We start from the raw sequence: 72,089 nt of genomic DNA on the forward strand, positions 1-72,089 counted from the left end.
ACTAAGCTAGGGTAATCCAACTCAAACTCAAACTCCTAATTACCTACTCCTAATGGTAATACAATTCTTACTTAATAAGATAAGATAAGATAAGGATAAGGGATGAGGAATGATGTAACTGGCGACAAGTTGGCGAGCAGAGCTGTTGTGGCAAGATAAGTGTGCACCGACCCTGCTGAGCTGTCGTGTGGGCCCCTCTCTAGTGCTGCTGTCGGATGGTGCGTGCACGGCTCCTAAGTGCTGCTGTCAGGCGGCGCGCGTTGCTGTGCGTGGTGGCGCGTGCTGTTGTGTGCGTTGCCGTGCGTGCTGCTGTCGGGCGGCGCGCGCTGCTGTGCGTGCTGTTGTGCTTGGTGGCACGCGTTGCTATGCGTGTTGTTGCCTATGTTCGCGTGCGTCCATAACAGGTCTGGGTTGGAACCAGTTGAAACCAAAACCGACCCAACATGAAATGTTGAACTCGATAGGGTTTGTAATTTTTGGACTAGAACCAAACCGATCGGTTCTTGACTCAATCGGGTCATTGGGACCCAACAAACCCGAGTATAATAAATAAAAATAAATATTTATGTATAACCGATAAAAATTGGGACCCTATATCAAGACCTGGAATCGACTCGTTGGTTCCACTTCCCGGAACTAGAACTAGCCCAATCGGTTCGAGTCCATTGGGCCCGTTGGGTCATACCCGACCCATTGACAACTCTACCAAAATATTGGGCTCAAGGGGAGAGAATAATTTGTTAGTAAATTATTTATAAATAAATAAATAAATGTCTTAAAATTTTTCTCTCAGTGTTAAATCTCCTTTATTTTATTGATTTATAAATAATTTATTTACTTTTATTAACTAAATAAATGTTTAGATGATAATAATAATAATAAAATAAATAAATAAATGTTTATTAAAATCTCTATCAATGTCAAATCTATTTTATTTTACTGATTTAAAAATGATTAATTTAATTTCATTAAATAAATAAATGCTTAGATAATAATAAAAAATAAATAACTTAGTAAAATAAATAAATAAATGACTATTAAAATCTTTCTCTCAATGTCAAGTCTTCTTTATTTTACTGTTTTATGAATAATTTATTTTACTTTTATTAACTAAATAAATGTTTAGATAATAATAATAATAAATAAAATAATTTAATAAAATAAATAAATAAATGTCTATTAAAATCTTTTTCTCAATGTCAAAACCTCTTTTATTTTATTGATTTAAAATAGTTTATTTAATTTTATTAAAGATAAAGAATAGGAGAGAGAGAGAGAATTAAGCGAGAGAGAAGAGGGATGACATTTTATTTTGTAAGATGGCATAATCGTAAATAATTATATATGACATTATTGTAATTTTCGAATATAATAAAGACGTTGCTGTAAAGAGAGTAAAATTGTCTTAAATGTGACGTTCTTATAATTTTTTAATGCTTTAGAGTCAATTAAATTGGAATATTTGTTATATATGTGGTAACCTTATAATTTTCAAATACCATAAAGGCAATTACAAATTGAAAGATTTGCCTAATATGTGATAGTCATATAAATTTTGAATAATATGGGGGCAATTACAAATCAGTCACATAAGGAATTTTGTCTTTATATGGCATTCTTATAATTTCTAAGGCAAATGTTACCATTAGATACTATCCCATTTCTTGCATTCGGGACTTTACTTTGTACACTTTTCAACTTAATATATTTATTACTAGCGGAGCGGGCCCGTGATACCGCATTGAATGTCCCATTTCAGCTTAAGCACGGGCCAAGAGGCTATAAATTGGCATCTTATCAACATACGGTAACCAAACTGAATGTCACATCTATTATCCATGCCACAAATTCCAATCATTCATTCTTAATAGGAATGATAATATATAAAAAGTAATTATAGCACTATAAACATCTAAATAACAAAATACAAAATGACTCAAGCTTCCCACTAGTGTTCACATATATTTGGTACTAGTGTTATTTAGCATTTAAACATATGGTTATCCTGTTTAAGGTTTCAAAACTAACCACTCAAACACAAGGAAAAATCAAAAACTCAAATATAAGAAAAGTGCTAGTGCTATTTACTAATCATTTTGTATTTGGTGCATTCTCATCACCATCTTCCACTTCAGCATGTGAATTGCAATTAGAATACAAGGAAGTTACAACATATGCTAGAGTAAATAAACCAATATATAAGCACTGAATCAACAATATTGTACATTCTTGACAAACTAAGTGAATGAGAGATTACAAATAACCAATTGTGAGCGTGGAAAAATAGTTCACTTTGCCATATAGGTCGGGTCGGAAATGGAGTCGCCACCCATCAGGTTGAAAAATTGAGGTGATTTTTAAAACAAATTTGGCTCAATAATGACTCCCACAGCCCAAGACACCGGTCCAACCAGTCTAGATAGGTATGAGGGAAGGGAAGGGGTTAGACACCTCTCTCAAGTACAAAGGTGGGGTTCACATAGGGTTCGAAACACAATCACAATTACATATTCATTTAATATATCAACAAACGCATCAACAAACAAAACAAACTACTTAGTACATGACAAGCAAGTATCCTTTCTTACTTGAAAGATGAATGAGCTGACTCAAACTATATCAAAATGAGACAAATAGATATTCGATTCATGCCGCGCAACAAAAAATGAGTAACCGCAATCTAAAATGATGTCAATCAATCAGCAATTAACAGAACAAGAGACTAACAAGAGATAGCATTAATCAATCATCCCTATTCAATCAGTCTGACTTCATAGAAAAAAAAAATGAACTAATTAACACCCAAAACATTGATTCAGAAAGAAAACACAATGGCGATAAAAGTAGGGATGATTCTTCTAAATTCAGCTAGAAAAACGGCTATCCAAGTAAAGTAGACAACGGATTTGTTTTGGTACCGAGAGATACAGAAGTTGGATCAACCTGGTCTCTCTCCTCCCAGCTGTAGATGTAGAAAAAATCGACGAGAAAACAAATCTAGCATATAAAACCAGACATGGATGGAGCGGGAAGGAGTATTACCTGATTGAAATATGACCTGAAAACGATCGATGGAGCAAGGTAGTTTTAGACTGTTTCGACTTCGGAGTGTTATCTCTGGATAACAAGAAACTCGTTGAGGAGTGATCAGACGAAAAATAGGCAGGAAATGACCTTCCGATTGCGATCCAAGCGACAAGGCTTGCGAGACTGAGGATTCGGCCGAGAAAACGACAGATTGAATATAGAGGGGTGATTTCCCTCCTGTTGTTCAGTGACGATGAGAGGAAGGCGGTGAGTAGTGTAGAGCTTTAGATTCTCCTTCTCGCCGCCGCTTCTGGTGGTTCAAACGGGGGGAAGACGATGAACAGCGCCGGCTTGCCGATCAGGGCGATTTGGTCTGATGGAAGTGAGAGAAAAGATGGAAGAGAGAAAAGAAAGAGGAAGATGAAGTCTGAGCGGATTTTGGATCTACTGACTGGGCTACTACACGAAGGATCAGAGATTTAACATCCCAATGGTGTCCTCCTGTCAACATAACTTAGCGACACCTTTCTTTATTTTGTTCTCATTCACTCGTGCTCTCTTTTTCTCTTAAATTATTATTATTATTTTTTGAAAATTTTATTTTTTTTTTTAATTTTAATTTTTATTCTTTGATATTTTCCTTCTCTTCTCACTTTATTTTTATTTTTTTCTTTTTGATTGTATTTCTATTTCTGTTGAGTTTTTTTTTTTAATTTCTTCATTATATATTAACTTGATTTTTCATATATTTGTATTTTCATTTTTTTTGCTTTTTCAAGTGCTTATTTTTGGCGTTTTATTTTTGGGATTTCAAAAAATTTGTTATTTTACCCCCTTTTTTTTTACTTTTTATATTTTCCCTCTTCTTTTTTTTTTGGCAACAACGATGAAGGGGCAAACAAAGGCAATTTTTGGTTAAATTTCATGGGGTAGGATTTTTTGGTAATCTAAGGCGATTTGTACCGAGCCTAGACTAGGTAGATTCAGAATCCGGTCAATCTAGAGCCTCGAAATGTAATATTTGTGTGATCAAGTACAAATAAAGGTGTTTTGGGATGGAATTTCATATGTACGGGTTTTTGGATATTCTAGGGTGATTGGAAAAGTTTGATTGGTTTAGATGTATTTGGATCAAGTGGATATAGGTTATGGGTGCGAGAATGGTCGAAATGGAATATTTGTTTGATGGATAGGTGAATGAAGGAATCTTTAGTTCAAATTTCATGAGTAGGTATTTTGGGAGGTCCCGAGTCTGATGGTTGTGTCTGATCTAATGGTTAAGGTGTAAGTGAGGGTCGATCGAGGTCATTAGATAGGTATCGGGTAGGTTTATTGGTGGCTCTAAGGGCTTTCGGGATGAAATTTGTTTTTTTTGGGTTTTTGGGTGTTTTGGAGAAGTCAAAAGGGTCTTATCAGGTGTTTGGGGTGAATTAGAAGCTCATGTAGCAGACTGAAAAAAAATCGGGTGCTAACACCAACCAATTTATCAAGGGAATAAGAGAGTAGGGAATTGGTTCCAAATGAAAGAACCTTCCTGCAAACTAGTTAACCTTGCATTCATGAAAATGTATTAGAACATACATAATGGATGCAGATCCTGAATTTCCACTTGTGGAAGAAACTCATATACCAAATAGAAATTATCTCCACTACAAGACATCGAAGATTTTGGGTTTGATGGATGTCATTGAACTCCCATTCAAATTTTAAATCCAAAAATATCTAAAAATTCAAGCAAAATATAACCCAAGACACTAAAAAAATTCAATTGTTAATATGCCCAATGAAGAGAACATCAAACTTGGGCACACTACATCTTTCTTATGTTTTAAAATTTATAAATCCTTTGAAGAGGAATATCTTGTGTATTGATTTCTAAGATATGGTGTATTGTCATGAAGGCCTTGCATAAAATGAATTGTAGCAGAGATGGAATCATTGAAGTTTAGCTGATGTTTTTGGCTTTGGAAAATCCAACTCATTGTTTGGTGACATATGGAGAGGACCATTTAAAACTTCTATGAACACCCCTTGGCTGCATCGATCATTGTCTCTAAGGGCATGGATATAATCATAGAATAACATTTCATTAGACAACTATTAGAGAGAACAATACTCATACGATTAATACAATTATAACCAGTGGCAAGAAAAGCATAAATTGAAGCTGGTCCTTGATCATCAAACACACTTAACAAAGAAGTCCACCACAAAACACTTTACAAACTTTCATCAAGTAAACATAAACTTCTTTTTTGGTAAAACAAAATAGGCACTTGATACCAATGAAATCAAGTGGTACTATGAGAAATTGCAGTCTTAGTGGTCTTCTATGTAGGGGAATTAGGTATACCATAAAATTGAGAGTGTTACTCATTAAAAATTATAACGTTAGGCTACTACCAAATTAATAGCCACTATGTAACATACAACACAACTATAATAGACTCTTAGACCAAATTACATAGAACTAGACCTACTTGAAGATGAACCCAATAAACAACCTAACAAATATGCAATATCCCTTTTTACTTGATTAGTAAATCATCTAAAGAGTAATACACAATCTCCAAGAACTACTTTGAACATGCTGTTTGCCGATTGATATATAAAGATATAGATCTCATAAAGGAAACAATATGAAAAGTCTAGTCATATAATTAAAATGTTGATGCAGTGAGTATATCTCGAGAAATCAATCTTATGCCCTCAATCTTAAACATGGATCCATGTTTCACCAACAAAAGGTGGGGTAGTGTTTAAAGGAAAAAATAGCACAAGAATTCATACATCAAGCTATTAGATTTATTTGGAGTATAAAAAATCAACGCCCCACAAGGAGCCCCTACAAATGCTCCACAACAAATTTTGACCTTGTATTGGGAATAACACTTGATGATGTCTAATCATTTTCCGTACTTATCATTGAGAGATATTCCCAATACAAGATCGGGATGTGCTGTGGGGCATTGTGGGGCGCTGATGTGAACTTGAAAATAAAGAAGTGAGAACTGCGAATCTTGACCACTTGATCATTATTTTTAAGCTAAAACTGATCAACCAAAACAGAGCATGGACTACTATTTCAAGCAAAAGGAATGATCAACGAAAATAAAACGATGTCATACCTTGAACAAAGAGTGTGCACTTCATGTGTATTCTCTTATAGATTATTATGAAATTAGAGAAACTAAATTACACTCAGCAAAATCATAAGCCTAGGAATGGCTTAAATCAACCTAAAAATTGGACAACTAAATGATAACAATGACTCCGTATAAGACATGCAACCAACTAAATGAAAATCAAAGTAAAATTAAATTTTTGGTTCAGTAGAAAAAAAAAAAGAGAAACAAAGAAAAATGGCTTGCAAAAATTGAATCTAAATTTAAATATACAAAATTTTCCCTTTCTCCTCATCTCCTAAAAATTCTCTTTCCTCTTCCCTCTTTTCACTTTGTCAACATTGTTTCTAAGCCCATTTACCCTTGGCATCTTTTTAGGAATCTGTTGTTATTACATGCAAGCCTATGAAATGATAGTTTTAATATAACAATATTAACAAATTTTATCAATAATAATTTTAATAATAGTAAGTAATTATACTATTTAATTAAGTAATCATTAATCATAGTTTTAATAATATTATTTAGTTATTTTTATTATAATAATAAATATTAAATTTATGAATAAGATTTATTAACAATATTCATTAAATTAATAATTAGCAAAATTAAATTAAATTAACAGTATTTATCAGTAATAGTTAGTAGTTATAATATTTTATTAAATAATAAATAACAATACTTTTAATAACATTTTTTATTATTTTTAATATAACAATAATTACTAAATTTATTAACAGTATTTATTAATAACAATATTTATAATTTTAATTTAAAGTAAAATTAAAGTAAATATCTATTTATTAACAATATTTACAATAACAATAATTATTAATTATAACCACTAATTATATATATTTATTAAATTACTGTAATAATCAGTAATTTACTAACAATATTTTTTAATAACAGTATTTATAAATTTAAAGTAAATATCTAGTTTTTAAAAATATTTATAATACCAGTAATTTTTAATTATAGTCACTAATTATATATTTATTAAATTACTATAATAATCATTAATTATTAAATTACAGTAATTAATTACTGTAATCAGTAGATTCCATTAATTATCCATTAATTACTGTAATTATTAATTATAATAACTGTCATTATATGCTTATTAAATTAATAACAGTAATTATTAATTACATACTTATTAAATTAATAACTGTAATTTAATAACAGTAATTATTAATTATAATCACTAATTATATACTTATTAAATTAACATGGGTTAAAATAAATTATAATCACTAATTATATATTGCCATGTGGCGAAAGGGGAGACCACCCCAATCGTATTAATATATATATATATGAGATATAAGATGATATGATATATGATGATATGTATCACGAATTTTCCCGTACATCGCACGGAACCCACTGATTTTTCATATATCGTGACGGTGTTCTAAAATTGCAAACACGGTTCGATGTGCAACGAGATCTTAAAACCTTGCGGGTTTCGTCGAGTATAAAACCACCCTTGAGTACCCGATATGGCTCCACCGTTCGTCCCAACTCAAGTTTGCCGATACTGCGACCCGGTTCGTTAGGTGCGTGTGCGCTCACGTTCAACACTCAATTGCTTTGCATCGCTTCGTTGCACCATACCAGACTCGTTTCGCCTCTAGGGTTCGAAGTCTGGGAGTGATAGGAATTTGCAAGGAACCCAAGGTCACCGTGTACACGTTCCTTCCGAAAAAAGGTTTATTTCGAAATCTGAATTAAAATTTAGCATTTTCTAAAATTCTCTGTGCATCCTGAATTTGGGTTTGGGATCTCGAACAAAGAGAATCAATTTTATCCTATTAGAGTTTTACATCCTCCATGGACTTGAGATTGCAAAACTCCTCTTAATATTCAAAGCCCTAAAACTTCGGTAAAAGTTTTCACCTGTGGGTTGTCTTTATCTGATCTAAAATTTATGTATTGATTATGTGGTATCATTTGAGTCTCGTTATAAGAATCGTTCGGAACTTTTGGTTTCACGAGAGGATTTTGAATTGGACCATTCGCTTGTGACTTGCGAGCCCTACTACCTTTTTCATGCTATTTGACGAACTTGATTTTGGTTTTGTTGTTAACCATACCTTTCAATTAGAAACATCCTGAAATCTTGGAACATGTAATTTCAGGAGAATTGCTGATAACAGGAGATGGGTGGTCATGGAGGTCTTAACATTCTCCCACAGAAGCGCTGGAATGTTTACAACTACGAAAACAGAGAGAAAGTGCGGCGAGATGAAGAAGCTGCGGCAAGAGAGGAGCAGCTTAAGCGAGAACAGTCCAGAAAGCGAGGCGCTGAATTCCGCCTTGAGATGCTCAGGCGTGCTCGTGGTTTACCTACTGCTGGCCAAAGCACTGCATCTGCTGCATCGGAACCCAAGTCGAATCACATTAATCTCTTTGAAGGCCTGGAATTTTTTTCTCCTCTTGGTGGTGAGGCAGAAGAAAATGACGATCCTCAAAGGGAGAGTTCCAGGAAAAAGAAGAAGCAGAAGCAGGCGGCGGCAACCCCCAAAGTAATCCTTCCGGAAGATGAGAAGTACAGGCTAGGATATGGGGTTGCAGGAAAAGGTGTCAAAGCACCATGGTACATGTCGAGGTTATCTGACAATACAGATACTGAACCTTCTGGAGCTTCTGCTCCATCTGGATCGCGAAAGCAGGACGGGAATAAGAAGCCTGGGAAGAAGACATTGGAAGAGCTGAGGGAAGAGCGTCTGAAGAGAGAGAAGAGAGAGAAGGAGAGAGAACGTGCTCTTGTGCTAGAAAACAGTAGAAGAGATGGAGCTATTACAAAGGTCAGAGGGTTTTCTAGGTAATGTATTATAATTATGATTATCATTACCACTACCATTATCATTATTTGAAGAACTTATAAAACTTAATTTATCTATGTATTTGTCATTATCTGAGGTGGCCTATTGAATGCAGGCATGGGCTGTAACTTGAGGGTGTGGCAAGAAGGTACTGTTTCATTCAACAGATTAATCTGCTCTTCAAGGGGAACCTGCATGACTAATAGAAGTAAGTTCTATTGAAGTTTTATGTTATACTCAATTTGATCTAGGTGAAGCATTTTTCTGTATGGTTATCTGGTGACTCTCCAGATTTTTTCTCACTACTCTTGAACAGTATTAAGGCATTCAAATAACCACATTTTCTGAGTGGTTTTCTATGCTGTTCAATAGGGTCCTAATGTAAGCCTTAATGCTGAGCATTGAGTTGTGAGGACTTGAGAAATGACTTGGTTGTTTCTGGCACAAGTTTAACTAATATTAATAACATAACCAGTCTGCTATTTCTAAGGCTGTGTTTGGAACCGATGTAAAACGTCATCAGTGTAAAAGTGCATTGATGATGTTTTAAATAGATGGAGTTTTACATTGTTTCCACTCCATCCAAACGTATGAAAAACTGAACCAGAGTGGAGTTTTATGTCGATCTTGATTTAGACACCTTCCAAATGCCGACAAAATCAAACCGGCTTAAATATTTATGTCGATATTGATTTACATCGCTTCCAAACGCAGCCTAAGGGTTCTGTACTAGGGCATTGAACAAGTCAGTTTGGGATTGATCTGGACCAAATCCATATTCATATATTTTTTTGATCAGCAAAGAAAGATTAATTTTATTAATTTAAGAGAGAACTGGATACATATTACTACCAGCAGAAAAACAGTCAGTACTACACAATGTTTTACAATGATGCCCAGAAAAGTTGCTGTCTGTAAACTCCTTGTTTTGCTAGCGAATCAGCCATCCCATTTTCAGTCATTCTGATCCATGTGAAAGAAGCATTGTGTTCCCTTCATCCCTTGTTAAGCTTTCAATCTCTCACAAGGAATGTTTATAATTCCAAGGAGCATTACCCTTGGTGTTAGACAAAGAGATACCCAGTTTTGAGTTCCCTTCAGCAATGATGTTTTTAAAACCTGATTGTTTGGCTAGTTTGAACCCCTGAAGAAGCAGTGATTTAAAAGGTGTGCCTGAGGCACACCTAGGTGCGCAGGAGAGGCGCATACCCTGAAATGCGCCTCGCCTAGGTCCTAGGTGCAGCCCTTTCAAAAGGTGCATGCTTGTGCGCCTTTCGAAAATTTGATGCTTTTTTGCTTTTTTTGAACATAGTGGCTGGGCCAGGGCCTTTGCCCCGGACCCCCGTGCCACGCCCCTTGAGGCAAGCCCAAACAAGTCCACATTAGGTCTTAAATTCTTAGTTTTCACCCAAAAATCAATGATTCTATAGTTTTAATTGCTTTTTAAGAAGACACTTTATTAGACTGATAAAAAAAATAAGACACTTTATTAGGATGAATGAATGAACAACATTACCAAAGTGGGGGTTCTACTCACTGGCTTCATTCATTCATCCTAATAAAGCGTCTTCTTAAAAAGCAATTAAAACTATAAAATCATTATTTTTTGGGTGAAAACTAAGAATCTAAGACCTTACGTGGACTTGTTTGGGCTTGCCTCGAGGGGCATGGCACAAAGGTGGCTCATAGAATAAGGAATGTAATATTTTTACATTACATTAGCTACTTCAAGTAGCTAATGTTTGATTTTATTTTTAAATTCTCATTTGAATCTGCTTTACATCTTATGTTTATGTATTTTAATTTTAGATAATAGGTTTTTAAAGCATTAATTTAAAATGCTAAAAGAATGTGATTTGTGAATTCATCATTGTAATTAGATAATGTAGGAGACAAGAATATCTTTTAGCTCTCATTATCTCACATTGAATCTTATATTTTAAGTTATTTTTATTTCTCGTCATTAAATTCAACTAATTAGATCCATGAAGGCATGGGCACTAATTTTAATAATATAGAATCTATATCTTTAAAGCTAACCAATAAATGAGACCGTTTTTTAGATGGCTGGTAAGCAGTTCAACCATTTAGGCCAAATAGTTGAACCTATGATTGTCACAATTATGAGGTAACAAAAACATGCAAGAAACTTACTTTAGGTGAAGACTAAAGATAGAGCTCTTAGTACATACGTAGCAAATCATTCATGTATGATCCAATGGAAGATTAACATTTAAGCAGTCTGACATTTATCCAGAATGGGTACTCTACCAATATAGAAGCAGCCATGCAATATCGGTAAAACACCTAAATACTTTTTTTTTTAATGAATGAAGAGATTTTATTAAAGGGAGATCAAGATGATATGTTAAAATACCCTAAATACCTTGTGACATTCTTTTGACTACATTAGTAAAATTCTTGGAATTACTTTAACTATGGACCATAGGTAAGAGTTTTGAATGGCTAATGTAGATCCACGACATGTGGAGGTTGAGGATGATTTCCAGATTGTTATTGGTTGCTTCAGTGTTGGCTATGTTTTCCATATGTAGAAGCAGGCGCTTTGGTGTCTAGAGGTAAGATATTGTTTACAAGGATTTTGATTTCCCCAAGTTCTTCAGTAGATGGCTTACGGGCTTATTAGAAGGTGTAGGGTTGTAGTTTTGATAAGTTTCGTTTTATGATACTATAAAAAGGGAAAGCCCCAGGCCCCCAAAATACAAAAAACTTTACATAGTGAGTAAAAGTAATGTATAGTATATGTGCATTTGTAATCCTGCCCCCGTATACAGCTTGTCTCTACATGTCAGAAGAGGAATTACACAGAATATCCTCCCAGTTAATCCTGAAATGACCATATAAAAAGCCTTTAAAGCCATTAAGGACGAGGACCCTTTAACATTCTATCTTTCCAGTGAGTTTCATTTGCCGCCATCTTGCTTAAATAATACAGGAGTTCATTTCTTTCAAATGCTTTGGCACAGTGTGAAACCCTTTCTCTCTTGAACAACCATAGGAACCGAGACCATATTTCACAAGCAACTGGGCAGTGTAATAATACTTAATAATCAGGGGACCCGGGGCCAATTCTTCATCAACCACACATAAGCTGCATCTATTATCCATATCTCTAACCAGAGAAATAAGATGATTGATACTAATAATATTGTCCAAGGTTGCAGTCCACATAAAAAGCTCACCTTGGAAAAGCAGGGTTACGTTGGGGAGCATTCCCTACAGGATAAGGTATCATTAGCTATTAAGCTTATATTTGTTGAGTTACTGTCAAAGCTTCCAACAAGAGCAAGAGGTGTAGAGGATGAGGTTGGGGGGGGGGTCTCCATGAGGTAAGTCTTGATTCCTTATTTTGAGTCAATTAATAGTTCTTTTTTAGGGGGTTTTGGGTTTGGTGTCACTAATTTTTGTGATATGGAATGAATTAGGGCCTTGATGGGCAGAAGGTTGAGATTTTTCTGTATAGTGACAGGTGTGGAAAAGACGGGAGGGGGCTCTGCATGAGGTAAGTCTTGGTTCCTTATTTTGAGTCAATTAATAGTTCTTTTTTAGGGGGTTTTGGGTATGTTGTCACTAATTTTTGCAATGTGGAATGAATTAGGGCCTTAATGGGCAGAAGGTTGAGATTTTTCTGTATAGTGGCCAGTGTGGAAAAGACAGGGTAGGGATAACATGGGGATAATACCAGTTACAAAGTAGTTGCTGGTCATAAGGTTAAAGAAAAAACGTAGTTGCTGGTCATGTGGTATGGTCTTTGTGCCTGAGACATCAGTCACATCATTTGAACAATTGTAAGATGATTCTCTAGTGCTCTTGCTTGAAAGTGGGAGAAGAAGATGCAAAGGCTTTGGAAGGTTAGCAAGGATGGTGCTTTCTGGTCAAATCATTTTATGGTTCCTTTTTTACTCCTGCAGACTTTTCCATTGAATTGGCTGTGGGGAGATGTGCATGTGCACTCCCAGGTAATCTTCTTTCATGTGGATCACCACCTTGGGTAAGATTTTAACTATTTAATAACTTGATTTCAAGGGCCAGGACTATTGACCACATTTGCTACCTATGTGGTATTGAAAAAGAGATTGTCCCTAAGGCCTAAGCTCCTAATCCATGGTCAAGGTTGTTCCTGAAATATGGCTTCATTTTCTGTTACTATTTAGGTGAAATTGTGTGACACCTCAAGATTTACCTAAGCTTATTTCGTCTTGGCTGACCATGAAATGGGTAGTCCATGAAATAAGGTTTAATTCTGCTTGATTCTTAGGGATTTTTAAAGCTTTTCCTTCAACCACTTTCGGCGTCAACAGGAGGTTTTGATTTCATTTCAACTTTTGATTTATAAAGGGGGTATACTGTATATGTGTATATTTTGTATGTGGTTCTAAAATCTAACTATTAGGTGTATTTACTTCCTGCGCGCATTAGCAGCCTATTATGTTGCATAAAAAATGTAGCTGTTGAAGGAATGAATTCTTTTTTCTTGCATTTATTAATTGAAGAATGTTGCAAGGAGCTCTTGCTAAGAAAGTCGTTAATGCAAGAGTTCTCAACTAACTACTGATCATAAAAAAGGTTCTCAGACCTTTCCACTATTAAGTGTTTCATGGAGATATCCTGTAAGGCTGTAACTAGTATAGCAGACATTCAGTGCTCTTGAATGATCCTGGGCCTTTTTTATGGCTTCATCCTGTTGCATATCACCATAACATTTCTCATATGCTTTTATTTGTGCCTTGTTTTGGAATGGTAGAATATTGATGTGTTTCATTCTATTGCCAATGGGCATATTTATACAGTAAGCTGCTGTAATAAATAGAAAGAAAGAAAAAATAGAAGGAAAAGAAAATAGAAAGAAGAAAAAATAGAAAGAAGAGAAAATAGAAAGTACAAAAATAGAAAGAAAAAACTTTCTAAATCAATCATTCCACAATCCTAGGAATATATACAATTCTATTTTCGGACTTGAACCAATAACCCCACGTTTTCCAATACTCCCCCTCAAGCTGGTGAATAGAGATCCTCCATCCCCAGCTTGATATAATTCTTCGAAAGTCTGTACTATTGAGCCCTTTAGTAAATATATGGGCCAGTTGTCCTTTTGTAGACACATAGGGAGTGCAAATCAACTTGCTGTCCAGTTTCATTTTTTTTAAAGTGTCGATCAATTTCGATGTGCTTCGTCCTGTCATGTTGAACAGCATTGTGAGCAATATTGATGGCTGACTTGTTGTCACAATATAGTTTCATAGGCTCTTCTCGTGGAATCTTCAGGTCTTCTAAAATTATCTTCAACCAGAGTAATTCACACACTCCTTGTGCCATAGCCCTAAATTCTGCCTTTGCACTCGACCGAGCCACTACATTTTGCTTCTTACTTTTCCAAGTGACTAAGTTTCCTCCTAAGAAGGTACAGTAACCAGAAGTGGACCGTCTATCTACTGAAGATGCTGCATAATCGGCATTTGTATATGCTTCAAGAGTCATTCCTCCATTTCTTCTGAATAAAATTCCTTTTCCTGGATTGGCTTTCAAATAGTGCAGAATTCGATGAGCAGCCTGCAGATGAACTTCTTTAGGATTATGCATAAATTGACTTATTACATTTACAGCATATGTAATATCCGGTCGTGTATGTGCAAGATAAATGAGTTTTCCAACTAGTCTTTGGAACATCTCCTTGTCTACACTTGCATTCTCGTTGGCTTCTGTAAGTTTATGATTGGGATCTATAGGTGTGGAAGTTGGTTTACATGCCATATTTCCTGTTTCTCTCAAAAGATCAACAACATACTTTTGTTGAGAGATAAAGATGCTTTGTTTAGAATGTGCAACTTCAATTCCGAGAAAATACTTTAGTCTCCCCAAGTCTTTTATCTCAAATTCTCTGGCAAGGTAGTTTTTCAATGCTTCCTTCTCCTTTTTATCATTCCCAGTAACGATTATATCATCCACATAGACTAATAGTGCAGTAATTCCCCCTAAGGCTATGTGTTTGATAAACAATGTGTGGTCACCTTGACTTTGCTTGTAACCTGTACTCAGCATTACCTTTGTAAACCTTCCAAACCATGCTCTCAGAGATTGTTTGAGACCATATAGTGCTTTCTTCAACCGACAAACTTTGTTCCCTTCAATGCCTTTTCCAAAACCCGATGGAATGTCCATGTATATCTCCTCTTCTAGATCACCATGGAGAAACACATTTTTTACATCGAACTGTTGCAAATCCCAATTATAGTTAGCAGCCAACGACAGTAACACCCTTACTGTATTCATTTTAGCTAATGGGGCAAAAGTCTCCTGATAATCTACCCCATAAGTTTGTGTATATCCCTTGGCTACCGGGCATGCTTTGTACCTTTCTAATGACCCATCAGATTTGTACTTAATTGTGAACACCCATTTGCAACCTACCATCTTCTTGTTTCTTGGTAGATCCATAACTTCCCATGTGATGTTTTTTTCTAATGCCTCCATTTCCACTCTCATGGCTTTTCTCCACTCCTTATTAGAAAGTGCCTCGGCTAGAGTATTAGGAATTGGAATGGTGTTAAGGCTAGCTAGAAAACTTTTATGGGATTTAGAGAATCTTTGGAATGATACATATTTGGCTAAACGGTACAATGGGCGTTTGGTACATTCTCTGGTTCCTTTTCTCAGTGCAATAGGTAGGTCATACTCAGACTCAGACTGTGAAGGTGTGGGTTCAGGATCTAAGCATCCCTCAGTTCTAGGATTAGGAGTTGAATCTTGGATTTGCACAGGTTGAGGATATGGATTTTTCCTCTTAGAGTAAACTTGCATATGTCTCACATTATCATGCACATCATTTGTGGGGTTAACAGTGTCCGAATTTGGTTCAATGGTCGGGTTGTTTGACTCTTGTTGAGACTCGGGAATGTGGGGCTCAGAGGAATGTGACTCAGAGGGATGTGATTCTTGATGATGTGAGGAGGGTAATACATCTAGGGAGAGTAGATCCGAGGCCTTATCTTCCATTAATGAGGGCTCCCTTTGAAGATAAGGTTGAGTGTAAAAAGATTTTCCTTCCTCAAATGTGACATCGATGGAGGTGTAGAATTTTCTAGTGGCTGGATGATAACATTTATAACCTTTTTGAGTTGGGGAATATCCCAAGAAGACACACTTGATTGCTCATGGGTTTAATGTCCCCTTATTATGGACATGAACAAAGGTAGTGCAACAAAAAATTCTTGGTGTGAGATTATTTGCGGCTCGAATATCAGGGTAAAATTGAGAAAGGACTTGTATTGGGCTTCGGTTGTCAAGAACTTTAGATGGTAGTCTATTTATGGTGTAGGCGGCAGTAAGGACAACTTCCCCCCAATATTGTTTTGGCACCTGATTTTGAAAGAGAAAGGCTCGGGTGGTTTGCAAAAGATGGCCATTTTTTCTCTCATCTACCCCATTCTGTTGGGGAGTGTTAATACAAGAGGATTCATGCACAATGCCTTCTTTCTGAAAAAATGGGAACAAATTCTGATTAAAATAATCTGTAGCATTATCAGATCGAAACCTTTTAATTCTCACACCAAACTGAGTTTGGACCATGTTATGAAAGTTGGGAAGAATCGTACCCACATTAGATTTAGACTTAAGAAGAAAAATCCATGTGACCCTAGTGCAATCATCAATAAAGGTGACGAACCATCTGGAACCAGTAATGTTGGGAATTTGAGAAGGGTCCCATATATCCGAATGAATCAAATAAAAAGGAGTTGAAGATATTTTATTGCTGATTGGGAAAGAAACCCTTTTGTGCTTAGCAAGTTCACAAACATCACAATGAAAGGTTTCAACATCAATTCTTTTAAACAAGGAAGGAAGCATTGTTTTTAAAATAGGAAATGAAGGATGACCAAAACGGAAACGATGACGCCAAATTAAATCTTTATTGGAGGTAGATAAGAATGACTCGTGTGTGACATGCATAACAGTGTGAGATGATTTGCTGGTTGCTTCAACGTAGTAGAGTCCATCTCTTTCCTTAGCAAGTCCAATCTTCTTCCCCGAAACCTAGTCCTGAAATACACAGTAAGAAGGGAAGAACACAGCATTGCAGTTCACATCTTGGGTGAGTTTATGTATAGAGATAAGGCTAGTGGATAACTTAGGAATATGGAGCACATTTTTAAGTAATAGGGATGGAGTAATTTGAATATTCCCAATCCCTGTCATTGTGGTGAAAGAACCATCAGCAACAAAAATTTTTCTATTACTAGGACAGGGTGTATAGGTGAGAAAATGTATTGAAGAGGGTGTCATGTGGTCAGTAGCTCCAGAATCAAGAATCCATGGAAAAACACTAGCCGAGGCATGTAATCCTAGAGATAAAGACTCACCTGAGAGAGCAAGAGAGGTAGAACTACTTCCTGGTTTCAAGGAGTTCAGGAAGCACCTTAGCCTTTCAATTTCTTCATCATTAAGTGGTCCCTGACTTGAGTGTTCTTGTTGCGGGGTTGTGGTGACATTATAGGCCTGTTGAATTTCTTTTGAAAATCTTCGATTTCCCCATTCCTTGCTAGATGTGGGAGGTTTCCCATGAAGTTTCTAGCACCGATCTTTCGTGTGTCTGGGCTTCTTGCAATGGGTGCACCAGAGGTTATCGTTAGTCACGGGTGGTTGTGTCACGAGCCAAGTTGTGATTGTTCTCACCCTTTGAACCATTGTAACTTCCTCCTCTTGCCACCATGGCTGAGCCTTCGGGATCTTTAGGCTCAAGCATGATTCAACGGCGGCTTTCCTCTGCTCTGACAAGGGTTATGATTTCATTCAATGGAGGCACTTCTTCTTTGCCAAGAATTTGTATTCGGACCTGATCAAATTCAACATTCAGTCCGACCAAAAAATCATACACCCCATCTCTTTCAATAAAATTCTTCAAGATCACAGCATCATCTGCGCACTTTGTCTCAAGAACCCGATAATGATCAAGCTCATGCCATAAATTTTGCAGTAGATTTGCATACTCTGTAACACTCCTGCTTCCCTGTTTGACCGCCACAGGCTTCACTTTGACCTCATAGACACGAGCAGCGTCATGGGCTTTGGAATAGGTTTGTCGGACAACATCCCAAATGGCCTTTGCAGAGGGAAGAAACATACAAGTATCACTGATCTCGGGTGTCATTGAACTCCACAACCATGACATAATCATGGAGTCCTCTTCGTCCTAAGCATCAAAATTTGGCTCGCCCAACCTTGGTCCTGTTCCAAGGAGGTGACTAATTTTTCCTTTTCCCTTCAAATAGGTACGCACTAGTTGAGACCACTTCAAGTAATTCTGGCCCTTCAGTCTATATGTTACCTGAATATTCTGCAAATCATCAGTGTGAGGATGAGAATTTGTTGCTCCTTCATCGGTTTGGACAGGAGCACTTGTTGCAGTCATGTCGGACATTGTTAATGGAGGAAAAATAAGGCTAGCAGGAAAGGAGAATAAAAGAACACTTCTGGTTACAGATCAACACTGAAGGCCAGAAGAGAAAAACACAAAAATGGCAATGAAGGCCGAAAAAATCTCAAGGTTGACAAACCTAGAGCTCTGATACCATGTTTTGGAATGGTAGAATACTGATGTGTTTCATTCTATTGCCAATGGGCATATTTATACAGTAAGCTGTTGTAATAAATAGAAAGAAAGAAAAAAATAGAAAGAAAAGAAAATAGAAAGTACAAAAATAGAAAGAAAAAATTTTCTAAATCAATCCTTCCACAATCCTAGGAATATATACAATTCTATTTTCGGACCTGAACCAGTAACCCCACGTTTAGAAACAGTATTTTTATTAGTTTGCAGCATATGAGTTTCACGTGGCTTAGATAAGGGGGATATAAATGGGAACTTTGCACAAGTTTGACTTTTTCTTAGGCCCAGTTTGGTTGCAGTGCATATTTCATTTGCATCAGTATAAATGCATGGGAGTGCAAATAGGCTGTGTAAGTTCTGATTTACTTTTTTCTTCAGATTTGACTGTCTGTCTGTAAAAAGTAACATGATATCTCTACTTTATATGCAAGAGAATGGAGGTCAGGGGAGGGTTATTTGTTTAGGAGTGAGGTGGATGTCCCCACTCCACACTTTATATGAGAGAATGAGAGAATTGAGGTAGGTGGAAGGTGGTTTGCACTGCAAATGAGAGCAAATGAGACAAAAAGTACGTAATCATAGTTACAAACAAATGGATAGAAAACTGAACTGGGTGCAAAATTTGCATCTGATTCAGATTCGTGTTGCAGTCTTGTTGTTTATTGATTTCTTTGTTTTAACCAAAGAGGTGCCTTTCCCATTGATCATAAGATTGCAGCCAACTGATGTGCTGTTTTTAACTCACTACCAAGTAGTAGGATATTTGGACCAGGTTGTTAAAATGACTTTCAAATATGCAATAGTGGTTATTATACAGTTACAACTGTATAAGACAGAAGATTTACCTGACTCTTTACTCTGCTTGCGTAGGGTGTTGTGATTGTGGCCTGTACGCTGTAAATACGAGGCAGGCTGTTGGGGGGGGGGGTCACTGAGGTGTCTTATCTACAAATGTTAGGCGTGGAAGTGGTTGTTACGTCTTGGATGGTGTTGGCTTGCCCCACGAGAAAGCATTTCTGTTTGTGCAAGTTTCTTTTTCTTTTTTTTTTTCTTTTTCTTTTCCATATTTTAAACTTTTCTACTGTTTTTAGTTGTGGATGTTTCAGGTGGAACCACACCCTCTTCTTTATCCTCTGAAATTGTAAAATCAATGATTGTTGAATTCACATTTCCCTGTCCAAAATTTGTTATGCGACAATCTACCAAAGCATGGAAGACGTACAAACTAGGTTTCTTGAATAGTACCAGCTTTGTATTTTTCCATTAACCCAACTTTATTATGGTTGATGAATTAAAGAGATTTTAGAGTCTTTCCTTGGAAATTTGGATATTTGTTTATTCACATAAAAACGGTTTAAGTTCTATGGTTGTCCCAGCAAGATTAAGTACTCAGAAAATGGTATTTTTTTTTTTTTTTTGTTTGGAAACGTTGCTACCAGGTAAGACATTTCCATGAGCAACAGCAAAGTTTTGTTTGGAACCAATGCTTTAGGAAACTTTTAACACTGCTACCTATTATTCTTCTAAACAAATAGGCATTTTCTAGAGCACCATTTTTTTCGATGTGGCACTAATGTATTGCTGTTTTCTGGAGCAATGGCATCGATGCCAAACAGACATTAAAAACGTAACAATCCTCTCGTGGTTGAGGTCATAGTTACCTAATTCGTTTAGAACAACAGCCAGAAGAGTACCATAAGCGTCTTTTTGGAATGGGGGGGGGGCTGGTTTTCGCTAGGTGGTAGTAGGCCTTGGCCTAATGTGTTTTGATCAGTTTTTAATTTAATTGGGTAAAAGAGAGTTATTATAGTTACACGCCTACACTTTTGTCGTCGCCTACCTACAATGTCCTCCCTCCCGCTAGAGAATAATATTAATACTAATTAATCACTAGGAAGAAAAGGTGACAAGGACCCCAAACCGATAGTTTTGACCAAGCAATGCTCCTATCATCTATCTCACCTAATTTAGAAACTAGTTTATATGAGTATATAGAACATAGTTGCATTTCATCATTTATTAATCCTCCACTAATATAATTTTACTTTTCTATGTACAATTAAGAGAGTAATGACAAGAACGTGAAGCCCATAATTGTTTTTGGCTACGAACTAGGAGGCCAACCCAAGCTTTAAACTTCTCTATCAGTGTTTCTGGTGCAAGTATTCTCCCCACTAATTGTATTTGTTGCCCCTGTTGTATATTTTATTTATCATGACCATGACCATGGCCTTTTCTATTGCATCTTCGGTACAAAAAAATGGACAATTCATCTGATACTGATAGACCCAACTCATTTTATCACATGCATTGCATTCTCAACAATTAATATGTTAGTTAGTTTAGTAATCAATAATTAATATTTCATTCGGATTCATCATCTAGGATTCCTCATGAGAGCGGGGCCCTGATTGAATGGTTCACTTCTGAATTAGATTCCAAGAAAGTAGAGAGCAAATTTTAATTAAAAAAGCTAAATTATTTACCAGGATGTTTTTCATGCTACCTCTTACGTGAGAGGTAGGAAAAGGAGGGTGTTATACTCTTATCCATCCACCATGTATGTAAAGATGTAACAATGTAGTTGTAAAGTCGGTAAAAGTCTGAGGAAAGCTGGGGACTCTGGAGGGAAGTGAACGGACGATTGGGATTGAATAATTGAATATCCACATTGTACGTTGGTACGATGTATTAATATTTATGGGTAGAAAACTAGTGGAACTGCCAATTGCCAAGAGTCTATATTACTTATGTATTTGTTATCTCTGTAGCTCCACCAGTCAGCATCTACTTGTATACTACAATTACCATATAAATTGTCAAATGCAAGAGCCTTTTGAGACAGACAGAGAGAGATGCGATAATGGCGAATGTAAAAAAGCAAGCTCTGAGATTTGCGGAGAACTTGACGCTTCCTCCTGTAAGTTCAAAATAAATCTTAGTTTCATCATCATCATCTTCTATTTTCTCCTTGTCCTTCACTATCATCATTATCTTCTTCTTTTTCTACTTTCTCTCTCTGTCGAACGCACGCGAATACAGAGTAAGAAGAATTTTTTAGCTTGATAGATATTTCAGAGATTCTAGAAGAAACAAAACAAACCAAATTGTTCTCCATTTAGAATTTGTTTCCCTTGGTTCGATCTTGGAAACCTTTGTTGTAAAACTAGCAATCAAAATGACATAACTTGACTCACTTGAAACAGAACTCTGTCCCAAGTTTAAACAATTTACAATTTAGCTGGCGCCTCACAGTCATCTGAACATACACAGCGTTTCCAACCCATAAGATTTTTGTTTCTCTGGATTAGTGGAAGTGGCGATTCTTGACCCACACATGCATGTTTGGTTAATGTTAATAATATAGCTCATTAATTTTCGATCGCACTGTGGTTGCAGTTTCAGGTGGTTGTGATGAATGCTAACATGGGCTGCACCCATTGTCGCCAACGAGTCACCCGAGTTATTTCCAAGATGAACGGTAAGAGCATTACATACCCACCCAATAATCTGATGTTGTTGACAAGTTCTATCCATGTCCATGTGGAGAGAGAGAGAGAGAGAGAGAGAGAGAGAGAGAGATTGACGCTTGTCTACTACAGCTACAGCTGATAACGCACCTAAGCTTTTCTTATTGTTTGTGGTTGGGTTTGTGCAGGATTGGTGGAGTATGTTATAGATGTAAGCAATAAACAAGTAATCATGAAGGGGCCCCTGCTGGATTCCAATCCATCGGAAAGAATGATGTTTCTAGACTTTCCCACCAAATCCAAGAACAAATTCTCATTTTCTCTCTGCGTCTTTTGTTCAATTTGTTCTACTCCATAGTTCCACCTCTCTCTCTCTCTCATTTTCTCTCTGTTGAATTATTTTTATATTAGAATCAGCAACACCTACCACCCCGTTGACTTTATTTTAAACTGTTTTGATTTTATTTTTAAGGGGAAATTACTTAAATATATCCTGTCAAATTGTTTTTACCTTAATAGGATAAACAACAGAAATGGCCTTGATTATTCTTCAATATTTCTTCGAAATGCTATTGTTAAAGGCTCTCTCTGCTAAGTTGATAGATAATATAGAGGGTCTTTTTTTTTTTTTTTTTTTTTGTTTTGATAGAGATAATATAAGGGCGTCAAGCATTCGCCGAGTTGATGCTGTAAGGTATTATATCCCATTGCCAACCTACTTAGCCATGGTCATGTGGGAATGGATTCAAAAATTTGGTAGTTTCAATGAATCTTCCGTCAGATCCTCATCGCCCACATACACCCATGACTCATCTTTTGTACCCTCTCTGCTTTCTCAAGCGGCAACTTTTGCTAAAGTGGTTAATGCATACTCCTCTGCATTGTCACTTTGCTCGGGCAGTTCGGTTTTTTGTATTCATGGAAATCTCCATTCTGATCAGGTGTCTCATCAGTCTATGGTTTCCTGGGTTTCCTCCTGGTTCAGTCATAGCTTTTCCATGGAGGCTCAGGAGACAAGCCTTATTTCTTTATAGGCAATTACCTGCTGCTGGCACATTTGGAAACGCAGGAATGAATTAGTTTTCACCAGCTCGGACTCATCCTTAGATAATGGGAAGATTGTCAAGGTTGGAGCTCCCCTCCTCCTAAATTCCCAGGCAGAAACTCCTCACACTCCAGTGGGTGTCCTGAAATTGAATTCAGATGTAGCATTTATGGCCTCAAGGAATAGAGGCGCCTTTGGATGTATTTTCAGATTTGAGTCGGCTTCCCTTGTAAGGGCAGTAGGTGGGGGTTCCTTTCTGTGCTCCTCGATCGGCTTTGGAAGCGGAAGCTGTGGCTCTGAGAGCAGGTTTGGCAGAAGCAGTGGCTTGTGGCTTCTCATGGTTTCAGGTGGAGTCGGATTCGGGAGTTTTGATTTCTATGATCAAGATTCCTCTTTTTTTTTTTGCTTCCATCCAGTACTGCTTTCCATCATCTCAGACATTTTGGAGCTTGCTGGAAGACGTGAAGTCAGCTCGTTCAAGTGAATTTCACAAAAAATAATGGGGTTGCAAATTTGTTAGCTAAAAAAAGCCATACTAAGGCCAGTTCCTTTAATTATTTTGAGGTTCCCCCCGCTTAGTTGTCCTCAGGCGTTATACAGAGACTGTAATACCTTTTTGTCTTCTTCAAGTAATGAATATTGATGATCTTTTACCACAAAAAAAGTTGGAAGGTGCAAAAAAGAAAGCTAATGTTATTGTTCCACTCTTTTCGAAGGAAAAAAAAACTCTTTTTTGAGTTGAAATAGACCATTATATTTTTCACCTTGATAAGAACTAAACTAAGCTCTACAATGTTAAATATATATCAGCATACATGTGGTATAATCAAGGTTTAAAGTATGGAAAATACAATTTTAAGAGATATATTATGATATGCTTTAGATATATGTGGATATAAATTAAGATACACTAAGAAACTAAAATAAATATAAAAAATATATTAATAACAAGAAATAGGAGTTTTAGATGACTATAAATAAATTATTTACATATAAAAATAATATATATACTTAATGGTTTATATAAAATGTGAAATGTTGAGTGACAATTGATAATTGTTGAAAAGAACTAAAACATATGTATTTATACCTTAATTCTCATAAAATCAATATATTTAATCTACATTTTCTTATTATCTATTATTTTTCTTATCATCCATATTGACCAATATGGTTCGATATGTATTGACACAATCGGACAACACGCATATTTAACCCCGTAGGAGATGACATGATTTGAACTCAAGTCACCAAGTGCCCAAGACTTAAATGCACCCTTAATCACTAAGACACTTTTCATTTTATAATAATAAATGAAATAAATTAACTTTAATGTCTATATGCAATTCAAATAAATAATATATCTTTATATTCAACAACCCCCAACTACAAATTAAAAAGAATAATATTCAAAGTTAGTATTTTATAAATTAATAGATTAAATAATCTATCAAATCCATATTTATATCAAAAAATGATTTTCAAACTCAAGAAATTTATACAAATAAAAGTATTAATAATAGAATAATTATTTTACTACTTAAAATTTATAATGTGCACATGATATGTATCTTAAAATTTGTATGAAATATTAATTTATATTTTATTTTTATTAAATAATAATATATTTTCTATTTATAAAACATTCAAGAATATTTTATAAATTGAATCTATCAAATCCACAAATGTACATTTATATAAAAATGATTTTATATTTTAGATAATTTAAAGAAATAAGTAAAAATACATTTATGTAAAAAATGTATTGAAATTTCAAAGATACATATCATATGAAACTTTAATACATTTGATATATTTTAAGTTAAGATTATATATATTTTTAAATAATTAATTGATATTTTAGTTTACATTTTATAATAACATATTTATTGTTTACAAAAATAAAAATATTGTTTACCAAACACTTGAGAATTAAATTTTTAGTCAACCTTTTTGTTAATTTTAAAAATCCTAATATAATAGTTGCATGCATTTTGTACCTTGAATAAAATAGTAATATCTTTGTGCATGTATTAATTTGTAAAAATGTATATAATATATGCCTTGGACTCTTGATTGATGTATTATTAATAAAATTGAAATTAAATAAAAATGTATATGTAATGCATTTCTTCATATATACCATTAAAAATATATATTTAATATGTATTTGTGCATTTTTTGTGGTTATGTTGAAATTAAATTTAGTATTATTAGTATTTTTACAGAATATGTATGTATTTTCCTAGAGTATCCAAGTGCTTTTCATATTTTTCGTCCATATCTATGAGTTTCCAAATTTTCATTCCCTTCGATCCATGTTAGTTGGAGTGCCAACAAGGTGGCACATGATGTGGGGACCTGGCAATTAGGTTGGGTCAAGACACTACGGGTTGAATTTCTAGTTAGGTCGGAAAAGTGTTAGACCCTAACCCTAAATGTTCGGGTAAGGGTTGACCTATGTGTTAATTCGAGTCATCCCTAAAAAGAACATAAATTTAAAATTTAAAGAAAAAATACATGAAAATAACAAATTAAAGGAATTAACCTTAAAATTCCAAACATAATAAAAAACTTGAACATTTCAACAACTCAAATAGTTAAAAGATAAATAATAAAGATCAAAAAGTGAAAATTTATAACAATACATAAATAGTCCCAATTAGACCTAACAATTGGGTCAGCAGGTTGATCAATGACTTAACCTAGTTTTTTCGGGTTGGGCCATTCTCAAATTCAGGAAGATGAATATGAGACCCTAACTCTTTTTTTTTGGGGGGGGGGGGTTGGGTCAACTTTTTGCCAGGCTAGGTGAAACATATTGACATGATAGTTTAGGCTTTTCAATCTCTACTCATTTTGTTTTACTTGGTTGGATCATGTCTTGCCTTTTGCTTGATTATTATGATTTGATGTACCCGTGGTAATTTGTTTGTGAATAAAGTTTTGATTACCAAAAACAAGGATTAAAATATCAACACGATACAAAGCGTATTGTATTGGTATGATACACATCTAGTCATGTGTATCGATAATATATAGGTTAATATCAGTGTGTATCACACTGTATCGATTGATACGGACTGATACGTGCCGAAACACATTGATACGTGCACATTTCTTATTTGAAAAACGCATTTGCTAAGATTCAAACTTAAGTCCAAAAACCTGTGCCACTACACGACTAACGTCTTGAGCCACTACGTCATCATGCAACTAGGGATGGCCACGAGTTGAGCTTCTCATGAGCTATTCGAGCTTGGCTCATGAAAAGCTCAGCTCGACTCGATTTAAATTGAGTTTCGAGCTCAAGCCCAGTGAAGCTTGCCTTGTGAGGTTGGCGAGACTAGTATAATAAATGAATAATTTTTTATTATATATACATATACATATATATATAATAAATAATTTTATTATATATGATAATTTTATTTTTTATGTATAATAGTAAATAATTTTTATAATTCTTATTTTTTGTATGTAGAATAAAAACATTTTTATAAGTATATATATATATATATTTTTTTTTTATTTTTATATGTATCATAACAAATAATTTTTATAATTCTTAATTTTTTGTATGTAAAATCAAAAAATATTTTTATATGTATAATTTTTATTTTTTAGAAAAAACTTGGATTGCAGTCGAGCTTGAACTTGCTAGCTTTGAACTGAGCCGAGTTTGATCTCAAGTCTCTAGCTTGAATCAAGCTTGAGCCTAACACAATTTTAGTTAGCCACACTCAAATAGCCAAGTATTCGACTTGGTTTGGCTCGAATCCACCCCTACATGCAACTTGTGATATCAAGTAAAATAAAATAACTATTATTAACTTTATCATCTAGATGCATCCTAAATAAATAATATATGTTTATGTTCAAAAAGGAAAACTTAAAATAAAAAAAAAACATTAAAAATTAGTATTTTATAAACATTAATGAACTAAACAATCTATCAAATTTACATTTATATAAATTTTTTTTTTCTTACTCTCAATAAATTTATACAAATAAAAACATTAATAATAGAATAATTATTTTAATATTTAAAATTCATAAATTTGTACATTATATGTATCTTCAAATTTTAATGTACTTTTTATAATTTATTCATTGTTATTTTAATTTAGACTAGAAAGTAACATATTTATTATTTATAAAAATAAAAAATTTTGTTTACAAAATATTCAAGAATATAATATTAAATTGAATTTATCAAATCCACTAATTTAAATTTATATAAAAATGATTTTTTATTGAAGAAAATTTATAGAAAAAATGTTAATAATGGAATCGTTAATTAAGTAATTAAAAATTATCAATTTCATATGATATGTATCTTTAAAATTTTAATAATTTTTATATATTTTCAGTTGAGATTGAAGTAAAAATATCATAATAATACATGTAGAAAAATTATGAATTTGATATGATAATAATTTTGATATTATCAAACATTTTAAAATTTAATATTTAATTGACTGTTTTGTTAATGTTGAAAAGTAAAAATAGAAAATAATTTCTATGGTAATTAAAATATAATAATTGCATATGTTTTGTGTCTTGTATTTACAAAATTTAATATAATAATGGTTTTGTGCATGTTTTATTTTGTAAAAACTATATAATATGAGTCTTGGACTCTTGATCGATAGATTATCAACAAAATTGTATGATATTTATGTATCTTGTTATATCAATAATATATTTCTTTATTATTAAAATATACATTTTTATGTATTTATACTTTATTTGTGGCTATTTTGACTTTTAAAATTAGTGTAATTTATGTGTTTATGAAATTTGTATTATTTTCCTAATGTATCCATGTGTTTTAATAATTTTCATTTGTATCCATGTGTTTTCAAAGCATATCCGTATCTATATCCAAACTATTACGATACTTTAATCCTTCACCAAAAAAGGGTAAATTCTATATTACTACCTTGTACTTTGGGGGTTAGTGCCTTAGTGGCAATCACCCCCTAAGCTTTCATTTGCAGCAAAGGCCCCCTAAACTTTTAGATTCCAATAAAGATCCCTTCCCTTACCATTTCATCAGTTAACTTGAAGATGAATCTCATGTGACCGACTATTTAAACTTTTCTAAATTCTCAAACTATCCTATTTTACAATCATTTTTAGCATTTTTATTTTAATTTCCATTTATTACTAGTTTAGTTGATATTAATTGCATGTTATGTTTGTTGCCATTTTAATTATTCAAAAAAGTTTATTTTTGTTTTTTTTTTGCAATTTCCATTTTCAAGAGGTTATTTGCCATTACTCCGTAGTACAGGGTTGTAAACTGTAATTTACCCAGAAAAGGCTAATATGAAAGATGTCTAACGCTTTGGAATGTTTAATCAAACCAAACAATAAAATCAGATGTATTTTTTTTCTCCCTTTGGGCTCAGTTTGGAAAGAGTACATATACAAATGTGTATAGCACTGCAAAGATGAAAGGAGGATTCTATGTACACTTATCCGTTGGAAAGGAGTTTGGATTGTTTTTTTTTTTCATGGCTGTCAGCCAATTCAAATTGGAAGTTAGTTCATTTGACATAACTTTGCATAGATCATTGAGAACGAATCTGAATCTGCTGACTATAAGACATTGCTGGTAACATTCACCCAGCCACGTATATATGGAACATCTATTGTATTGTAATCAACGATATTGATGAGCGTAGATGAATGTGACCAACAATGTGTTCTGGCCAACAGATCCGAACTCCATGTGTCATGTTCAGAAAAGTTTCTAACGGACTTTGTATGCAACACCTAAGGGTCTGTTTTATTTTACAGATGGAATCAAAGCCCCTCTGAATTGAAATCGAAATGATCTTTTCTCATTGATTCAGATTGGAATCAGTAATGGTTTGTTTGATTGCTGAGAAAGGGATGAGAAAAGGGAATATTCTCGAATGATTCTCTCTTTCTTGTATTTGTTTACTGGTAAACAGTGTTTTGGGATGAGAAACTAGAGGGACGCAGGATCCCAAAATTTAGTGAGCGGGATCGCACCATTTTGATGCGACCCCGGTACGAAAAGAAAAGGCTAAGAAAATCTATCGGGTTTGTCAAAGCAAGAAGTCGACAAGCTTGTCTCCCCTTCGAAGCCGCTGTTCCAACAGCCATATCTCCGGTAGCTTCTCCGGCCATCTCTATGAAAGATAACACAAGATCCATGAATCCTTCTCTCTAGCGGTCCTGTTCTACCCTTTTTTTGTTGTTTTTCATTCCATGGTTCTTGTTCAACCTCGAGTAGAATGTGAAGGCACACAACTCCAACTTCAACTAGGTTTCAATCACTTCGAGTTTGACTTGAACCCAAAAGATCAGAAATCATTTTCTCCATCAGACTTCTACTATTCACCTACTATTCTCTTTACTTCGTTCTAATGGTTTTTTTTTTCAGTTTGATGATACACAGGTTACGCTCTCTCTGTTTTTCTCTCTATTATTTTATTGGTGAGTTGTTATATGGTTTTATCATTATTTTCTATAGGGTTTTCTCTTTCTTCTAACATTAGGTTTTGTAAATTTGTGGTAGCCGATCAAGATAGACAAGGGGCTATAAGATAAAACAGTGATTTGAAGATAAACCTCCAGTCAGAGTCGTCGCAGTGGTGATTTGAGGTAAGATTTCTGCATTCAAAATGTTTATGCGTCTCTTTCTTTATTTTGCTGGAAAGTTTCGAGCAAGCTAGTAATGAATTCCATGACAGAGAGGTGATTATAGTCAATATAACCATCAATCGAAGTTGGTGTTGTCGAATTACACTTTTATTTCTGTTGTTGAAGATAAGCATTCACGAAGATGGTTTATCTATTCAATAACACTATTGTTAGTCCCTTCCTAATGTTTTTATGAGTATGGTTTTTATTTGTTAACGCACAGGCTGCTAGTAAGCTTCTTTTTTCTCGGAGAATATAGAAAAGCCAAGCATGTTCCATTTGATATCTAAAACAATCCAATCCATTATCTATAAATTGGTTGAACACTAATTACTAGGTAATAATCAATGATTAAATATTGTTAAAGTAGTCCTTAAAAAAAAAGATTGTTAAAGTATGTCTCCTACAAAAACATTGTCCATATGAACTGATTACTATTTGTCAATTACTACCATGATATCCAGCAGGAGTCATGATATAACATATACCACGTTGGCCATGATATCTAGTTGGAAACCATTCATTCCAAATATGACGGAGCAAGGGAATTTGGATTGGTTTTTTAATGGATTGGAGTCACTGGACCGGGATATAATTAAACTAATCCAACTAGAAAAAGATTTTTTTTTTTTTTTTTTTTACTTTCAATCTATTAAATCTATTACGGGTATCTGCATCCGAGGTTACTAGTAATGAGTTGGATTGGAATGGATTAAAATCCAATCCACTGACATCCTTAATGTTGACTATATTTTTTAAGAAATAAAGTAAAATGCATTCCACGAAAAATGTGCAGAATATAGAGGTGCAGCTTGTGTGTGGCCAATGGTTGTATAGGGGATTTTTATCCCTGATAAGAAAAGAAGAAGTAAATACTTTTTAGAAAAAAACAAAAAGTATTATATATTTGGACAAATAGATTAACATGAGGGCTTATAAAAAAAAAAAAAAAAAGAAAATAGTTAAACATGAGAGAACTAGGCTCTCTTTTGTGTGTGTGTTTATGGACGGGGGTGGTGTGGTAGGAGATAAGTTGGGTAATCTGCTTTAAACTGTTAAATAGCCATTTAGAACTTTGATGTGTATAGTAGTTTGGCAGATCTGTTTTAAACTGTAAAAGACAAATGTGCATTACATTGGTTCTATCATCTTCACCTTTTCATCATCATCATGATACTATGTGAAATATCATGCCCCACCTGATTCCATTCATGATTCAACCTGGTTGGATTGAATCCATTATGTATAAGCAAATTATACCAACTAGGTTGTTTGATTTTGAAGGTTCTATCTGGTTTTTGGTACAAATAGGTTAAAAGAGTAGGCCGAATTACTGAAATGCTGTTAGGAAGTGTGAACCATCCTTTTGGGTCTAAAAATATTCTCTCCATCTCTGAAAGTTACTGTCAAAAAGTTGTTATGGTACATGATAGCAGTTGCACTTGATTTTATCCATTGACTTGAGAGATGTAAAAAACGATTTATAGATTAATGAAGTCTTCTTCTGTTTATGTTTTTTCTCCCTTTTTATTTAGATATTTACAAAAATTGATTTTCATATGCAATGCATGTTGTTGCATCAAGCATTCTTAGGATTGATGACCTTCAGATTTCTCATTAGAGATACAAAGGCTTTAGCTCTTTTGTTGAGCAGTTCATTCATGTGGGTCCCTATTCAGCTAATACTTACCCTTACTTGGCTTAGCGGCCTTTTGGTAATAGCTGAAGTGGTTGATCTGAATGATGCATTACTTCATCTTTTAGCAAGTTATTAAGTAGGTTTTGAACTCCTTAGGTATTTTATCCACTAATAACAAAAGCATTAAGTCATTCAATTCAGCCACTTAAGCCATAACCACTGACATTGTGTCTGGTTCACTTGTAAGTGAAGTGGTAGGAAGGTTTAAAGCCTTAATAGAATCTGTCAAGTCAGATTGGGCTAGGTGGGCACCCATACACCATGACACCCTCTCTATTGTCTAGTCTACAGACAAGGAGTCTCTAGTCTACAGACAAGGAGTCAATGACTTAATCTGATAAATTACAAGCTAGGAAAGTAATATGTGCACAAAGAGCATTGGACAAGTGCCAACCAGTCGTGTAGGTTGAACAATACCTTTTTGAGAGAGGGTTTTGTTTATTTAGCAAAGAAAATGTGTATGCCGATGTTATGAGCCTAGAAAGATGTTCAATGACTTGATGAAAGCATATGGCTTCTTAGTTGAGTCTGAAAGTCGAGTTATGATATTTTACGGAGTAAAACCAAATTTGAGGAAGACATGGCTTCAAATAAAGTTAGAACCTCCATATTGAAAGGATGGATAAAAGACTTAAAACTATTATAACTCACATTTATTAACAAACTAGGTACTAATTATATATAACAAAAATTTATTTTGATGGTTGAGCCTTTGCGTCCATTTTGTATATTTTTTGGGGATGCATTAGCAATTTGATTGTTGTCCCCTTTTTTTTGCGATGATCAATCTACTTGTATTAGGTGGAATGAATGGTTATATTTTACCACAAATAGATTTATTGATGTATAGATGATTATGACTACATGGAATGAATAGGTTGAACTATTGACATTGATGAACTAATTACAAATTAAAGACAAATTCAATGATCTATTGATGTATATATGACTTTTTAAATAAAATATGTTATTGAATACAACTTTTTTGATGTACCAACAAATCCAAATAATAGAACAATTTTAATTCTTAGTAGTTTGCTTTATGAATGCATGCACATGAGTATATTGAGTTGTTATAAAAGTAAATTACATGCATTTTTTTAATTGAGAAAAATTTGTTCAGCAAACAAACACTAAAAAGTAAATTTTCTCACAAATAAACACATTATAATTAACTGAAAAAATAAATTTTCTTTTTCTTATACCAACATTTCTCATCATCCCAAAGGGAATTAAAAATTGGAACCATTCTGATTACAATTCCTGAGCCCTATTCCCACGAACCAAACGTGCCATAAGATTTTACGGTATTTTCGTTCTCTCTTTCATTCATATCATTTGAAAGGGATAATGGATTAATGGGATATTGGTTCTGCGACCCCCAAAAGTGAAAATTTCTTTTCTTCAGAAGCCTGGTTTCTACTTCATTAACAATTTAACATTTGTACTAGAAAAACCTTTTTACAATTTCTTCTAATTAATCTACTTTCCCCTATACCCAACATTTGAAATTTGAAATCTTCTCAACCGGAGTTACTCCCAGAAATTAGTCGATCTTAACTAGCAAGACGACCTTCCTCTCCTCTTCCTTCACCTTCGGAACAATAACCTTGAGAACACCATTCTTCATCTCCGCCTTAATCTGATCAATCTTGTACAGCTTCTCAGGCAGGTCGATCCTGCTACTGTACCTTCGCCCGCTCTTCTCCTCGTCAGATTCTTTTTCCCCTTCTCCCTTGATGATCAGAGTGTTCTGCTCCACAGACACCTTCACGTTTTCCTTCCCCAGCCCTGGCATGTCCATCCTCAGATACAGAGCATTCTCATCTTCCTTCACGTCCCATCCTCTCCTCGTTCCAGCTCCCATCCCCCTCGATGCAGCCAGGAATGGGTTCTCCATGAACTGGTCCATCAGATTAAGCACCTGGCTCAAGCTCTTTGTTGAAGAGAAAGGATCGAGCACGTCTGCCAATCAAATTGAAATAAAACATGGTGAGAAACCAAAAAGATTTACAGGGTCATCGAACCAAGTATGAATCACAAGTCAAAAAACTGGAAACTAAACAGGATAAACGATCAATGACTTATACAACTACCTGAGAAGGGATTAGGAACGTAATCACGACGGCGAGAGACAGGCTGGTCGGAGCGGCCACTGACATCAACACCATGCTCGTCATCATCATAGTCGCGCATCTGAGCCTTAGTATTGAAAGAGCGCACTGCGGGTGGAACAACCGTGACAGAACGGACTGGGTTGAGGAACTTGTTGAGGAGACTTGGAGTAGCGGCTCTCCTTAATGCAATTGCGGAAGCCATTGGAGAATGCTAATTTCGGAAATCGAACCGGAACGGAGTGAGCGAGAGCGAGAGAGACTATATTAGTGAAGTCGTTAGGGATTTTATTTCGATAATCTTGTCTGAAATTAATGGCGGAAGGGAAGTGTTTTATATAGATGGCTTGTGGAAGGGAAGGAAAAAGAAGTGCGTAGAAGCTTCGAGAGCAGAGAAAGCTGTAGAAGGTTCTAGACTAAAATACAGAGATAAGCAGAGAGTGGGAGATTGGTCATCGTGGTCGTGACGAGTTCGAATCTGCTCCTGACGAGGCGCGCCTCACACCGATCTCAGGAATAAATTTTATAATTACGGAGAGGTTTCAGATGCACGGATGAAATGTGCTGCGAGATTAGTGTGTGGCGCGCTATGTGAGCAGCATATCTGAATTCGGTCGTGACTCGTGCACCACAAAACAATGAACGTGAAGTGAAGAGAACAAAAATTACGTTAAGAAAGAGAAGGTTTTTAAGGCTTTAAGCTTATGCCTCATGCTCACGGTGTCAAACATCCAAAAATATCCAATTTGAAAAATATTTGGATGATGAATCACTGAAAACAGAACGCTTTTATTTTATATGATAGAGTAAACCAAATTAAAGATACAAATTCAAAACATGAGCCCTTAAAACCCATCAAGGCCTAACTGAAGTTGGACTTGGGCCTAAGCCCAACTTCTCAAGCAAGCTCTCTGATGGGCCTAACTGAAATTGGACTTGGGCTTCAGGCTTTAGGTCTCTCAGCAGAGTTTGGGCTAACCGATTCCCTTCACGTACCAACTAGTCACTTATCCCTTGATTTTAAAGCTAATTAGATTATTTTTATACCCTTACCTCACTCAGCATGTGTTTGGAACTGTAGACATTTATTGACTAAACGTTTTGTACTTGATTTATTTAAAAAATCGAGAAAAGTAATGATGAATCTGTTTATTAATACTTAGGCGCTACATCAATAAAACAATGAATAAACATCGTTAGGTGAAGTACTAAAATGAAGTTTCCCCTAATGGTATGAATTCACGTAATAGGGGAAATGTTGAAGTGGCACCTATGTAGCAATGTTTATTCAATAAATGCCCATGATTCCAAACACACACTCAATCCCTGGTCTATATTAATAATAGACTGAATAATATTTTAAAGACTGACCCGGAATTGAAACCGCTTTGGCCACCAGTTTGACTGTTTGGTTCGAATGTATAATCCATTACAATTAAAAAAAAATAATTAACATAAAAAAATGGTCAAAAACTATTATCTAGGTCAAATGAATCTACAATTCAACCACCCAAATTGACAATTACTGACCAAATCAATAATTTTTTGCCAAGAAACAAATAAAGGATGAAAATAAACCGATTGTCTATACAGTTTCTAGGCCGAATGGCCTAATCGTCAGGATCAATGATGGTTCGAAAACCATGCCAGTGGTGATGAAATTTCTTTTCAAACTAAACTTTAGATGACTAATGTATATTTATGAGGATAATAACCAACACATGGTGGTGTATACGGGTGATTTGGATTAAGGATAAAATGTCTAACCGATTGAGAGGGCCCTCTATGTGATCAGATGGTTCAGGAGAGCACGACACATCTGCTGGTCACAGTACTTTCTTGCCGAGTCTGGATCTGTTTCTCATACAGCGCTTCTCACATTGAATTCATTGTTTGTCTTGGTTATACATCTCGAAGCATTTCTTGCGCTTGTATTATTATTGGGATGTGGCTATTAGGTCGGTGTAAGGAGCGCTTTATGAGTAACAGATCTTAATTCTCTCTTGCCAACCTAATTTTATTGGTTGTAAAAAAGTTAGACCTAAAATTAACCCATTGCAAATAGAACTTGTTTTGAGTGTTTTGGGTTGATCATATACATTGACAGACCATACAACCGCTCAAATAATTGGTTTCATTTCACCCTAAAATTTATTTTTAATAAAAAATTATTGATTTAGTCAATGATTCGTTAATCTAGGTGGTTGAATCATATAATGGTTTTTATTCACTTTTTATTTTATTTTTATTTTTTAAATTAAAACAAGTCATTCAAACCAGATGGTTGAACTGTTCAACCCAAAAACCAGTCCCTAAAACGGTTCCTTATCTAGTCCGATTTTAAAAACCTTGTTGCAAAATGTCCTCATCTGATGGCTAATCTAATTGGACTGGTTTTTTCCTAGTTGGGAAATATGACAAGTTTTCATCAAACCATGAATTTCACGTTATGAGGATGTTTCCACGAGTGATGCATTACATGTGATGGAATAATGCAGCATCGTGATAATGCATCATGATTTAAAGGGTATTTGGTACTGATGTGTTTTCAATTTTCATTTAGCCTCCAGTTTCTCATACCCAACTTTTCTTAAAATTCCACTAATTAGTTATACTAATTATTAGTTACAAAGATGCATATATGAACAATCAAACCGATGAGAATGGATTACGGCATGAACCCTAATCATGTCCTCCTCATCCATGGTGGCTCCCAAGGATGATCCCCTTCATCCTCTCACAAAATCTTCTTTTGCTTCTATTCTCTCTAAACTTTCTCCATTGCCTAAGCCGATTTTGGAGTCCTATAATTGAGGCTAGCCTCAAACAAGGTGAACCTGTTGTTTTCTCATTTTGAGTAAGTTTTAGAGAAATCTTATGATATCCTACGTTGGGTGCTCATCGGCAATTGCATGCATGGCCAACCAACCCCCCTACCAGAAAATAAGGAATTCATCTACAAAACTTTTAATATGAAAAAACGGAAAATTTTTGATTAGTATCCTGTACTTTGGCCTGAGTGACAATTTGGTCTCCAAACTTTAAAATGCAATCATCCATTACTCGAACTTTCAAAATGTGACAATCCAGTATCCAAAATTTCAAAATATGACAATCCAATGTACCTACCGTTAGCCAGTCCGTTAATCATCCGTTAAGTGACATTTGAAAAGTCAAAAATGACCTTTGAATGCCATTTAATTCTCTTTATCAACCATCCAAATGTTGTAAAAGCACTAAACAGTCCCAAATCCTAGCCTATTCTATTCAAAAAAGTTGGTGAATGTTTAGAAGAATCTAGAATTTGGGACTATTCATTTTATTGTCAATGTTTGGATGGTTGATAAAGAGAATTAGATGGCATTATAAGGACATTTTTTACTTTTCAAATCACTTAGCGGATGATTAACGGGCTGGTTAATGGCATGTACTGAATTGTCACATTTTGAAAGTTCGGGCACTGAATTGTTGCATTTTAAAATTTGGAGACAAAATTGTGACTCAGGCCAAAATACAGGGTACTGATCATGATTTTTCCCTATGAAAAATGAGGTATGGGTGACTACTCTTGATTTGAAACATATTTTGATTAGATTTGCTGGGGAAGATGACTTCTTGTAAGTCTGGTTGAGATATGCTTTTGAAATTAAAAGTTTTATATTCAAACCTGGTTGGGGGCCATCTATGGTTCTAGTTTGGATTAGCTTTCCGTTCCTTCAATGTAATTTTTACATTGAAAGCATCTTTCGATTGATTGCTTTAACAATCGGTCCTGTCCTGAAGTTTGATCAACCAACTATTACCCTTACTAGAACGATGGCGGATAGGGTTTGTGTTGAACTCGATATGCTCAAACAACACCCAATGACCCGAACATAATATGGACTGGGTTTGGTTGTGATGGTTTCTAGCAAGATATCATCTATGAAAATCTGCTAGAGTACTATCAAAATTGTTGTAAGGTCGGATATGCAACTGTAGTCTATAAACACAATAAAACCAATAGACGATCTGGTGAAAATAAGCTTGATGTGGTGAATAATGAGAAGCCTGAAAAAGATGATACAAGGAAAGTTTACACCCCAGTGAAGCCGACAATGCAAGACAAAGTTTCGATCCCGAATGGTTCTTCAAAAAACCCTAGTGGATCACCTAATAACGTTAATAGCTAGATGATGTCTGCTTTGGTAGTCACTGATTTGGAAAACCCTAACGGTTCCCTTCATGTAGCGCATGATAACCCTAGTGTCATAAGTGTTCTCTTCGCCACGCCATCAAGTGCCATCCATCATGCCTACAAGCCGCCATCAGTGTTTAAGTGTGTGTCATGGGTGGGCTGTGTGCATGATTTTGTATGGGGGGATTGCCAATGGCATTATTGTAATTATGTAGTATGATTTTTCATCTTTTTGATGTTTCCTATTGCCATTCCCCCAAAATCTTAACGTACTTTTTGAGGGGAGGTAGGTAGTCGAGTGAGTCATGAGCATGTAAAGGTTGTGCATGAGATCCCCTCAACACTGAACTGTGTGCTTACGCTTGCCATCCATTAATGCAATACAAGTAGCATTTTTCTAATTTGTGTGCCATCTTTGTTGCATTTTCTTGTGTTGTTGCTTGTTGCTTAGGCTTACTCGTCGCGATCGAGTGCCACACGGGGTCCCAACGACTTGTCCCATGACAGTTGGTATTAGAGCAGGAGCTCCTACACACACACATTGAACCCTGTCTTCGCCCCTACTCCAGCACAATGAAGAGCAACCGTGACATTGCCGATGACACACTACACGGGCTGCACCAAGCCCACAACACCTATGAGGCTCTACTCAGTGATCCTACCAAGATGCAAGCCCCAAAGGGCCAAACAACTAAAGCTTGCAAGCATGACAAATCTGTCGACCAACTAGCTAGCATGGACATGCGCATCCTACGCTATGAAGCAACAGTAGGTGAGACTTGCGACCCGGTCGTCAAAGAAATCCATCTCAACATGGAGACGGTAGAGAATGTTGTGGTGGAGCTGAAGAGCCGCTTTAACGGAGCCCTTTGGGACGTCCAGAACATAGTGCAACAGTCACAAGCCGGCCCTTCCCAAAGCAGCCTTTGAGGCATGATGGACAGCTTCCAAGCGTAGTTGGATGAGATGAGGGCCGAGTTGACAATCATGAAAAGAGCTATGGCCAATTCCTCCAGCCCTTCATCTGCTCCATCCACCCATATCAAGGTGCGCCAAGCAACTCCATATTTTGGTGCTCGTGGTGCTCGGGAGCTTGAAAACTTCTTGTGGCAACTTGAACAATACTTCTCCGCGAATGGCATCCACGATGATCAAACACAAGTACGTACAACCGCCATGTATTTAAATGATATTGCGATGTTATGGTGGCGTAGATGTTGCATGGACATTGAATGTGGCACTCGGACCCTCAACACCTGGGCCGACTTCAAGAGAGAAATCAAGCGACAGTTCTTCCCCGAAAATGTTGAGTACTTGGCACGAAGGAAGTTGAAGAACCTGAAGCACCAAGACTCGTTACATGACTATGTTCAAGAGTTCTCAGCTCTGACCCTTGAGATCTTCGACATGTCCGACAAAGACCTTCTGTTCAACTTCATGGATGGTCTCAAACCCTGGGCAGAACTCGAACTACAATGACGTGGGGTGAAGGACTTAGCAACAACCATGGCGGTGGCCGGGCAACTAGTTGATTTAAGGAAGTCAGAAAAGGAAGACCTCCATCCACATAGCCCGCGTACCAACAGCTTGAGTGGGGGAGATTAGAAATCAGCCTCTACATAGGAGAAAACAATGCCTGTGGACAAGCCCTACAATTACCAACAAGGGAAGAAGCCACAAGGAGGCCCAAGCTATTAGGGCCACCAATTCACTAGGAGACCTCCTCCTATGCCTTGTTACCTTTGCAATGGGAAGCATTGGACGAGTGACTGTCCAACACGAAAGAAAATAACTGCCCTCATCGCCAAACTCAGCGATAGTGAAGAGAGCGGTGAGGAGAAACCCACAGCGGCGCCAAGAGTGGGCGCCCTCCAGCTCATCAACGCCATGGTCAAGAAAGACACTACTTCCAAGCGGCCCACCAAAGCTCACAAGGGGCTGAATTATGTAGACATCACCCTCGACGGGAGGCCAACCCAAGCCTTGGTGGACACTGGGGCCACCCACAACTTCATTTCGCTTGCAGAGGCAAAGCGACTCAGCTTGACCACCACCAGACAAACAGGGTGGGTCAAAGATGTCAACTCTGGGGCCAGAGCAATAGAGGGCATGGCTCGTGGAGTAGAACTCCAAGTGGGACCCTGGAAAGGACCCATCAATCTATCTGTGGTACCCTTGGATGATTTTCAGGTTGTTCTTGGAGTGGAGTTCCTCACGCAGGCGGAAGCAACACTTATGCCACACATCAGCAGCTTACTTATTTTGGATGAACACTCCCCTTGCATGGTTCCTGTTTCATCAACCTTGCAGATACTTGGGAAGCAACTTTCAACCTTGCAGTTGTACCAAGAAACCAACAACCAAGAAAACAACGCCGTGTCAACAAGGAATAACCCCTGTCAAGCATCTCACATCGACATTGGAACTAGTTGGGAAGTCGTCACCAGGAAGAAGTCTCCCCCAAAACAGTTCCATTTCTAGCACCAACGCCAGTGCTAGCGCCCAAGTCAGCACAAACATCAGCATCAACATCAGCTTCAACACCAACCACATCAACGAAAGTTGACTTCGCAGCAGAAGCCGCAAGCGCCTGCAATTGATGGGCCCAATAGAAGACCCAAGGCCGTGTCAAACCTTGCCCACATCTACTACCACAACCACCGGGGAGAGCAAGTGCCACCCAATCCATTTAGGGACCACATTCACATCATCCCTCAGGCTAAATCCAGTAGTAGCCCTGTGAGTCACCCTTGGGGAAAAATGAATTGGAACCAACACCCTAACAATCCAAAATATCATTTTGACCTAGCCCTGGCCACAAACCTTCTTAACACCAAGCTAAAGCAACCAAAATCCTACCTTGAAGCAGCCAGACAAGGACTTACCGTAGGGACTAGCCATAGGTTTTTCCACCAACCCGAATGCCTTGAAGACTTCCACCTATCATCATGCCCGGGCCTTGGAAGAGATAAACTTCATGGAGCAACTGAAGAACCTTCCTTCATCAACAGTAGTTCGGAGCCTCAAGTAGAAGCTAGTCTTCGGGGATGAAGATTGAATTGAGTGGGGGAGAATGTCACAAGTGTTCTCTTCGCCACACCATCAAGTGCCATCCATCGTGCCTACAAGTCACCACTCCAGTGTCTAAGTGTGTGTCATGGGTGGGTTGTGCATGTATTTTGTATGGGGGGATTGCCAATGGCATTATTGTAATTATGTAGTATGATTTTTCATCTTTTTGATGTTTCCTATTGTCACTCCCCCAAAAGCTTAACGTACTCTTTGAAGGGAGGTAGGTAGTCGAGTGAGTCATGAGCATGTAAAGGTTAAGCAGGCGATCCTCTCGACACTGAATTGTGTGCTTATACTTGCCATCCATTAATGCAATACAAGTAGCCTTTTTCTAATTCGTGTGCCATCTTTGTTGCCTTTTATTGTGTTGTTGCTTGTTGCTTAGGCTTACTTGTTGCATTCGAGTGCCGCACGGGGTCCCAACGACTAGCGCCGTGACACTAGGGCGGATGAGGATCTATAAGATCCTGACTTTAACATGGTTGTTTCAGATTCTGTAATTAATGGCACAGATCATACCACCACTATTGCTGAAACAGGTGTTTCCTATGAGATTGAGAATACCACTATTATGGGGGAAGATGGTGAAACTATTAAAGCCGATATGGTTCATTGTCGGAGTCCAAAAGATGTTCGACAAAATGCCAACATAAAATCAAAAAAGAGGCAAGAAGATCAAAACATGAAAAAAATATTGCTCTTAGTGAATGAAATGCTGGAATGACTAAGGTCCCAGTTGTTCTCAATGAGGACAATCTGTTCATAACCAAGCAACAGAAATAAAAAGGGTTCAAGGTAGACAGACGACCAAAATCCATATCTTGTGTAACCTACTGTGACAATTTTTTACTGGGATGATTTGATAATTGGTGTGGAAAAAAGGTGCAAGAGAAAATTAGTTTTTCTCATAATTTCAAACTACAAAGAGAAGTTGAAGTAATACACACAACTGTTGATGGTTATGTAGCTACTCTCATGAAGGTAGGCACTTGCATTGGTGAGAACCCAATTGAGAGTGATACATCAAAAGAAAACAATGACCCAAATCAAGGTTGGTTGCCGGTGGAGAATAAGAAGAAAAAGAATTCTAAGTTTAAAAGGTCCATAAGTCATTCCAATTATAAGAAGTTCGAAGATTGTTAAGAATAAACAAATGTTATCATCCTCGCTATTCGTGGTTTTGATTTATTTCTCGGTCTTATCTCTCGCTGGTTTATAAGGCTGTTGCTCCTTGTATATTAAATTGGGTTCGAAGATTCAAGCACAAACCTCTCTATTGCCCTTTAAATTGGGCTATACCTATGGGAATGCTGGAGGAAATATAGAAATGGTGTTTTCCCCAATAGGGGGTATTTTCACTTTGATTGTCTTACGTGGCACATAGTAGCATCAGTGTGCTTATGAACTAAGTTTGGAAGTGTTCATATTTTGGGCTCAGGACCACTTGTTTGCATTTGTGAAATATGTGCTTATTAAATTTTGAATTTATTTTTATTTTTAAGTGCTTATTTCTGTCACATCATTTTGAAACTACCTATATTGCTTCTATTCCAAATAGTACTTTTTCACCATGAGTACTTACTAGAAATAAGCACTTATATTTTAAATAAACACTCCCAAATTCCGCCTAAAACCACAATAAACAATTGCACATCATACTACATGCCCAAACACTATCTTTTAAATTTCTACTATTAAATTTAAAGGGATTTTGGCTGATAAAGACAACTTTTGGGTCATAATATCAATAAAAATAATATTTTTAACATAATTTCTAGAATGGGATAACTTTTTTTTTAAAGATAAAATAGGGGCAGAAACATTATTCATCTCCTGTTCCAAACTCAGAGCAGAACTACTATGAGTTATTCTTCTAAAGTACTTAGAAGAATACATGAAACACCTTACTGGTTACACGAATTGACAGTTTGGTTCCAGCTACTAAGCCTATTAGAGGTATCTGAAGTAGTTGTGAACGCCATTAAATTTTGGAAGTTGGGATTAGAAGAGGCCTATGAGTATGTTAAGTGGAGAAGTGAGATTTACGTAACGAAATGCAAAAATGCAAGAGTGGGGTTCGCCATTTTTTCTTGCAGCAAGCCAACAACTACAAGGGTGAACAAAAAAGTAGAGATTTGTAATAATATTTATTAATCTTGGGGGAGATTTGTTCAGTGGTTTAAAGGAGGAAGGAGATGGACAATGTTTCTGCCCCTATTTGATATTTTTTAAAAAGAAGTTAATTTATTTTAATAATTATGTTAAAAAGATTATTTTTATTGATATTATAGCCCAAAAGTTGCCCTTATTGACTACAATCCCAAATTTAAATTACAAGTATTAATACTTGAAACACCGACTGCTACAAACACCATCTTAGCAAATAAACAGAACGGCCAAAAAAACGCATATGGAAAGGCTTTTTAGAGGAAACCGTCGAAAAATGATTCTGCATCAGTATTTGAGAATTTACTTTTTAGTTGAAACAACTTTTTGGTGTTTCTTGAATCGCTCCACCAATTCAAGAACATTTGTCCTACATGGATCCTACTGGCATCTGAGTTGGTGATTAGCCACGTCGGATTAATGGTGTTACGGTCCGTAAACACATCAACCCTCCTAAAACCCATCGGGAGGGTTTTCTCCCTCTTCCTCCTCATTACTCTTCTTGCCGCTGTGAAGCTCACCGACCTCTCAAACCATCTGCAAGAAGGTAATCCATGGAGATTATTTTTCCGATTGTTGTTTCCAGACTTATTTCTGGTTCGAATAAACGACAACCCCTCACTATTTCTTGTAGCCAACACCACAGTCGCCAGACTTGTTTCCTGTTGTTTCTACCACCAAGAGAAGGTCTCCTCCGAACAAGGTAGCCACCAACCAGGGGGGACCCAGGGGAGCCATCCCCCCCCCCCCCCACCCCCACCCCAATGGTCGAGAATTCTCCACTTGGAATAGAGTTTTCCATGTAAAATTCCCCCCAAACTCTCCACCCCAATGGTTGGCCTCCATCCATACTTATTTCCCTCTCTCCCCATTCCACTTTAGATTTTGGCCCCCCTAATAAAAAATTTCTGGCTCCACCCCTGCCACCAACCCTTTGTTGCTTGTTATATTTATTTTATTTTATTTTTCTCTACATTTACAAAGGATATAGATCCTCTCTGAAACGTATGTTCTGTTATATAAATGGAACGGGTTAAGGGTGGTCTAAGAGGATGGATGCGGTCTAAGGATACTGATCCTCTTTGACTTGGCTTCCTTGGATGTATCACATTTTCTAATGAATGTAGAGTTTTGAAGTTTGGTTTTTTGAAAGGGTGGGTGTTGGATTTGGGTCATATCCAGGTTTTGAGGTTTTATTATAAACATCAAGAATCCAGATTTCAGCTTAGATTTCTTATGCTTGGTGGGTGCGGAAAGGTGTTAAAAGAAATTCTTAAATTTCTTATGCTTGGTGGTTGCCTGTTCTCAATCCATATTGAACAGGTGCATTTTTGAAAATTAGTGTCTCTAATATACTAGTCCTTAAAATTGTTAGTAGGGTTATTTATTGTATTATTATGTGTTTTAAGCTAAATTATTAAAATAAATTTCATTATTTATTCATTATTTAATCCATTTTGATGGTGTAATAATATATTCTGATTTAAAAAATATTTTTTTAAGATGTTTATTAATTTCTCAATAGAATTTTCTCTATATATGTTTAAATCTTAGTTTTCCCTAAAAAAGACAGGTTTTAATATTATTTTTAATTGTATTAAAGCATTTTAATCATTATTTCAGTGATTAATAGCTATTTAATAATCATTTATATGTGTAATAACTTTTTAATAAAATTTGTAATTTTATTTAGTTGAATATTGAATGGATTTATATTTTTGTTGTACACAAATAACTGTTATATTAGAACATGTTTGTGCATCCCGTGCACATTGGACAATGTGAACCACAAAAAAACACTAAAGAGAAATGGCTTGCACTCACAGCTGATTCCAGTTGAAACGTTTTTTCAGTGCTGATGTGGCATGAAATAAAACCAACTAGATTGTGGGTTGAGACAGTCCCAAAACATTTTTTGACCGTTAGCCGATTCTTTAAGAAACGAATCAGCCCTAAAACGCATCTATACCAAACAGCCGCTTATTTGGTCAAGACATGTGTTGATTAAGTATTTAAGAGTTTTGACTTCATAGTTCAAATACCATTACAATAAACATATGACAACTTATAATGGCCATATGCTTTTTCACTTTGCATATACTACATCAAAATGGTGATTCCAGAAAGACAACGAAGATTCAAGGATCACCTTTGATGTAAGAATATATTGCTGACCTAGGAATCATGACACGTGGCATTGATTGGGCGTATTCAGGTTGTTCATCACCAACCACTATCAATCGCCGCCACCTGCTCCTATTTGTTCTCTTCTAAGGCAACTTCGACTATAAAAAGGGACTCCCATATTGAGGTAAACATGTTGGAACTTAAGCTCTAAGTCTCCTCTCTTGCTTGTTTCGACCCCTCGTAGCCTTTTGCTAACTTGACCGTCAGAGTCTACGCCCTTGGGATAACTCCTAGGGCCTCTAACATCTTCTTTTTCTCAGCAGGTTGGACCCGTCGGCCTAAAACACTAGAAATTATGTTGTTGCCCTCGACTCCATTTGGCAGCAACAATTGGCGATGTTTGTGGGAACATCTTCAAAACTTCCCTTAAGAAAAAACAAACAAACCTAATTTAATCAACTAATGTCCCTGAAATGGTTGACAAGCAAGACCCTGTCCCTGATGCCTGGAACTTTGTCACGATAGACCAGTTCAAGCTGGTCCTGAACATGTTGGACAACATGGCCCAACGGTTGGACAACATAGGGCATTTGACAGGAAGCAACCCATAGGATGGCCATCCTGTCGGAAGCCAAGGACAGCACAACGAGTGATCCATCCATACCCCGATATTCTAGTGCTTAGGTGGCTTGGAGAGAGCCGACCCCTCGAAGTCAGATAGCAGTAATCATCAGGTTGGAAAACTCCATTCCAAGACTGCTCGGCTCCCTAGCCGAGGGGATGACCATGTGGGGTTCCACGTCGAGCACAAGAATCTCGGCTGTCAACACCATCGTGCAGCGACCAATCGGGACAACGGTAGGCACTCAGGCCACTATAGGCCCCCTCTAAGGGTGGGAGGCCAGTGCCACGCCTCTCCCCCACTAGTTTTTGACCTTCGCGACCTCCTCAATGATTGCCATGCCTGCAAGGCATAGGACGTGCCAGCGTTTGAGCACTCTGGGAACGGGGCTGGCCATCTCGCGTGAAAAAGAACCAAGACCAGGCTGAAGCGATAATGCCATACATTGACTAGCGCCATTCAGGACCAGCTTCGGCAGGTAAAGAAGGGCCAAGGTGATGCCTTCACCAGTTTCCCTACTTCATCCAGTCAAATGGAGGCGTTCGTAGATTCCATCCTCTATGAGCCCCTCCTGCCAAATTTCAAGGCCCCAGTGTTGGATACCTATGATGAAAGTATAGACCCTGAGGACCACCTAGAAAGCTTTTGGGCCCTCATGCTCCTACATGGATACTCTAGCGCCCTCATGTGCTGGGCCTTCCAAGCCACATTCAAGGGAGCAGCGTGCCAATGGTTCTCCACACTGCCTCTACACTCCATTGGCTCTTGAGAACAGTTTGTGAACCTCTTCCTAGGTCACTTTATGAGTAGCCAACGGTCTTAGAAAAACTGTTATCTCCATGATGTTCGTTAAGCAGAAGCACGAGGAGAGCCTTTGGGCATATATGAAGAAGTTCAACTAGGAAGAACTCAAAGTCAAGGGCCTCAACCCCTTGATCTCCATGCATGTTTCCATCAATGGTCACCGGACTAGACCCCTCAATTGGTTCATTTCCAAGACTCCACCCAAGACTAGATCCGAGTTCTTGAAAAAGGTTCAGAAGTACATCACCGTTGAAGAGGCTGAAGCCAACAAACGCCTCCAAGATCTAGAAGTTGAGGTCAACAGAGGGCCCAATGACAAGAAGATGATGGAAAGGGCTGGCCGCAGCGATGGTCCCACCAACAAAAGTGGAGAGAAGAAATAGCTGACCCCTTCCTTCAATAAGTATATGCCGCTAAACTCCACCCAAATGCTCATACTGATGCAAGTAGAGAAGGAAGAATTCATGAAGTGGTCGACCAAATTGAAGAGGAATCCGAGAAGGGGGAACCCCAAGAAGTATTGCAAGTACCACCGCGGCACCGACCATGACATTGATGACTACTACTAGATCAAGAACAAGATCGAGTCCCTCATCCGTCGTGGGCACTTAAAGGATTTTGTTGAAGGTGATGCCCCAACATCATCCTTACAATAGCCACAAGCCGAGCCCCACAATCATCACCCCTTGGTCGGAGGCATTGAAGTCATAGCTGGAGGCTTGGCTTTGGGGGAGCATCTACCTCATCTCGGAAAACATATGCCCGACATTACAACATCTAGATCCAAGCACCGAAGTGGCTGAAGTTGGAAGACCTCATTTCCTTCTCAGATAACGACCTACAAGGGTATTTGTGCCCCACAACGACGTGTTGGTGATGCCACTAACCATTGCCAACTACATGGTGGAAAGAATCCTCATAACGGCTCCTCAACTGGCATCTTGTTTTATAAAATGTTTGATAAGATGCATCTGACACCGGACTGACTATAGCTTGTTAACATGACACTTGTTGGCTTATTCAGAGCAACTTCAGACCTGAAAGAAAATTAATGCTACCAATTACCGTAGAGATTGAACCTTGACACGTTACTCGGATGACTAAGTTCTTTGTTGTGAAGATAGGCTCACCTTACAGTGCCATCATAGGTAGGCAGACCCTTTATGCACTCAATGTGGTTGTCTTGTCTTTCCACCTTGTCATGAAGTTCCCCACGGAGCATGGTGTAGGGGTGGTCTGGGAAACCGACAAGCAGTGCTACGTTGTCATGCTGAAAGGCAAGAGCAAGGAAACCCTACCATTGGAGGGGCTTGACCTCAAGGTCGAACTGTCTAGGTGAGGCCATCTGGCCGAGGACCTCATCATAGTTCCTCTAGACGAGGCCAAGCTTGAGAAAATGGTACGAGTCAGGTATCGCCTCCCTCAAGACATACTTTCCGAACTGGTAAACTTCCTCAAAGCGAATATTGACGTGTTTGCTTGGTCTTCCGCTGATATGCTAGGAATTGACCCCTCAGTCATTACTCACAGACTGAGCATGGACCTGAGTTGTAGGCCAGTTCGACAAGAGAAGATGAACTTTGCACCGAAGCATCGGAAAGCCATTGGAGAGGAGGTGGACAAGCTACTTGGTGCCGACTTTGTAAAAGAGGTACACTACCCCAAATGGCTATCTTACATGGTCATGGTTAAGAAAGCTAATGGGAAATGGTGCATATGCATTGACTTTACAGATCTCAACAAGGCCTACCCCAAAGATAAATTTCCTCTGTTCGGGATTGATTACCTCGTCGATGCCATCACTGAGTAGGAGATACTAAGCTTCATGGATGCTTTCTTTGGCTATAACCAGATAAAGATGCATCCGACCAATGAGGAAAAGACTTCATTCATCACTAAGCATAGAACTTACTATTACAAGGTGATGCCTTTTGGACTAAAGAACGTCGAGGCCACTTACACCAATGGTTGATAAACAAGATTTTCATAGAGCAGATGGGGAGGAACATTGAGACCTACGCCGATGACATAGTTGTGAAGAGTCTTAGGGTTATCTAGTACACCTTGGACCTCGGTGAGACATTTGGAGTACAAAGAAAGTACAACATGAAGTTGAACCCCACCAAATGCGCCTTTAGGGTGACATTGGGAAAATTCTTGAGTTTTGTAGTCACCCAACGAGGCATAAATGCCAACCTTGAGAAGGTACAAGCCATATTGGACATGGAGCCCCTTTGATCAATCAAAGAAACTTAGAGGCTCACCAATCGAGTCATGGCCCTCAATCGATTAATGTCCAAGTCGGCTGATCGGTGCATACCCTTCTTCTATGCCATCAAGAAGTTGAAGGATTTCAAATGGACATAAAATTGCTAGGAAGCCTTCGAGGAGTTAAAGTTCTACCTCACATCACCACCGTTGCTCATGAGTCTCCTCTTAGGAGAAACCTTATTCTTGTAACCCATTGGCTGGGAACAATGCAATCAGCTTGGTGTTGGTTTGGGAAGACAAGGAGGTTTAGAGGCTAGTATATTACGTCAACAAGGTGCTCTATGCGGTCGATACCAAATACCCAAAAGTAGAGAAAATATTCTTTGCACTAGTGATCTCGGCTAGGAAATTGAGGCCTTAACTTTCAAGCCCACAACATTTCGGTGTTGACCAACCAACCCCTCAAGTCAGTACTTTCAAAGCCCGAGACGTTGGGTCAGCTAACCAAGTGGGCCATCGAGTTGTTAGAGTTCGACCTGCACTATCATCCGAGGCCTACAATAAAGGTGCAAGCGTTGATAGACTTATTAGTTGAATGAACACTCGGTCACGACCACAACTAAGCCCCCGAGAATGAGGAGCTATTGTTGACGTGGACCTTGTTCGTAGATGGATCCTCCAATTCCAAGAGAAGCAAATCCGACCTTATACCTTTGGCACAGTACACCTTACTCGAGGGCAAGTTGTATAGAAGATTCTTCACTCTGTCTTACCTCAGATGCCTCCGCCAAGAGGAAGGCAAGTATGTTCTAAGAGAGATTCATCAAGGCAACTGCGACAATCATTTGGGGGGCGGAACCCTGACAAAGAAAGCACTCAAGCAAGGAAACTTTTGGCTGACCATCCAAAAAGATGCCACTTAGTTGGTACAGAAGTGCGAGTGATGCCAAAGGCACTCCAACATCCTCCATTAGCCTACGATGACCCTCTCGACCCTTAGCAACCCATGGCCCTCTGCAAAATGGGGAATAGACCTAATCAGGCCTTCCCCCTAACCATTGGGAACAAGAGATACCTTGTCATGGTAGTAGACTACTTCACTAAGTGGGTTGAAGCCAAGGCCTTGGCAACTATTACGACCAAGACAATTTAGAGCTTCTTCTAAAAAACATCATTTGTTGATTTGGGATCCCATACATGCTAGTTCAGAGAATGGTGTGGAAGCCTAGGAATAAGGCAACAATACACCTCAGTTGGCTACCCTCAAACCAATGGGATAGCCAAGGTTATCAACAGGATGATCCTAGACGGACAGAAGGCAAGATTAGATAGAGCCAAAGGGCTTTGGGTGGATGAGCTGTACAACATTCTATGGGCATACTGAACATCACCTAGGATTGCCATGAGTGAAACCCCCTTCAACTGGACATGTGGGACAGAGGTTGTCATCCTAGTAGAGATCGACTAACTGACACTTCGAACCGAGTTATACTAGGAAGTCGAGAATAGTGAAGAGTTAAGGATCAACCTCAAGCTATTGAAAGGTGTCTGAGAGCAAGCCCAAATCAGGGTCACAGCATACCAATGAAGAGTTACAAGATACTACAACTCCCGAGTCACATAGCGTCACTTCAAGGAAGGCGACCTTGTCCTCAGAAAAGTCATTGTTCCTAAGCCTGGGGTCGGAAAGCTTGGCCCAAACTAGGAAGGGCCTTAGGGAATCAAGCAAATAGTAAGACCCAACACCTTTCGGCTAGAGTAGATAGGTGGAAGACCTGAACCTCGTACATGGAACTCTGAAAATCTCCGGATGTACTATTAATAGCAATGTAATTATTTTAGTGGAAAATTGTAAATGAAAAGTACATGTTTCTCTCGTCTTGGATCTTTCTTGTGTAAACGTTCTTGTCCCCTCCAGTTTCCAGGATCTCTCGGCTGATCGACCGTAGCATACAACCTTTTTTAAGGTTATACGCCTGGACCAGAAAGGCCCCCCGGCCAGCCAACTGTAGCATACAACATTCTTTAAGGTTATATGCTCGGACCAGACATCGGCCCAAGGCTTACAACACTTTGCGAATCATACGCCTAGTTGCCTTTTGACCTTCTGTGACTAAGGCAAGAGCTTCCAAAACCTCAATAACTATTGATAAGTTAGGCCATGAACTCAGCGTTGGCCTCAAAGACCCTTAAAGAAGTGAGTCTTTGGAGGCCAAAGAACCAAATTGGCCAATTACTTAATAAAAAACATGATGAATGACATTAAGTAAACATCACATCCCCACTAAGGCAACCACTTGTGACCTTGACCACAAAGCCCTTGCGTAATGATGCATTGAGCATGATGTCGGCCTCAGACACAATGACCTTCCTTATTTTTTGCTAAGGCAAGGAGTTCCAAGACTTTGATAGCTGCTATCGAGCAACTTGTGGTGTTGGCATTGGCCTAAAGGACTTTAATATGAAATGTCATCACGAAAGACCAAGTAAATAACACTTTTCCAATAAAGAATTACTTTATTAAAGGACGGAAAGTTTCTTTACAAAGATGCCTCTTCGGAGGGAGGCATCGGCCCCTTGCACAAAACAAAAAAAGAAGAAGAGAAAGAAGAGAAAAGAAGAAAGGAAGAGCATCTTTTGGCAAGAAACTTAAGTTCCATTTATTCAAGTGTCTTTACAAAAAAAGGCCTCTTATGGGGGAGGCATCGACCCCTTACAGAAAAGAAAGAAGAAAAACTATACAAGTTTCAGGGAAATGCAAGCCCAAACCAAAGAAAATAAAAAATAGTTTATTATCCCCCTCTAGTTTGAGCGGTACAAGTTTCAGGGGCATGCAAGCCCAAACCAAAGAAAATAAAAAAATAGTTTATTATCCCCCTCTAGTTTGAGCAGTGGCCTGAGAAGTGGCATTAGCAGTAGTGTCGGTAGTTGGGTTCTAGTCTGTCTCCAGTATATCTACTATTTGTTGAGCTTTAGTAGCGAACGAATCCAGCTGGCCGACGTCGAAGCTTGGAAGGATTTGTTACTTGAGCCTTGTAGTCATTGTAGCCCTATAAGTAATCCTAGAAGACAAAGGTGGTCATGTCCATCTCGTGCTCCTCTGAGGTCTTATACTTTTCGATTGCCTTTGCACTGACTCCTTCAACTATTGCTCCATTGATGCCAAGGAGGACTTTAGTTCCTTCACGAGCTCCCTGTTATTCTCCACCTTGACCTTGACCTTCTTGCGACGTTCATGCTCGTCGGGTGCCGGCCCTCGGCCGCCTCTCTATTGGACTGTGCCTCGGCCTTCTGCTACTTTAGGCGCTTAATCTCCTCTTGTGCCTATTGAAGTCACTGGAGCAGCACCTTGACTTTATCGCAAAGGCCGACTGAGCAAGAGACCATCTACACATGAAAAAGGAAAATTGTTAGTCACATTTTGCCAAGAAGACCTCGGTAACATAACAGACTTGAAGAAGTGTGCACATACCTCAACGACCTTGTCTAAAAGTGTATCACAGACCTAATTCACTAAATGTTGTGTCCAAGACTAGCTGTCCCCGGGAAGGACCATGTCAACCTCTAGTTGCCACACAGTTGTTGAGAAGAACTCTACAGCCGAGGCCAATGCCTCTACGCATATCTACCATACTCTCTTTAGCCGGAGGTGAGGCCTCCGCACAATTTGCCAACTGGCCTCGACTGCTACGGCCTCAAAAGTGGGGGGCAAGTGATGTAGGAATATCTAGCCGACCCGAGGATCTTGACATGTGGCATTGGTTAGGTGTATCCAGGTTGTTCATCACCAACCATTGCCAATCACCGCCACCTGCTCCTACCTGCTCCTCCTCTAAGGCAACTCCAACTATAAAATGGGGCTCCCACATTGAGCCCTCGTAGCTCTAAGTCTCCTCTAAGGCAACTCTAACTATACACTGAAACTTAAGCTCCAAGTCTCCTCTCTTGCTTGGTCTGACCCCTCGTAGTCTTCTGCTAACTTGACTGTCGAAGACTTTGCCCCTAGCATAACTCTTGGGGCCTCTGACATATTCTTTCTCTTACTAGGTTAGACCCGTTGGCCTCGGATGCTAGAAATTACTTTGTGGCCCACAACCTTTTTCCCAAATTACTTTCTACATGACTCAACATTATTAAATGTCATGTATTACTAATTCTGCATAAAATACTAATATGGCAATTAACTTCGTGGAATAGATTGGTTGTGAAGTGTATTAATCCCAAGCACCACATATTAGTATTCAAATGCCTTATTTAAAAAAATAAAAGATTTGTTGATGAATGTTATTAGTTAAGGGGGCGTTCTTTTTTTTGGATTTTGAGACGGGGGGATGTTGGTCAATGGGATTTTGGTTCCCATTGACCAAGAATCCCATGTTCTTTTTTCAGCTTTATGTGGAGACCAGGGAAAGTTTATTTTCTTGGTATCATTTACCTAAGAAAGTGATGCCCATCTTCTTGGTGGGTAAATAACTTTCCCACATAGGGGGTACGTTACCAACACTTGAGTGGGACAAAAATGCCCCTTTTAATAATGGATTTCTATGGCTAAAATTGTCATTGCCTTATTTACTTGGGAAATAAAAGAAAATGGGTAAATGCACTTACTAGGATAAGTGTTTCTCAGGAAAAACTTACCAAGATAATTGCATTTACCCGGGTAAATAACTTATAGAAAAGCGAACGGGGTTAAATATATTATGTATGAGATATTAAGTAGGAATGCAGGTTGGATGGTTAAATCCTTAAAATAAGGAATGCCCATGACCTTGGATTCTGGACCAGCCCAACATACGGGAAAAGCCTGAGTTTTCTAGCTGCTAGCCCAAGCACAGTAGGAGCTAATCCAACACAACTCAAGCTGAACTTGGATTTTTGTGGGCTCTCGATTGGTTGGGTTGGGAAGCCTTCTAGTTCTAGTTGGGCCTATCAAGTTGCAGCCTATTAAGTGGTCGTTTGGAAGGGCTTTTACTATGTGGGTGGGGTTCATCTGAAAATTTTATAAGCATTGTTTGATAAAAACAACGAAAGCCAAAATTTGGTTATTGTACGGTGATACATAGTCTCCAGAGTTTAGCCTTTCATCAAAGCAATTGAACTTTTTTGTGTGTATATGAGAGAGAGAGAGAGAGAGAGAGAGAGAGAGGTGCTAACTGGCTCAGTTGGTAAGGTTTCTGGCTATTTGTAGTGGAGACTTGGGTTGAGCTACTCTTTGGTGTAGCCTCAAGGAAAAGAAAAAAGTAGCTGAATCAAAGATAGGCCCTCCCAAATGGGCCCTAAAATGGTTGAACTAATTGGAGATCACTATTCATATTTTACACTAGTGGTGTGCTTTTCTAATGATAAGCTAAGCATTCTTTTAAACCAGATGATGAGGGAAACTTTGAAAGTAAATGAGATTAATTTGTTTATTGAGCAAGTTGTCAAGATGCTCAATTTTACTAAAATTGAGTTTGGTTTGTGGGCATTTTTATTGATGTGGTGTTTCTCATATAAACATTTATTTGAAAAAAATACTTTAAGGGGGTGTTCTTTTTTTGGATTCTGAGAGGGGAAAAGTTGGAAAATGGGTTTTTGGTTCCCATTGACCAAGAATCCCATGTTTGTTTTTCAGATTTGTGTGGGGACTAGGGAAAGTTTATTTTCCTGGGTATCATTAACCCGGGTAAGTGATACCCATCTCCTATGTGGGTAAATAACTTTCTCACTTAGGGGGACAGTTGCTAACACTTGAATGAGACAAAAATGCCCCTTTTAATAATGAATTTTTATGGCTAAAATGGTCATTACCTTATTTACCTAGGAAATAAAAGAACACGGGTAAGTGTTTTCCACGAAAAACTTAACTTATCGAAAAGTGAATAAGGCCTAAATGTTTATTGCTTTTGTTAGTTGTTTGGTTGGATGTTTTATGAGCGTTTCAAGTAATACCCCATAAAGTTACTTTCCACCTTAGCTTAAAGATCACCACATAAGCATTTCCTTTCAATAAATGCCGGTGTTGGGGAAACAAGAACTTGAAGTTTCTCCAAATGTCTCATGCACATAAATTAATGTGTTTCTTTTTTAGTGTTTATTTGATAAATATTACCAAATAGCGATTTCATGCACAATAAATGCCAACGCCTATGTGGTGCTAATGTAGTGACATTTTTCAATAAACGCCCACGCAATCAGATATAACTTTTATCTCCTTGACGAATCTTTCTTCACACACTGTTTTTCTTTTTGGTTTTTTAAAGGTGCTATATAGGCACTTCATATATCTATCTTTTCCTTTTCTTTTGGATGATGTGAACGATTGAACCAACTGTTTCACTACTAAATTGGTCAACTTTCAAAAATTCAAGGAAAAAGCTAGAGACAATTAAAGAAAATTGAAGATTTTCAATAAAATGAAAGGTTGGTGTATGACAGAAGAAAACTCAAATTGGCACTGAAATGGGCATCACAATTACAAGTTTGTCTTTTTATTTTTTTTCACTTCAACTTTTCAACTGTTATTCTCCAATCCAAGATCAAATTAATGGTGATGCGGACATGGAGGGTTAAGAGAAAACCGCTAAACTACCAACCACAAAGCAAAAGAATATCACAGAAACACTCCAACGAGGCATGCGAGCAGAATTCAAGTACATGGTCATCAAAATCAACACTTGGGAAGGTCCGAAGGTGGAGGTGATAACTTCTGATTTGGAAGTTCGCCATCTAACACGATCCACACCATCTTCAAGCCCCAGCTTAGGTGGATTTCAAAGTGGCAATGCATAAACCATGCCCCTATTCACAAACCATCATGCAAATAAATCAAAGTCATTACTTTGTATTTAATACCTTGTTGATAATATATAAAAGTAGGAAAATAACAGGCATATATTTGGGCGTAGAGGATATATAGATTGAAATTTTGCAATGTATCAAACCATATTGACGGATACATAATCAGGGGCAGAGATAGGTAGGGGGGATCCAGGGCAGCCATGGCCTCCGTATGGTCCAGAAATTTGTACACTCAATATATTTTTTTATGTAAGTTTGTTCATTTTCTTCACTTTTCACTTAATAGTTGGCCCTCCCTATGGCCCATTCATAAGTTTTAACCCCCCTCAAAAAATTCCTGGCTCCGCCTCTGTACATAATCATATCAATGACCTTTCGATACGTTACTACAATGAGTGTTTTGGGCTCTGACCTGATTCATTGGATGGACGAGCCTTAAACTGACTCTTTAAATTAATTTAAAAAAAATAAAAAGAAAAATAAAAGGCAGGCCAAATAACTTATCCTGAAAATCCAAATAATGTGCAATAGGTTAATCAGTCAATTCCAAGCTTACAAATGATGTACCAAGATATCATCTGATCTCTAACCCGTCCAAATGATGTGTCCAGTCAACCCAAAATATAGAACATTAAAATGGTCTCTTAAAACCATTGAATTACGTCAACCATCCAAGCGGTGTATCAGAAATTTAACAAATTTGGGTTATCCTTGAATTAATCCAAATATATGGGATACCAAAACGTATATTAAATGCAAAGAATAAATTTTGGCTATGCAAATAATGTATTAAGATTTGAATAAAATCCGACCATTGCAGCACCAAGATTTTTATTAAAAAAAAAAGCCAACTGAACAAAGTTCTGTAGAAAATAGCCAAAGATATGGGCCATCATAAAATGGTTTTCTAAGATTAGTCAAAGGTTTAAAATATCGATATAGTCGATATATCGGTTGGGGTATATATATATATATATATATATAGTTTTTCTTCAAACTGATTCAGAGGGATCAGTTTAAGGCCCACCTACCCCTTGATATACCAGGTCAGACCCCAAAACTCTCACTGTATTAGCATATTGGAAGGCCACTGATAAGATATCAGCCAATACAACCAAATACGTACCATGGATTAATCAATTAATCTTAGCAATCCAAATTATTTACAAGGATTTAAACTAATTTAATCCATTCAAATGAGGTACGAAATCAAAACATTGAAGTCATTTATATGGTCTACTAATATCAACCATCAAAATGATTCCAAAACTTTAACTAATCGAGGCCATCAAAACAATGTAAATAAACCCAAAAATTAAGACAGTAGTCCCAGTTAGATAGTATCGGACGGTCTGAAAGAGGTTCTTGATCCAGAAAGAAGTAAGCCCAACAAAGTGTTTGGGGCCAAGAGGATACCAAAACAAGGTTTGTGGAAGAAGGGGATATATGTAAGAAGAAAGGGTCTCCTTCTTCCTTCCTTGTGAAACATTTTCGGAGATGCCAGGTGCGGTAGATGTGAGGGCTGAAGAGGTAGCTCGCTTTCGGTGTTATTGAGAGTCTTAGGCTGTGTTTGGTTTGAAAGAAATGCTTGGGAAAGGCAGAAAAACCTTAAAAAATCTTGTATAGGCTTCCCTACTTTTTCTTTCAAATCAAACACAGCTTTAAGGTCATTCTAATCTCTCAGGTTCCTTCGGCAGAAATAGCAGATTAAGACGTGGCTGTAGACTGTAGTGGAGAGTGAGGAGATGGGATCAAATCTTTTGGAAATAAGGTTGAAAAAGCAAAAACCCATGCTGGTAAAAGAAATTAGGTGTTTTTTTTTTGTTTTTTTCTCGTAAGAAGGGAAGAGCAAGCGAGAGAAATTCTAAAGGAGATGGAGCTTGATGATCAGATGAGTGGTGTGGGCTAGAGGAGGAATCATTGGATGAGGATGTCTCAAAGGCACACTTCGAGCGTTACAAACTCCCACAGATTAATTCATTGCTGTACGGAGAGGTAGGTCTTGTTTTGGATTGGCAGGTGGTTGATGTAGGTTTCGGGTTGGCTGTTGACAATCTGGGTTGGTGAGGGTCTTTGACATAATTGTATATTTTGTATATCTTGATGCAAGGTTGGTTGTCTTCTTTCTGTTGGGCTGGGCCCTGCTGTATCCTTGCTCTCTTTTCTCAATATATTTTTTTCCCTTATCTTAAAATAAAATCAAGTTCCTTCCATACAAGTATTGCAAGTGCAACAGACGAGAATTCTGCTTAGCATGAAAAGAGATCTGCCTCCAGTTTTGATTGCATGCATGCATTGTGTAGGTTATACGCACCTGGATTGTCTGCCAGGAAGCGAATGGCGACCCATCCGCCGGATGGCACGCCGACGGTATTCCTCTCAACAGGATCCACTAGATTGAAATCGGGTGGATCTTTATTAGGATCATAGTTGCCGGAGCCTTGGCCGACGACAAAGAAGTTGAAGCCGTGAAGGTGGAGGGGATGGCTCTCCGCTCCAAGAATGCTAGTACCCTGCAACACTAGCTCCACACTGGAGTTGAAGGGAAGCACCACAACCTTGGTACCGTTACTTACCACTGTGTTGTTCGGTGGAGTGCCCGTATAGTTGAAGGGGAAGGGTGGGTTCGCCGGAAAATCAGTGGTATAGACCCCCTTCTCCTGCCCAAAGTAATGAGCCTGAAGGATGGCTGTTCTGGGTAGCGAAAAAGAATTATTGTTGATGGAAGCCGAGAACTTGGTGCTATTATTGGGCCCTTGGCAGGTCTGATTTTTCGGGCATGGGCTCGTCCCCAGTCCTACTGTGAAGAAGAAACGCTTGTCAACGGTCTGAGGGACGTTTGCAGGGAACTGGGTAGTGGCCAAACTGCGGAATCTACTAGAGAAATTAGCCACAAAAGAAGTATCGTTGATGGGAGGGAGGGTTGGTCGGAAGAGAGGAAGCTTCTGCTTCTTCTTCTTCCTGTTAATGGCGGAAACGGATGAATTGGATAGTTGCTCATCATCGTATTCAAGGATTCCGGCAACGGTGGAATTGTCGAAGGTGCCTAAGCCAGTGAAGTATGGCCTAGCAACGATAAGGAATGTGGCATTAGGGAAGAAGGGTTTGGTCTTGAGGAGGACATCAGTTGTCTGTCCCGGGGCGATGAGGAGTCTATCGGTGTGAAAAGGCTTCACGTAGACGGCGTCAGCTTCAACGACGGTGAGGGTGTGGTTGGCGATGCTAAAGAAGAGCTCTTCGTCGACTAAAGCATTGATCATGCGGAGGAGGTAAGTCCTCCCTGGTCTCACTTTCAGCTTGAACGTATCTGCCGATCGATAAACAGAACAGATGAATTGAAGCAGTTACAACAATTAAAAGAAATTAACATCTTCAAACCTCTATCCGAGCAGGGAGCTAGCTAGCTTATATATATAGAATGTTTCATTCATTTCATGATATACACCTTTGGTAGAGCAGTTGTACAAGGGCCCCGGGAGTCCATTGATGGTGTAAGCATCGGAGACATTAGGGCCTCCTCCCGACTGCAGAGCCTGCGTGATCACTGCTTCAGTGTCTACATTCCACCACTCTCCTGAAAACTCAAATCAAAGCTCCATACATGTTAGTGAAAGCAAGCAGCTGGAGATCTAGCAAGCTACGTACTGAAGAAAGATATATTAGTATCTCATTAATTAATTCAAATTGATAAATTAGTTACCAAAAACGATGGGGACTTCCTTGTAGGGTTTGGGGAAGGGGTAAGAGACATTTTTCTTGGGAAGGATGATGAAGGGTCCATAAAGGGTCGATCTTAGCCACGAGACGTGGGCATGCCAAAACAATGTCCCTCTCTGCCCTGTGATGCTGAAATTGTATACGTAGGACTGCCCTGTTTGTATGGGGCATTGGGTCACATACGCCGGTCCATCTGCCCATCCACTCTGAAGCTGTCGAATTCCATGCCTGTTGTCAATCCACCAGGTGAAAACCTTGTAAAGCTATCAGAATACAATTAACCCTATTTCTATTAATAAATAGCCCATGCATACAAATGCATGTTGATACGTAAAGACTAAAGAGAGTGCAATTAAGGATCGATATATCATACCAATGCAGGGATACATTGTTTTGAACATGGTTAACCACTTTAATAAGTACCCGGTCACCTTCCCTTGCGACAATCCGAGGACCTGGAAACCGACCGTTTGCAGTTATAATGCTCTTGGTGTGGCACAATCTCGTTACGTTTTGTAATTTGATCTACAAATTAAAGCAGCACAAATTTGAATCTCAACCAGAAGAGTCAAACAAATCAACTAAGACTATATTTAATATATGCTTTCAAGTAATAAATAGCTCATTAGTAACTTGATTCAGAACTAATTAAGAAGCAGACTAAAACATACATGGAATTCGTAGTGCCTTGTAGAGGCAAACACGAGTAGTCCTGGCCAGAGACATAAACAGCTGAAAGACAAAAGCCGAAGAGCATCCGTGGAAACAAGTGAAAGATGATGATGAGAAGCACCCATTTCTCTCTAAAGAAATGTGATTGGCACAGACATGTGACCCTGTCTGGTTCAATATATAAAGATAGTCGATTGGAGGTGTTTGGTTGAGTTGATGTTGATTTTACTGTAACAACAGAGAAAGCAAGTAACTTTCATGTTGTACAGCCCTTTTCATTTTGGCGTGGCTAATTGCTCAGCTGTTGGTCGAGATCACTTTTAGAGTGAACACCAAGTAATAATGTTTCTTTCCACTCTTTATTTGAATGCTTTGTCCCCCAATTTATTATGCGTCAATATTAAGTAATTTTCCAATGTACCCTTTCTTAAAAAGTCTAATTAAAATTTAGAAAAAAAATGACAAATTAAGATATATGAATAGTGAGTATTTTATAGCAATTTTTCTTTGTAATAATGTTTTACCAAGAAAATTAATAATTTAAGTGTCAGAGCTACAAACCATCTTTTGTAGATAAAAGAAAAAAAAGACTTAGAGCATATAAAATATATAGAACATAATTCTTTTATGGTAGACTAAATTAGGGGATATATATTTAATTTTCCTTCTTTTTTTTTTCTATAGCTTATCGGAGGAGTGGGGTTGTTAAGATAGCCATTTGGGGTTTCTCACAAAAATAAGCAAGTTTTTAAATGTCTAATCTGTTTAATCAATATATTAATTGCTTAGTAATCTTGACTTGATCAACTACCGTAATCATATCACAGAACCACCGCCGATGGGACAATGACGTATTGGCATCATCATATGCACCCTTCTCTTCCCCTGGGCCTGGAAGAAAATCATCTGCCCATTCTGTGCTGACCCAGAAATTTCCGGGCCAGGGATGGGCCGGTCAATCATCAATTCTATTTCTACGTAGGTCTCTATTTTTTTTGGAAAATTTATGGTTTATTTATCCTCTTTTCAAAAATTTTTAGGGATAAGTGGACTGCAATCCACCTCAGAAATCTGAAATTCTAGCCCTCTCCTAGCTACTCTATTAATAGTCCTCCTATAAATCACATCCTGTCCATGAATTTGGCATCAATCCACGGTCAAGATTCAGTCCACCCCTAGAATTAGCTCCACTCTAGGGGTGGACTGAATTATAAAAACCCCTTTTTATTTATTGGTTTTCTTAAGGTATTGTTTCAAATCTTCACCTTATGTTACATTCTCCCCTAAATCCTAATAGATTTTTTCATTTGTCCCTAACTGTACAAATTCATAAAAATCAATGTTTTAAAAAACAATCCGAAACTAGAACTGTTCTGGCCACCAGTTTTCGGGTCGATGGTTGGACCATTTGGTTTGAACAGATGGCCCGTTCTGATAAAAAAAATTAAAAAATTAATTAAAATTAAAAATAAAAAAAACTGTTGAATGGGTCAAATGGGTCGATGGCTTGACTACTGGGTCAATGGGTCATTGACTGATTCAATGGTTTTTGGCCAAACACCATGTTTGGGGTAAAATGGAACCAATTTCCTGGATGGTTTCCAGGCCGAATGGTCTGACCGTTTGAATTAAAGACGGTTCAAATACCACCATGATATAAATTTGAGGGTTTTTGACTCCACCCTACCTACATCTCTATTACTTACAGGATTGAAAATTAATTCATAAAATTAAAAAAGAAAAGTGTTAACGCTTCTAAATTTAAGCCTGTGAAGGGTTACACACAATGAAAGCACATTCATGCATCACCACTCTTCCCTTGATAAGGTTATCTCTATGTTTGTTTCTATTTTGAAACACCAATGGACCTTAATGTTACACCAAAGATAAAAAAATTATGAAACAAAGGCTATGTTTGGTTGCAGTGCAAATTTATTTGCACTAGTACAAATGCATGAGAGTGCAAATGTAAAAAAATGCAAATTCTACTTGTTTAATTTTATTTTGGATTTTACTTTATTCTATTTCATGTCTTAATTTACTTCATCTGTACTGCAATCAAACAAAATAAGCTAAACTTTTAAACAAAAATATGTCAGCATTTAAACTCAAATCTTTTGCACCGTCATGGTTTTGCATCAGTGCAAATTTATTTGCATTGCAACCAAACAAAAACAAATACAAATACAGAGAAAAAAATACAACATTTAACATGAAATAATTATTTTTATTAATGGCAGAAATGGAACACATAAAATAAAATAGTCTTGAAAAGGAAAATGTTTTCCATTCAAGAAATGGACCAGGAATTCAATAGTCTAGGTTAACCCATGGTATTATAATTAAATAATGAAATTTTAAAATTAATATATATATATAAGATTATAGAAGAAATTTAAAAAATCTAGACATATCTTTGATATTATTATTATTATTATCTAAAATTGTCACGTGCAATACACATAGACATTTACTGGTTACCTATAAAATAACAACTCGGAACTTCATTTTTGATAATATTGCCTTAATAAAAATAATATTAAAAAGTGAATTATTTGTATGTTCATAAAATAAATGTTTTTATTTTTTTAATCAAAATTATCTTATATATTATGTATGAAATTTACCTTTCGAACTGATACCGATTCAATTGTTAATCGGTACACAAACCAGATCTAACATAATTGGTGTGTGTATTATTGGATTATTCATTTCAACAGCAGAAAAGAAAAAATCCCACTCCAATATTTTAGGAAGTTCCACATATATAATGCATACATTAAAAAAATATCTACAAATAGAGCATATTGGTATAAGACTTTGTAGCCTCAAGATTTAAATACTCTCTTAAAAACAAATCCAGATTTGATGAACATCCACATTACCCAAACCCCTTTTAGTACTGTCCAAGCTCCAAACTATTTGACGTCAGGTTTCAAATCCTTTGAGGCTAAAACATGAGGCCCATTCTAAATCCTAACTACTACCTTTCTTTTTGCTAAAAGGATTTTATTCAATCTGGAAATTTGGAACAAGGTCCAAGACAGTGACTCCAATATAGAGTGGAAGGTTCTCCAGCCAGACTTGCTTAAATTCTAAGTTGAGAGCAAAAACTACAAGATTGTGAAAGAATAAAGATGAATTATCTGTTATGTTTATGTAAGGAAAACGCCAATTCAGGAATCCGATTACCACCAGAGCATGATTGTGAAGGAGCCAAGGCAAAGTTAGGCGATGATGAAGCACTTTGTCACTTAGGCAATATGATTTTAAAATAAAATCTAAAATTTATGACAATTCATGGAAATCGCATCTCCGCCCCACAATGCCCCACAACACATTCCTGCCATGTATTGGGAACATCTCCAGATGATGACATTATTGGGACTAGTACTATCATTGGGAGATGTTCACAATACATGGGGGGATGTGTTGTGGGGCGGCTCCTGGTGGGGCGGAGATGTGAACTCCAATTCATGGGTTTTATTAGTAGCCGGCAATTATTTTCCTCAAGCGATTACTAATAATCTTTATCAAATAAATATAAACTTTATATAAAAATATATAGAAAATCAACATCTTCATGAAAAGAAAGAATGAAATGAGAGAAATTTAGAAAATGTATGGGTTGGGTCTTTATTTTATCCTAAGAAAATATCGTTTAAAGAGATTTAGGGGGGGGGGGGGTCTAGCTGTTAAGTTTAATCATCAGAACCCCTCCTGCCATATACCTAACCCAAAAGTGTCATCTTGAAGAAAATTAAATAAAAAATTATATAATATCATGGTTTAGAAACACATGAAACACATTTTTTTGGCATTTTATGCATATCAAAATTTCGAATCTTGCTTAAAATAGGAAGACAAATAGGGGTAAAAGAAGAAGAAAATTGTCTTCAACATGTTGGTAAAATGGCCATAGGCCCTCGTTTAATCCTCAATATATTGGAATATCCAATGGCCATGTGACAAGCCATATGTTGATGGAAGATTATTATTTTATGATTATCTCCATGCAGCACTCTCACACACAATCATTCATTTTAAATTATTACCTATTTATTTATTTTCTATAAAAATAAATTTATTTGAAACTATTTTTATGCATGGAGATACCAATATTGTTGGATTATTCTGGATCCAAATTCCAGCTCTTATTGGGTCAATGGATATCCATTTGACCTACTCTAGACTGGATGACCATGTGGTTAGATCCTTAGTCAATATGAGACATTTGTCTCAATATGGAGAGGCCTTAACTTGGTCTTCCCTCCAAAGGTTCAAGTTGGTTAAGTTCCCTCTTTAAAATAAGGAAAGGAACACTGGGTGAAAGACCTATATATATGGCTATTACAAAGATAGCAAAAAGTGTGTAAATCAAGATAACTTGGAAGGTCAAGCAACCTCCAAATTTCGGCACCATCCAGATTTGACAGTTCTCTCTTGCATTTTGTTTGAGAAATAGGTGTCCCGGATCCTATATTGTGCAGCTACTCTTTTTTTCCTTGTATGCAGGTTTGGTATGCCATGATCTTAGCCATCCACCTCTGCATCTACTCGGTCCTTCAATTTAGGGGGCGGGGGGACTAGCTCTTAAGTTTAATCATCAGAACCCCCTCCTGTCATATACCTAACCCAAAAGTGTCATCTTGAAGAAAAAAAAAATTTATATGGTATCATGGTTTAGAAACACATGAAACACATTTTTTGGCATTTTATGCAATCGAAATGAAAGAAAAAAAAAAAGAAAATAAAAACAATAGGGGGTAGAGCTCTTTTTTGTCACAGAGAAAAGAAAAGAAAGAAGTGTGAAAGAAAAACAAGACATATGTTAATTGCTCTTGTGTGCTTATCAAATAAAATCTTCAAGTTCTTCCATACTTTAGAAGAAGATCGAGAAAGCAATGTTTTGTTAAATGAAGCTAATGAAGGTTTTAACTTTGGAGGGTTACCTGGAAGCAGGAAATTAAGGAAATTTGTAGATTTTTATGTGGATTATTCAGTGAAGGTTGAGAGATGAAGAATGAAAGCCACTAGGGGAAGAGGGCATGGAAATTATAGAAAAGATAGTGCTTAAGGCTGCGTTTGGAATCAGTGTAAAAATACATTGATAATGTTTTACACTTAACAGTGAAAGTAACAATTGTTTTTTGAAAAATGAGATGGGTGGAAGAGTGTAAACTTTATGCTTGATGAGGCTTTACATCGGTTACTGACATAAAACTCCACTCCATCTAAACGCATGCAAAGAATCGGAGTGGAGTTTTACATCAATCAAATTACATGCTTCTTCCAAACGCTTACAAAACCAAACCGAACATAACTGATGTAAATTTTACATGGGTTTTGATTCACATCGCTCTCAAATGCAGCCTAAGGTGCTTGCTCTCTCTGTTCTTAAACAGTTTGCTCGTTTATGTTAGGCAGGGCTGAAGACAGTTGCTCTTGGTCCGGTGGTAATGGTATGTGGTTGGATATTTTTCACTTGATATTTGTAATTTGTATTCTATCTTTCTTTTTTAATAATTTTTTTACTTTTATCTTCCAATGATCGAACCCAAAAATAATGAATTATTTCATATAATAATATTTTTATGATATTATAATATTACAAAATAGGTCCTTGGCTGAGGTAACTTCTAGATCTTTCTAGGTCTTAACAACTTTGCACGTAGGCACCATTCTAGATCTTTCTAGGTCTTCTAAGCCAGACATTAATAATGCATCACAAACATCCAGAGTAAAGTAAGATCAACTTGTTATGAAAGAAAATAAAAAAGAAAATGAAAGAAAAGAGCGCAAACTAGAGCTTGCATCATCAACCCCTAATAAATGAAAATACAAGTGACTTGATGTATTGAATTTATTGCAAACACTGGCCGATGTGTTGATATTTCACTGGAAGTCGCTAGGTGTGACAGAACTTTTTATCCCACACCACTAACATCATTTAAAAAAAAGGTAAAATATAAAAGCTTCTCCTGAAGTTTCTGACAATTATAAAAACCTTCTATAGTTTTATTGTAACAAATAGTCCCCTGAACTTTTGAGAAATTCAATAAAAACCTCCATTCCATCACTAACCTAGACAGAAAACATTAACTGATGCATACTTTTTTTTTTTTAAGTATCGATTTTACCCTTTTGTTACTGACCCAAATGGAAAACATCACTAACCATCTGTGCAGCAACGGCACTGGTGCCACCGCTTCTGCCGAGATCCAGGCAGGTCTTTGCGTTATTCCTTCTCCTTGGCCAGGTCAGACTCAGACCTAGATATGTTTCTTCTTCCCCGTCGGACCAGCCAGAAAACCCAACCTCTTCCTCTTCGGCTTGTCCAAGCACAAAAAGAAAAATCTCGCTTGTCATCTCTCCACCATTATAAATGTCGTTAATGACTGCAAGCTTCCTCTTGAACTCTGTTGTCAAGAGAACAAATCTACATCCTCATTTCCTCTACCACGTCCACACTATCTTGTTTCTCTTTGCATTTGTTTTATTCTCCTTGGTTGAGTAAACATGGGAATTGATGTCTCACCCAACGGCTAACTAGTACTCACCCACACTTGATTACAAGAATGCTAAGGAAGGAGAGAAATATGTGGAACATGGACTCCCCAAGTTCCTCTCTACATATTTGCTTGAGGTCATGCCTGCCATAAATTGTTTCTTCTCTTCTACAGGCTAAATAGACTAAAGCAATAAAGCACAAGAACAAATTGAGAGTTCATATGAATCAATTTGTGTTTTTGTTGACTTAAAAGTAATGGCCCTGTATTATTATTGTTTTTCCAACTCTAAAAGATAATGGAGTAAGGAAGACGCTAAAACTGCAATATGACTTCAAAGTCCAAACCATATCATTCTTTCCTAGTCACTTTCTCAATTCCTCTAAAGAGAATTTTGAATGTTTATACAACACCTAGGTAAGCAATTTCCTAGGGTCCAAATAGTTTATACAACTACATCAGATTCATTGTTTGGTGAGTATTAGCCTCTCTGTTCTTGTTACTGATACAAGTCTTAGATTTGAAGTCCAAAGTAAAGATAATGATTTTATTATAACCATGCCATGTGATCTCTAACAAGAGACAAAGAGCCATTTTCTAGTTTGTCAAGTCACCATTTTACTCAGGGCATACACCATATCGTGTCTATTTTTTGGGTTCTTTACTCATAAAATCTCCTTTGCACAGCAAATTAGTCGAATTAGCACCATTGGGTTTAGTATTGATTACAATGACTAACTGATCAGTTCCCGTCGACTTTATCAATTATCACCAGAGAGCCCTAATCGCCTTTTTGAAGTTCCACAAAAAATATGAAGCAAAATTGTTGAGTAGCGGTTAGCCCTGAAGAAAGCACAGGCTAACAAATTAAATGGAGATGATGCCAAATGGATTGAAGATTTTGGAATTATGAAAGTGCAGATGCGTGACATCAATGATAAAGGTATTCCGATATGCCTTTTGGATGGTAGATGTTTGGGATTAAGTGGGAGAAAGAATTCATTTAAATGAAAATGAACGAATTCAACCGAGGATCCCCTCTTTAATGAGAGTGGTTTAATGGCATGGTTGTAGCTAGCTCGTGCTTATTCGTTAGCGGAAATGAGGGAAATTGGGAGATGTTGTTCATGGCAAATATGGTATTTTATGATTTGTTTAAATGATGTCTTATGGGTAATTTTGTAAATGTATACTTTTTCATCTAGGTCAATGATGAAAGGGAGGCTTTTGTTGAGTTTCTCAAAAGTTCAGGGAGGTATTTATTACAATAAAACAATAAGGGAGGTTTTTATGATTGTCAGAAACTTCGGGGGAGGTTTTTGTATTTTACCCTTTAAAAAATCATATTATAGCCTTGGATTGGGAATATCTCCCTATGAAATAAAGTACAGAAGTGCGAAAATGTTCGCATGCAAGGCTGTAAAGGCTGTTGGAACTGTGTTCTAATGGACCTTGCATTACTGAAGCCGATGTTCAATAAGCTGGTGTGGCAGATTGCTAGATATTGGCCACACTGAGTTATGTTTCTTTATTCTTTTACATATGTATGCACAAATTTTGCTTACCATTTAGGGCAGGGGATCTACCTTTGGGACATTTTTATTTTCTCATTGAATCACATTCACTTGTTTAAGTCTTTGCTCCGCAAAACCCCCCTTTCCCCCAGATTTTCTGTTTCCTTATCCTTATAAGACACTTTTGGGATATTTTTATTTTCTCATTGAACATATCATTGACAGATTCAATGATTTTTGGTCAGAGGTCAGGTTTAAGGTAAGACAGAACTAGTTGCCTAAATGATTTCCGAGCTAAGCAGTCCGACCATCCAAGTCAATGATGATGAAAACCATGATATTTGATCATATCATTTTTGTTGGAGTTGAAGCACACTCAGTTGTTCAACTCATTTACATACCTAGATATTCGATTCTATTTGAAACTCAATAATTAAATTAGTATAGAACCAACATAAACCTACATACTCGTAAGTATTGGATATCAAATGGAACTTAAATGTATTGTATTTGAATTCAAATCAAATCAAATCTGATCCACTTGTAGCCCTATTCCAAATCTACAGTCTATGGTTAAAAGAAATGCTTGTGAACAATGCTGGATCATTCTAAGGCAATTTGTAAATTAAATCAAATAAAGACTCGAAGGCTCATGACAGTTCCAATGGGCAAAAAGTGGAGGATTTGAACTTTGGGAAGTTGGTTGGAGTTACCTTTGAGGGTGTGGATGGAGGAAGGTGTGAGAGATTAGCTTGAGGCCAAGGTGAGGCAGATCAAGAGGCCCATGCCAAAATGAAATCGAAGCCTAAGAAGAGCTTACATGCAAGGATTAAAGTATTGATAGGGTGTATTGTATTCGTATCCGTGCTCACTAGCATAGGATACGTTACAATTATATGCATATCTTGCCATTCGTGCATACCAACACAAATACATCATTGTATCAATGTATATCGTACTATATCGGTGGATATGACCAATACTCATTGATGCAGAAGTGTTTTGGACCCTAATTTGACAATATATCCAAACCTTGATTTCAGACTTAATTTTTTCCAAAAATTTAATAAGAACTAAAATTTATAAAAATAATTTATCTTATTTATCTTAAATAATATATATATATATATATATTATTTTACATATAATTTATATGTTCAAAATGAAAACATTTTTATTATTTGAAAAAGCATATAGTTATTATTTATATAAAAATACTAAATAAATAATTTTCCCCTAAAAATATAATAAAATTTGAAAATTATAATTATAAAAACTGAACTAAATAATTTTAAGGGTTAATTTTCCCCAAAATTTTAATAAAAACTGAAAAATATAAAAATAATTTATTTTGTCTACCTAAAATTATTTATAGCTTTTGTTTTAATATTATATGCAAAATAAACAATTGTATGTTAAAAATAAAAAAAATAATATTTTAAAAATAGATATTATTTATATAAAAATGCTAAATAAAAAGTTTTCCTAAAGAATTAATTAAAATTGAAAATTCTAATTATAAAAGCTGAAATAGAGTGATAATTATTATTTGATATGCATATCTTCCAAAGTCATGGCATTGTTGATTGTAATGTCTCTCTTCACATAACCTATTAAAGTGTGCACTTCTCATGTATATATACCTCATTCATAGTTAATTTAACTTTAGATTTAGTGGTATTAATATATTTATGTGATTTATTTCCCTAGTGTATCCAAGCATTTTCATATCCTTTGTTCATATCCATGTGTTTACAAAGCATATCCATATCCGTATCTAAGTTGTCTGATATCATACTTGATACAAATACTCTTTAATCCTTGCTTACATGGATGTAGTGATGAATTAAATTACTCATCTAGCATTTGGATTGCCTTTCAGGCTAAAGTAAGTTGAAAAAGATTGTAGTTTTCTATCATGAACTAAAGACCCAATGAAGGGGAGAGTTTGGGACACACACACAAGGGGTAGGGGAAGAAGAATTCGCATATGTGCCCCATAGAGCACACCCCATAGGCACCCACATCACATCCCAACCATGTAATGGGAATATCTTCCAATGACAAGTACGGGTAGGGTGCAAGTGGATCGAATCATGACCTGATCTAATCCAAGATTTGATCCTATTTGGTCGAATTCGGATTACCCCTGTTCGGATCTTCGGATTGGATCGAATCGTATAATATGATCCAACTAGAAATTGGATCAAATTCACATCACCCCTTATCCAATTCGAGAAGATCCAATCCGATACATATTATATATTTATAAATATATATATATGTTATTTATTTATTTATAAATATATTTTTATAAATTTGTTATACTATTTATTTTTATAAAAATATGTATATATATGATGAAAACAATTAAAAAATACTTGTATTTTTTGTTTTTACTTTATTTAAATTAATATATTTCATTTTTTTTTACTAATTTACTAATTTTTAAAGAAAACAAGTCAGATATCAGGTCAAATCCGAAGATCTAACTTACCGATAGGATTCAAATTCAAATAAAGTCCTATCAGATCCGATCAAATCTTTTTATCAGATCGGATCTGACATAAATAGTGTTGGATTGGATTCGAATATACCTTGTTGAATCTTATCCAATCCATTTGTATCCCTAAGTACGGGAGATGTTCACTATGTACGCTGAGATGTGCATGTGGGTGCACTCTATGGGGTGCCAATGTGAACTCAGGGAAGGAGGGGGAGGAACAATTACATTATGAGCATATTTTGTTCCATGGGCATTTCCTAAAAAAACATAGCCACATTTGTGCCAGCTAGGCATGGACGTATATTGAGGTTTGAACTATTGTTTGGTTCAATAGTTTATTGAAAAAACATTGAAAATGGCAATGCTTCGATTTTTGTGATCGGAGCCATTGGGAGAAGTGACAAATTCTCACTTCCCCCAATGGCCTAGCATTTCTTGAAACATGGATCTGATGTGGCATTGATGTGGATGCTGATGTGGTGGCCCGAGGTGAAGATCCAATGCATTGCGGACCATGAAAGCTCAGGAAAAAAACCTATCATACACTATTGTGGATGTTGGCGTTGACACACTTCTAAGAGGAGAACACAGTCGCCATTGTCTGCTCATAAAGACCCCCTATTCACACACTATTGTGGATGCTGGTAAGTCCATCATCAATCATACTAATCTTGCCATTTAACACCAGCAAGTTCATTGTTTTCACTTGACAAAAATGGTATTCTAAATTTCTTTTCTATTCCAACAACAATGCCATGATTTCCGGTGATAATAACAGTGCAAAAAACAATGAAGATGGTCATTGGCCATTGTCTTCTTATCTCTGGCAGTGGCGATGGGGGATTGAGGTCTCTTTTAGCTCTTGGGTTGAAGCCTAAAGTGGAGAAAGATGATAAAGTTCATCCTTTGAACTCTGTACATCTCTTATTCTTCACTATTAGCTGATGCCTTAGAAATACCACCCATTCATACTTTCTTGATGTTCTCTATAGTAGGGGTGTAAACATATTGAATTCGAACCAAATCAGGTAATATCTGAATTTTAATCTGATTAGAAAATTCGATATCCAAATTCGATTAAATATACAAATATTCAATTCGATTCAAATTTATTGGTGAATGTCCAGATCGACAAGACTCCTACTTGGAGTCTACACCTTGATAAAGATAGCTCTCTGGAGGTTCAATAGACTAGGACTTTGTCTAGATAACTCTGCTCTGTAACTTACCTTCTCCTATTGCAACTAAGACTCTTATGTAAATATATTAGCTTGCCACAAGTCGGCAGCAAGCCTTTCAATTCATTGTTTGTTTCAAATCTAGTTTTACATCATTATGGTATCGGGGCTCATGGCTACTACGTTTAATTTTGATATGAGTGGTAGCTCTCTGCCTTTCAGAGCCAATCTTGGTTTGCCCTCTATTCCATTCACTCCTGCTTGATTGAATGGAGAAAACTATCTATAGTGGCATGCGCAAATATGATGCCATTGATATATTTTTGTGTTTCAAATCACATGTTGAAAACCGATTTTCTTGCAAAATAAAGAGTCTTCAATCAGATTGGGGTGGTGAATACTGATCCTTTGTTGGTT

General features: G+C 37.0%; 4 protein-coding genes across 21 annotated transcripts; 2 read left to right on the plus strand and 2 right to left on the minus strand.

The window, feature by feature from the left end:
• The first annotated feature begins 7,596 nt into the window (after positions 1-7,596).
• On the plus strand, positions 7,597-22,632 carry LOC148880367 (uncharacterized). 17 transcript variants are annotated; one of them, XM_088962245.1, is made up of 8 exons: positions 7,600-7,866; positions 8,297-8,982; positions 9,099-9,191; positions 11,459-11,562; positions 12,169-12,333; positions 12,430-12,506; positions 12,603-12,963; positions 19,479-19,930. In XM_088962245.1, the coding sequence occupies exons 2-3, from the start codon at positions 8,318-8,320 to the stop codon at positions 9,109-9,111; spliced, it is 678 nt and encodes a 225-aa protein (XP_088818371.1). In that variant the 5' UTR covers positions 7,600-7,866; positions 8,297-8,317; the 3' UTR covers positions 9,112-9,191; positions 11,459-11,562; positions 12,169-12,333; positions 12,430-12,506; positions 12,603-12,963; positions 19,479-19,930. The 17 variants fall into 17 exon arrangements, with proteins under 17 accessions (XP_088818376.1, XP_088818375.1, XP_088818378.1 ...); XM_088962250.1 differs by lacking the exons at positions 12,169-12,333; positions 12,430-12,506; positions 12,603-12,963; positions 19,479-19,930 and adding exons at positions 21,380-21,528; positions 22,008-22,089; positions 22,267-22,632 and having other exon boundaries at positions 7,597-7,866; positions 8,297-8,965; XM_088962238.1 differs by lacking the exons at positions 12,169-12,333; positions 12,430-12,506; positions 12,603-12,963; positions 19,479-19,930 and adding exons at positions 21,380-21,528; positions 22,008-22,089; positions 22,267-22,632.
• Positions 22,633-32,897: 10,265 nt separating this feature from the next.
• Positions 32,898-34,030, minus strand: LOC148880368 (small heat shock protein, chloroplastic-like). 2 transcript variants are annotated; one of them, XM_088962255.1, is made up of 2 exons: positions 33,600-34,030; positions 32,898-33,468 (listed from the first exon to the last, which is right to left on the minus strand). In XM_088962255.1, exons 1-2 carry the CDS (start codon positions 33,820-33,822, stop codon positions 33,050-33,052), a joined length of 642 nt encoding a protein of 213 aa, XP_088818381.1. In that variant the 5' UTR covers positions 33,823-34,030; the 3' UTR covers positions 32,898-33,049. The 2 variants fall into 2 exon arrangements, with proteins under 2 accessions (XP_088818381.1, XP_088818380.1); XM_088962254.1 differs by having other exon boundaries at positions 33,597-34,002.
• A 4,763-nt stretch (positions 34,031-38,793) lies between these two features.
• Positions 38,794-39,273, plus strand: LOC148880369 (uncharacterized). The gene has a single exon (XM_088976405.1). The coding sequence runs from the start codon at positions 38,794-38,796 to the stop codon at positions 39,271-39,273; it is 480 nt and encodes a 159-aa protein (XP_088832531.1).
• A 15,932-nt stretch (positions 39,274-55,205) lies between these two features.
• Positions 55,206-60,090, minus strand: LOC148880370 (laccase-17-like). The gene is made up of 6 exons (XM_088966944.1): positions 59,965-60,090; positions 59,667-59,818; positions 59,277-59,521; positions 59,022-59,150; positions 57,891-58,883; positions 55,206-55,576 (listed from the first exon to the last, which is right to left on the minus strand). Exons 1-6 carry the CDS (start codon positions 60,088-60,090, stop codon positions 55,446-55,448), a joined length of 1,776 nt encoding a protein of 591 aa, XP_088823070.1. The 3' UTR covers positions 55,206-55,445.
• Positions 60,091-72,089: the final 11,999 nt, after the last annotated feature.

This window comes from Nelumbo lutea, chromosome 1 (assembly GCF_056320005.1).
Source record: "Nelumbo lutea isolate HS-2025 chromosome 1, American lotus-T2T, whole genome shotgun sequence".
In the NCBI taxonomy this organism is placed as follows: Eukaryota; Viridiplantae; Streptophyta; class Magnoliopsida; order Proteales; family Nelumbonaceae; genus Nelumbo; species Nelumbo lutea.

Bases quoted from the DNA above. Each gene is read 5' to 3' on its own strand.
- LOC148880368 (XM_088962254.1), bottom strand. From the start codon at position 33,822: ATGGCTTCCGCAATTGCATTAAGGAGAGCCGCTACTCCAAGTCTCCTC. The intron at 33,469-33,596 runs GTTGTATAAGTC...TTTGATTGGCAG, and splicing joins TCCTAATCCCTTCTCAGGTA to ACGTGCTCGATCCTTTCTCT.
- LOC148880369 (XM_088976405.1), top strand. From the start codon at position 38,794: ATGGCCAATTCCTCCAGCCCTTCATCTGCTCCATCCACCCATATCAAG.
- LOC148880370 (XM_088966944.1), bottom strand. From the start codon at position 60,090: ATGGGTGCTTCTCATCATCATCTTTCACTTGTTTCCACGGATGCTCTT. The intron at 59,151-59,276 runs GTAACTAATTTA...TTGAGTTTTCAG, and splicing joins GGAAGTCCCCATCGTTTTTG to GAGAGTGGTGGAATGTAGAC. The intron at 55,577-57,890 runs GTGCGTATAACC...GTTTGTGAATAG, and splicing joins CTTCCTGGCAGACAATCCAG to GGGCATGGTTTATGCATTGC.
- LOC148880367 (XM_088962238.1), top strand. From the start codon at position 8,318: ATGGGTGGTCATGGAGGTCTTAACATTCTCCCACAGAAGCGCTGGAAT.